Source organism: Bos grunniens, chromosome 1 (assembly GCF_055505025.1).
Source record: "Bos grunniens cultivar Pamir isolate PY7600 chromosome 1, Bosgru_T2T1.0, whole genome shotgun sequence".
Lineage (NCBI taxonomy): Eukaryota > Metazoa > Chordata > Mammalia > Artiodactyla > Bovidae > Bos > Bos grunniens.
The window spans coordinates 99582847-99643794 of record NC_141165.1 but is presented as its reverse complement, the minus strand read 5'-3'; the positions used below and the strand labels follow the sequence as shown (position 1 = coordinate 99643794).

At 39.6% G+C, this 60948-nt stretch overlaps 2 protein-coding genes across 17 annotated transcripts; one reads left to right on the top strand and one right to left on the bottom strand.

The window, feature by feature from the left end:
* Nucleotides 1-2442: 2442 nt before the first annotated feature.
* On the top strand, nt 2443-25603 carry GTPBP8 (GTP binding protein 8). Of its 9 annotated transcripts, none has more exons than XR_015165618.1 (6): nt 2443-2796; nt 5151-5179; nt 6867-6997; nt 7998-8097; nt 10202-10320; nt 24585-25603. XR_015165618.1 is itself a non-coding variant. In XM_086406322.1 (6 exons), the coding sequence occupies exons 1-6, from the start codon at nt 2461-2463 to the stop codon at nt 24643-24645; spliced, it is 846 nt and encodes a 281-aa protein (XP_086262448.1). In that variant the 5' UTR covers nt 2443-2460; the 3' UTR covers nt 24646-25603. The 9 variants fall into 9 exon arrangements, 7 of the variants coding, with proteins under 7 accessions (XP_086262448.1, XP_086262425.1, XP_086262435.1 ...); XR_015165617.1 differs by lacking the exon at nt 24585-25603 and adding an exon at nt 15946-19993; XM_086406322.1 differs by having other exon boundaries at nt 5081-5179.
* On the bottom strand, nt 19775-35039 carry RMP64 (ribonuclease MRP subunit p64). Of its 8 annotated transcripts, XM_086406262.1 has the most exons (10): nt 34815-34932; nt 34267-34614; nt 30794-30948; nt 28320-28399; nt 27818-27949; nt 27039-27116; nt 25492-25853; nt 25193-25254; nt 22543-22802; nt 19775-20418 (listed from the first exon to the last, which is right to left on the bottom strand). In XM_086406262.1, the coding sequence occupies exons 2-10, from the start codon at nt 34283-34285 to the stop codon at nt 19962-19964; spliced, it is 1605 nt and encodes a 534-aa protein (XP_086262388.1). In that variant the 5' UTR covers nt 34286-34614; nt 34815-34932; the 3' UTR covers nt 19775-19961. The 8 variants fall into 8 exon arrangements, with proteins under 8 accessions (XP_086262388.1, XP_086262400.1, XP_086262371.1 ...); XM_086406274.1 differs by lacking the exon at nt 34267-34614 and having other exon boundaries at nt 27031-27116; nt 34815-35039; XM_086406245.1 differs by lacking the exon at nt 34267-34614 and having other exon boundaries at nt 34815-35026.
* Between the last annotated feature and the right edge of the window lie 25909 nt (nt 35040-60948).

Sequence of the window (60948 nt, the reverse complement as noted above, 5' to 3'; positions counted from 1 at the left end):
ATATGAAAGCACTTTCAAGGTTCAGTGTTGAAAGTGTTAGTTGCTCAGTCATGCACAACTCTTTGTGACCCCATCGACGGTAACCCACCAGGCTCCTCTGTCCAGGGAGTTCTCTATGCAAGAAGACTGTAATGCAAAGCCATTCCCTTCTCCAAGGGATCTTCCTAACCCAGGGATTGAACTCAGTTCTCCAGCATTGCAGGTGGATTCTTTACCACTGAGCCACCAGGGAAGCCCTCAAAGTTCAGAGTTGTCTGCAAATGTACCAACATACATATTCAGTGAAAAAAAGATGGACTATTTAATGAGTATTGTTGAGACAACTGGCTAACCATTTGGAAAAAAATAGAGCTGAATTCCTAGCAGACTCTTTTTATTAAAACAAACTCCAATTGTATGAAACATTTAACTGTGAAAAAACTTAAACCACTAGAATAAAAGACAGGTTAATTTGTTTATAACCCTAGAAAATTTTTCTAAACATAACACAAAGCTTAGAATGTTTAAGAGACTATTCAGTTTGGCCACTTACAAATTAAAAATCTACAATCAAAATCCTATTAAAAAGTCAAAAGTTAAAAAGTTGGGGAAAATATTTTAAAAACATGACAGATAAAAGGTCAATGTTCTCAATAACTAAACAGTTATTATAAATCATTTTAAAGTGAATAATCTAATACAAAACATGATTTTTACAAAGTATATTTATTCTCTTTAATAATCAGGAATATATGAACTTAAAAAATGTTTTTTTTAATTTGTTCAAGAATGTATGGCATGATTACACAACATTATAATAGCCTGCTTTTATAATGCCTACTTTGATGCTATAATATTTTGTTATTAGGAATTAGTCCAGAGAAGGAAATGGCATCCCACTCCAGTACTCTTGTCTGGAAAATCCCATGGACAGAGGAGTCTGGTAGGCTACAGTCCATGGGGTCGCAAAGAGTTGGACACAACTGAGCGACTTTACTTCACTTCCATTGCAATTTCTTTAAAAGATAATTTTTCCACAGAAATATGAAAAATAGAAATGCACACAACTTATGCACCAATCAAGTCCTCTTCTAGGGATGTGTCCTACTTCCACAAGTGTGAAAAAATATCTCTTTATGAGGGCTCGTTGTAGCACTGTTGTAACAACAAAAACCTAATTAGTGATCAATAAGACATAAGGAAATAAATTGAATAATATGCCTCCATTAAAAACAATCATTTATGTTAAGTATGTATTGATACAGAAAGACTTTCAAATACATTGTTTAAAAATTTTTAAGGCTTTAGAACAGTATTTTGAGTTAAATTACAAACATGGTTAACTTATATATCCAAAACGTCTGGATGTTTACAAAAAGTATTTTCTTATGGAGGCGTGCGTCTAGGAGATGGAGGAAAGCCTTAAAGCCTAAAGCAAAGATCAACAGAAAAATTAGCCGGCCAGCAATTTCAGGCTACTTTGTTGCCTGAAACAACAAAGTCAAAGTTGTTGATCTTGTTCACTAATTTTTGTGTGACATTAACTCAAGAACTGCCCTGAATAGTCAATGAACAACCTGAGGAATCGCTCAAGAGATCATGAGCTAACCTTGCTATGCTGTTTGCTGCTAAGGTTTTAGAAGACCCATCGTCTTTTAGGTAGAAATATCTTTCAGATAGTCATTTTATCACGGTCGCTCTATCTCCCATTCCAGCACTGAAGAGTTTGAATGACTTTAAGAAACTTCTGAAATAAGATGTCACTGCTGCTACTGCTGCTAAGTCGCTTCAGTCTTGTCCGACTCTGTGCGACCCCATAGACGGCAGCCCACCAGGCTCCCCTGTCCCTGGGATTCTCCAGGCAAGAACACTGGAGTGGGTTGCACTACGTAACTTCAATGAAACAACTCTTGAACACCTGTGTAAACTGTTTTTTTTTTTGTTTTGGTTTTTTTTTTTACTCTGTAAGAAATCTCTAAATTTTAATGACATTTCCTGCAGCTCTAGAGAAGGTGGAATGAAGTACGAACTGTCTGCACCCTGAAAACCAGGTGCTTTTTGAACATTTCTCACCCGCCCTTTTCATTTCTGCTCAAGTGTTTTTCCAACAACCAGAAAGTGTGAAGAGTAAACCGCCCTGAAATCCATCAGGGCTTCGCACGTTTTCTTCTTCACTTGGGCCTCAGGGCTTACACAGCCGATATGTTTTTTCAGCTCTGAAAAAGTTAAACAACCTCCCCAAAGCGACATACAAGTCAAAGGCACAGGTGTCAGGGCCAGAATGTGAAAAGCACCCAGCCACTTTTTCCCCCGCTGCGGTCAACACCTGTCTCCAGCTCTTGATACACAAAGAATCTCTGCGGGAACCAAAGAGGCCATTGGAAACTACAATTCCCAGCAGGCTTAGCGGGAGCCGGGTCACGCACGCGCATTTCAGACTCTGGGAATGAGGTCCCAAGGTGTGACTTCTAAAAGAGGAAAATGGCAGCGCACCGGCTGCGGCAGAGCGTGGGCAGGCTGTTTGCGATGGGACCAGAACTGGGGAGTGGAAGACGAGCTTTCAGCGCGTTCCAGGCCTTCACGGAGGTTCTACGGCTGCCGAGCAAGCAGCTGACGAAGCTGGTCTTCCCGCTGGAAGAACTCCATGAGCATTTCGTCCCGGGCTCGAGGCCAGACCTTCACCTGAATATCTTCCACCCGAGCCTGGAGGACATCGCGCGGGCGGAGAGTTTCTTCACGGCCTCCGCCCGAAACCGCATCGAGTACCTCACCTCGGCGGTGCGTCTCGACCACGCCCCGGACCTTCACCGCCCCGAGGTGAGCGCCCCAGCCGCCTGCGGGTACTGAGGGCTTGGGCTGTGATTTTGCTGTAACCTATTATCAACTAGAGATGCAAATGGTAAAGAACCCTCCTGCCAATGCAGGTAGACATAAAAGACACAGGTTCGATCCGTGGGTCGGGAAGATCCCCTAGGAGGGCATGGCAGCCCACTCCAGTATTCATGCCTGGACTGGACACAGAAGCTTGACAGGCTGAAGCCCACAGGGTCACACAGAGTCGGACACGACTGACGCAGTTTAGCATGCCTGCCTGCATTATCAGCAAACCAGAGAGATTTACTAGCTTTGTATGGACGCGGTATCATTATTGTAACATAAGCAGATATGGGTTTAATGTTTTTTGGTGAGTAAGTGAGTGAAAGTCACTCAGTCGTGTCCGACTCTTTGCGACACCATGGACTATACAGACCATGGAATTCTCCAGGCCAGCATACTGGAGTGGGTAGCCGTTCCCTTCGTCAGGGGATCTTCCCAACCCAGGGATTGAACCCAGGTCTCCAGCATTGCAGGCAGATTCTTTACAAGCTGAGCCACAAGGGAAGCCCAATTATTTTGGTAGTGAATATGAAAGACTTTAGAAGGCGATTAAAACATTTATCATTTTTGTTTTTAATTGAAGTAGGGAAAACATGCCGAGACAAACTGGAAAAAGTGAAGAATACAAAAAGTAGAGTAGTTTTACAAATGAAGTGATCCTTATCAGTACATAATTTTCACTCAATCTGAATTTCCTATCATGTGCAAAAAAAAATCATATATAGATGGCAATAATCTGTAAGATTTTCTAAAACAGCTTCAGTGAATTCAGTGAGTGTGCATTTTATGCATGTCCTATAGTTTAATATTTTGTTCTGTCTGTTAAAAGAAGGCTCAGTTCAGTCGCTCAGTCGTGTCCGATTCTTTGCGACCCCATGAATCGCAGCACGCCAGATCTCCGTTATTTGTGATAACGGCACCATTGCTCTGGAACTTTTCCACTCGAACTCTACAATAATTTAAGAGTACATAAATCACTTAATGATTTTGTGACAGCATTGCTTTTCCATTTTTAAATTACTGGACTTTTGTGTAATTTCTTTTTAATTTAGTTTTTTTAATCTATATTATCCGATTTAATCCGGTAGGACATTTGAAATTTATGCAGCATCCAAATCAGTTTATTTTGAAGGACTGACCACAGTTTTGCAAAATAAATAACATTGCTGGCTCCTGCTCACTAAATGCCACCCAGTTATATTAATAACCAAAAATGCCCTCATGTTAATAAAAAACGCCCTTAGACATTTCGAAAACACCCCCAGGGGGCGCTACCGCCCTCATTTAGAAGCACTGATTGGTTGTACCTTCTTCAATACTTTTAAAAAGCCAAGCCATGTGTATTAATGGTTGCTATTGCTAAGTCACTTCAGTCGTGTCCGACTCTGTGTGACCCTATAGACGACAGCCCACCAGGCTTCCCCATCGCTGGGATTCTCCAGGCAAGAACACTGGAGTGGGTTAGTCTCAGAAATATTTTGTTGCTTTCTACACTCACACTAAAGGAGAAAAGCTTAAATGGAACAAGAAAGGTCAAGAGAAAGAAATAATTATAATGTTTTAATGGTGTACTTTGAGAGTTTGTGGAGAAATGACTTTAGAGCCAGTTTTGTTGAAACGCATGTAATTGTTAACTTCAAAAAGCTTTGAAAATATGGAATTCTCAATAAATGTTGCAGATGTTCTTGAGTGGCATGTGTAATTAAAAGCACAGGTACAGATATAGATGTCTAGAGTTCAGTTTCCAGCTTCTTCACTTTCTAGCTGTATAATTTTGGGCCAGGTATTGAGCCTCTCTTTGCCTCAGGTTTTCTCACCTGTAAAGTGAGAAAACTTTTACAGTTTATGAGACAGATAATTTATAATATTATCTGTCTCATAGGGATATTGTAAAGAGTAAATAAGAAAATAACAAGAGCTTTTAAAACAGCACCTGCCACATTGAAATCATTTAATATATAACAGCTGTATATTAGAATTTGAAGGTTGACTAACCATAAGCTACTTTTTTATGGTTAGTCAAGACTGAATAGTATTTACAGGTTTTTACAGTTAATAGTGGGTTGGCCAAAAAGTTCATTTGTGTTTTTCTGTAAGCTGGTACAGTAAAACCCAAATAAACTTTTTGGCCAACCCAGTACAGTATATGATTACATATATATATATACACATACACACACACGTATAAACTAGTACTCAATTATCTTGTTTTTGCTTGTATAAGGTGTGTTTTATAGGCAGAAGCAATGTTGGAAAATCCTCTCTAATAAAGGCTTTGTTTTCACTTGCCCCAGAGGTTGAAGTTAGAGTCTCCAAAAAACCGGTATGTCAAAATTTAAAACATATCTGAACTACCTCTGAATTGACTAAGATGAATAATAAATATGGGGGGGAGGGGCGGAGGTTAGAAACCATAATTGCTAAGTTCCTAGAAAAGTGATTTCTTTCAAACAAGTGCTAATGTAAGACATTTCATTAATGCCTGCATACTTCTCTGAAGAAAACGGAAGTTATTTTAGTAACCTGGCCAGTATCTTGAAGAAATTATCCTTGGTCCAGTCTTTTCTCAAGAGTTATTTCATTGTCATTCTATATTTGCTTCTATGAGAATGCTCATCTAGTTTTATATTGATTTTTAAAGGAAACAGCTTTCAAGTGTATTTTTTTTCCTCCTATAATCTTTTATACCTAGCCAACTCATATATATACACGAATCAGGCACTTCCCAGTTTACCCAGGGCCAAATTTATGTGCCTAATATCCCTGTCCGTCTGCTGTGGTAGATTTTTGTCATTTTCTCATTTCCTCTGCTTCCTTTTCCATAATACAGACTCTACCACTATTTAAGGAACCTTCTCCTCACCCCAGTTCCCCTCACCTTATTATCTATCCTTGGCAAAATGTTCCTAGCAACCCAGGGCTCACTGCCCGAATTTCCTTACATTAGAGCCCTTCCCTGAGGCTTCACTAATCTTTTCTTGCTCCCAGTCTCTTCACATAGTTGATTCCCTGATACTACCGCTGATGATTGTAGTCACTTGTTAACCCTCCTATCCTTACTCCCTTGTGCCCTGCCTCATCAAATGTCTGTCGTAGTTCAACTCTCACTTCTAGGTAGGGGTGTTTCCTTTCTGCTGTGAGAAGACAATGGAAGAACTATATTCTTGACATTTCTAATCTGTAATTCTAAGGTTATTTTCCTATAGATAGACACACAAGCTGCCTTGGGAACCTAAGCATCATTTATAAAACCTTCCTGAGTTCTGAACAATTGACTTTTAAAATTGTTTGTCATAATTTTTCCTTTTCTAATTAATAAATGTCCGTGGACAGAAAACCACATGAATAAACTATTTTGATCATCTTTACATTAATTGTAGTTGCACAGGTACTTTACAGTTGTACATGCTTTTTTAAAAAATGGCTTAATGAAAGCACCAAACCCATCTAATAAAACATGCAAATTGATTTTAGGCAAGTAATAGTCTAGCTACAGTATCAAACTTTGCATCTAGTTTTTATGAAAACCTGTATGACAGTAAGCATTTAATTTATCCTGTTTGTGCCATAATTCATATAAAGTGGAGATAATTCTTTAAAGTGGAAATATATTATTCATCAGAGAATATTGACTAATGCAGCCATACTATTTAGACCAGTATAACTTTTTCACTGAGAGAGAACTAATGATTTCACTGAGAGAGACCTAATGAAATAGGAAAACTTGAAAATTTTGCCTGTGTATTTCTAATATGGAATTTGAAGTTCTTAAATCATATAGATTCTCTTAAAAAAAAAATGAATTGGAAGGAGGAAGTAGAATCATCTAAGTTTATATCCAGCCGCTTCTCTTCTGTTTCTTTTTCCTGTATCGTCATCTGCATAGGGTTATGTACAGAATACTTTTATGCTTTTAATAAGTAATTATTGATTGAACAGAAAATATTTTGAGTCATGAAATATATAAAAGACATATTTTAAGAAACTTATTTTTACATTTACTTCATCAGGGCCATACAAAGAAACTTAATTTTTACAAAGTTGGAAAATACTTTACATTGGTGGACATGCCAGGTTATGGCTATAGAGCACCTGAAGATTTCGTTGACATGGTAGAAACCTACCTAAAAGAACGAAAGAAGTAAGAAGCTTTTTTTATCTTATAATTGTTATATTTAACCCCTAAACATGTTTTCATGAATAGAACATTCTACACATGATGAACCCTTCCGTTTTATCAAATAACTTTTCTAGAAAGTGTACTTTATTCTCATAATATTCTGAACTATTTCAGAGGAAGGTATACACTGTCTGCTTAGTGTTTTTTCCTGTAAATTAGGTTAAACTTAAATTCAATTGTTTTCCTATATTGAGACTATAAGTAGTACAGCAGCAGACTTTATTAATTTTTTATACCAAACTCTTAGTTGGCTGTTTTTAAAAATGAAACTTGTTGGTTAATGTGGTGTTTACCAGATTTAAATAAACTTCAGTAAATTCTGGTTATTCTTAAAATACTTCTGACATCACAGCCTCGATAAATACTACTTTTATTTGTCTCCATAGGTAGCCAGGTAGCAGGTCTATGTTTCAAGCATTGCTGAATATATGGAAAAATTAATGTTAAACTTTTGAAGTATTAAAAAATGTTTATAAGTAATTTGCTTGTTGTATCTTTACATAGAAGCTAAGATAAAATACTTACACAAGAAAATACAAAATGTAATGTGTTTGGTTTTGTTATCTACTAGTCTTGAAGTAATATTTGAAGACTTAGACACTTTTATGGTAACTTATAGTTAACTGGGTCCCTCTTTCATTCTCCTGCTAGAATTCAGTCTCTTAGAAGAAGGGGCTCATTCATCTTTGTATCCAGTTCTAGGCAGAAAGTCATATGTTCAGTATATGCTATTGAAATAATATTAATGAGTCCAGCTATTGAACGTAACCAACACTGAGACCTATTGGAACTAGGATGGACTTCATGGTAAATTGAGAATTCCTTTTGCCTAAAGAAATTTTTAAATTTTGATCTGATAATTTTTCAAAAGACAATTTCTTAGTGTAGTGAAGGTTGGGGTGGGGGAAATGAATAAGTATATTTTTCTTTGCTGTTAATCTTCATTTCTGCATTCCTACAGTTTGATGAGAACATTTTTATTAGTGGATAGTGTTGTTGGAATTCAAAAAGCAGACAATATTGCCATAGAAATGTGTGAAGAATTTGCATTACCTTATGTGGTAAGTATTTCTTTTGACTCATGGTTGCACTCAGAAATATGAGTTCCCTGTGTGTCTGTCTTTTTAATAAATGAGTAGGTCTCTCTTCCTCAAAAGATAAAGGAGTACCTTTTAAACTGTCTTTTCAATTATTAGCCATTAATATTTAAATAAGTTCTGTGGTACTTTTATTCCCTTTCCTTCTCCTAGCTTTTAAATTCTCAAAATTATAGTCAAAGTTTTCTATTCATGTAGTGATTATAAATGCTTTTCCTTGTTTTGTTTTTTTTGTTTGTTTTTTCTTTTTTAAATAACTATAAATATTTGCTAAAACTCCTTAGTAGCTCTTTAACAGCAGCTTGACAGATAGTACTTATCAGAATATAAATGAAACTACAACTGAAAAATTTGCTAATTTGGAATTTAAGAACATCACAAAAGTTTAGTAGGCTCCATCACACAAAGGTAGGATGTTTATATTCTTAAGGAAAAGAAAATTTCTTATGAGAATATCTTACCAGTTCTTTCTGTTGTTTACCCTAGAATAGAATACAGATTGGTAGGTTGGTATCCTACCAATTCTGTTTTGTATGTTTTTCAGATTAAATGGCAATCTTCAAATTCCTCAGAGAGGAACTTATAATTTGGTTTCAAAAAATGTCAGAAAACCACTAAAATGTAGTGGTTTTGCAGTTTAATGCAAATCAAACCATGTTACCAGTCAAAAAGCTGTTTGTATTTGTGGAGTTATGGAATTCTTGGGGTTTGCAAATGCCCTTTGAAATATTAGAGGTAATTTATAGTTATGAGGAACCAAAGGTTGATACACATAGTCTACATAGTAAAAAAAAAAAAGCCCAAAATTTCCCCAACCAGTTTTATTGATAATTTGATAATTTACTCCTAATTTGATATCATGGATATCATTTTGTGAAATCATATTTTTTCCTCAGTTTTAAGAAAATATTAGCCTTTTTCTTTGTAAAAGAAGTTGTGATAGAGGAATTAGGTATCAGCATATTTCTCTTTATGAAGAAAGACTTGTACTTTCTGCTTCTCACTCCTTCTGCCATTAATATTTTTTATGCTGTACAGTTGATTTATAATCATTATATTTTATTTTAATCATGTATATATTTTTATAACTAGCATAAATGATTAGTCAAGAAATTTAATTTTATAGAAATTTCCCAGGAAAACTTCTGAAAAATACATCAAGGTTTTTACTTTTTAATTAATTTTGTAATCATCATGCCTTGACCTTTTTCTAGTATAGAATTGTCTTTGAGTAAGTAAATTATTTAAAGTATTATATTTGCTGTTAACCCTAGTAAATTCTAGGGTTACTTGGAGTATAACTTTATTTAAGTTGGAATATAACTACAGTGGCTACAACCTACAAATAGCCTGATTTCTAATTTTTTCGTTAAATTTAACGTACAAGGTAGAACAATTCAGTATTTCAAAAATGATTATAAATCAGCAGTTTTATGTGTATCAACCTAATAATACTTCTGTGTCTTAGACCACAAAATAAATAGTAATCACATGAAACATTTGGTGTATAGCAATGGCAAATATGGCCCCAGGGTTCTTTTCACTGGTCTTGAATCCAAGATATATGGCCCTGTGTGGTTAAACAGCAAACACATAGCATATGCTTTCTATATTGCATACATTAATTTATTTAATCTTTACAGCAGCTCCTTTAGAAAGTATTGCTTTTATTTTATAGATGAGGAAACAAGTACAGAGAAATTAAGAAACTTGCATAGGTTACCTAGTTGTTATTGAAATTTTGTAACTAAAATGTATAAAACTGTATATTAAGAAATAACAGTTGACCCTTGAACAGTATGGGAATTAGGGGCGCCAACCCTCCTTTCAGTCGCAAATCCAAGTTTAACTTTCAGCCAGCCTTTCCTATTCAAGGTTCTTCTGTATTGATGGTTCCTCCATATTGGCAGCTCCATATCCATGGATTTAATCAACCACAGATCATGTAATATTGTGGTATTTACTGTTGAAAATATCTGCATATAAGTGCACCTTTGCAGTTTAACCCCATGTTGCTCAAGGTCCACTGTACTTTATTTCTAATGCTTAAATATTTGTTTTCCTACAGATGGTATTAACAAAAATTGACAAACCTTCCAAGGGACATCTTTTAAAACAAGTGCTTCAGATCCAGAAATTTGTTGACACTAAAACACAAGGATGTTTTCCTCAGTTGTTCCCTGTAAGGTAAGAGTTGAATTGTCTTTATATGCTAACATATAACTTTATGTGTTAACAACCTTTAGCGTTAAATCAGTGTTTCTGAAATTGAGGTATCCTTTTAAGATTAGAGGAGTTTAGAAGACTCTGCACTTAGCCATAATTTATTGGCTTTTATTTTATCAACACTTTTTTTCCTCCCTTCTATTCTTTCTTCTGTCTGCAGATTCTTGATGAATCTTCCCTGTAGTATCTTCATGATTTTTCTACTTCAGCCTATTTCAACCCTAGACTACATCAAGCTGTAAAGGATAAGAATTTTGTTTTTAAAGGACCATATGTAGGAAAGAAATGCTTCATATAAGCTAGAATTAAGCATTGGTAGCAACTTTTCACTTTCATGCATTGGAGAAGGAAATGGCAACCCACTCCAGTGTTCTTGCCTGGAGAATCCCCGGGACAGGGGAGCCTGGTGGGCTGCCGTCTATGGGGTCACACAGAGTCAGACGAGACTGAAGCGACTTAGCAGCAGCAGCAGCAGCAGACAGGATGGTTATTTCCTGAGCCAGCAATTTTTGTTAGATGTGGTTTAGCAATGAAACATGAGTTTTTACTTTCAGTGTACACTTTGGATACAGTATGTAACCTGTATTATAGCAGAAATACAGTGCCATTCCTGTGTGATTTTCTGACTCTGACTTCTTTGTGGAAAGCATTATGATAGTTCCTACAAGAAATTACATGAAACTCTCCTCTAAGCAGTCATTATAGTTCCTATCGATCCAGATCACAGTTGTCTGTATGAATATGCAGTCGAAGTCTGTCTTTATTCATTTCTACAAAATGCTTTTCCCCCTTGACTTACATTTAAGTATTTATCCTGTTCATTTGTCTGTGTCTGATAGATACAGTGGAAACTCCTATGGGCAGGAATGAAATCCTGTTTCTTCTTAGAGCCCTGAGCATTGTCTCAGAAAAATAATTGCTTTCTTTTAAATGTTTAATAAGAAGGAAGTGAGACTTCAGCTAAAAAGGTAAAATAAACACAAGATGGGCAAATGATGGCCTAACAGCTGCATTTATTGGGAATAAAAAAAGTTTTAGTTGACTGTAAGTAAGGTCGCTCAGTCGTGACCGACTCTTTGCGACCCCATGGACTGTAGCCCACCAGGCTCCTCTGTCAATAGGATTCTCCAGGCAAGAATATTAGAGTGGGTTGCCATTTAGGCTGAGTTTAATAATATAATGAGGCTGGGGAAAAACTGACAAGGTTGTCTTGAGCTACAGTGTTAGAATTATAGTGTTCAAAACAAGGGAGTGATCAAACAGTAGTCTCATACTGCTTTAAGCTGTATACTCTCAGTTCAGTCAAGTTCTATTGTGGCTTGACATTAAGAACTAGAGCCATCTGAAAACAGATGGTCTTGGGGGAGGTTATATCACTGCTGCTGCTGCTAATTCACTTCAGTCGTGTCCGACTCTGTGTGACCCCATAGACAGCAGCCCACCAGGCTCCACCATCCCTGGGACTCTCCAGGCAAGAACACTGGAGTGGGTTGCCATTTCCTTCTCCAGGTTATGTCACTAGATCATTCTAAACACTTAAGTGATCCACAAAGTAAGCATCTCTGTTTCACAGATACATTACAGGTCAGAGAAGTGAAGGGAGTTTCAGAGAAGCATTTGCTGATATAGAAAGAGCATGGACCTCAAGGGTCAGACAGCCATGGTTTTGCATGGTTCCTCTACTTCTTGGCAATAGCTTTTAAAGCAACTTATTTCATTTTTTGAGGAAAAATGTGGTTAGGAGGATTAAATAAAATATATTGTGACTGATGTACACATATTAACCACATAATAAAATTAGTTTCTTTCCTTCCCAAAAGTCAGTCAATGGCAAGGTCAGGCCAACAAGCTGGACTAATAGATTCTCAGTACTTTTTAGAGGTGTTCGCTTCTTTAGATAGGCTGACATTTTCTGCTGCATGACCTTTGAATACTGTGCCACCATACTGACTAAGTGACTAAGGTACTGCAGAAGCCACGCAGTTCTCAAGGTCTTACGAATTGAGACACACACAGGAGGTGCTAGCTTTCAAGAACTTCAACGTTCAGGATACCACACTGACCACATACAGGAAGTTGTCAGACTATAGTTCTCAAAACCCAATTCAGATAGTAGAGTTATTTATACTCCTTGCTTTTATTTCCTTGACCAAGCCCCAGTACATCCTCCAAAAGGGAATTCGACCTAGTTATAGAATACTTATTATAAAATAAGACAGGTTTTATTTCCTCCTCTTCCTGTATGATCTTGGTAGGAGAAAGGTGGAAGTGTAGGTAGACATGTAGTCCAGCAAGGTTTGGCCTTTAAGCCTGGTGGCAACAATTTTAAGTGCTCACCTTCATGTCTGAACTCTACCCCAACTGAGTTAGAGAAATAAAACTGATGAAAGGCCCCTAAAGTTTGATGCTGGGATCAATCTGTTTTTATAACTGGTATGGAAGAAATATATAAGTAGGCACAATATAATTGCTTCTGTGGTTTTCATGCAAATGAGAACTGATTCTTAGGACAGAGAAAATCATGAATTGACAAAAATGTTGCAAATGAGTTCATGGTGCCATAGTTAGTGTGTAGACTATCCAACTTGTATCTCTTCTTTAAACCATACATGTGTAACTTCAGTTATAATTGAGAATCAGTATGGAGGCAGCTTTATCAAAGAGAATTAGCAACACAGCAGAGAATATTTTACCTGTTTATATACACATATACACCATGTAAGTAAAGGCCGCCCAGTCGTGTCCGACTCTTTGCGACCCCGTGGACTGTAGCCCACCAGGCTTCTCCGTCCATGGGATTCTCCAGGCAAGAATACTGGAGTTGGTTACCATTTCCTTCTCCAGGGGATCTCCCCGACCCAGGGATCAAACCTGGGTCTCCCACATTGGAGGCAGATGCTTTAACCTCTGAGCCACCAGGGAAGCCCCCATATACACCATGCTGCTAAGTCACTTCAGTCGTGTCCGACTCTGTGCGACCCCATAGACAGCAGCCCACCAGGCTCCCCCGTCCCTGGGATTCTCCAGGAAAGAACACTGGAGTGGGTTGCCATTTCCTTCTGCAGTGCATGAAAGTGAAAAGTGAAAGTGAAGTCAAAGCAACCCCATGGACTGCAGCCTACCAGGCTCCTCCATCCATGGGATTTTCCAGGCAAGAGTACTAGAGTGGGGTGCCATTGCCTTCTCCGCATATACACCATACCTGCATCCATAAAAGTCATAGTGTCTTCATAAAAGTCTGTGTATCCCAAGAAACCATGTTTTCACTTCCATGCTGACAAATGGATGAACGGATATGGATATGGATAGATACAGTAAGACAGATCAATAATAGACACAATAATGGTGACAGTGATTTTTTTTTAATCATGAAAAGTCTGTATTATTATGGTCATTTAATCTTTGTCACAAAAAGAACAAATTAAAGAGATCAGAATTTTAGTCTGGGAAATAAAAAGCAAAATAGAAGATATTCCAATGGCATTTTTCACAGAAACAGAATAGTCTGAAAATCTATATGGAACCACAGGTGACCCTGGATAGCCAAAGCCATCTTAAGAAAGAACAAAGCTGGTGGTATCACACTTCCTGATTTCAAACTGTGTCACAAAAGCTGTAGTAATGAAACAGTATGGTATTGGCATAAAAACAGATATATAGGTCAGTGGAACAGAATAGAGAGCTCAGAAATAAACCCATGCATATATGAGTGGTTAATTTTCAAAGTCAAGAATATACAATGGGGAAAGGACAGTCTCTTCAATAAATGGTGCTGGAAAAACTGGACAAACACATGCAAAAGAATGACACTAGGCTACTATCTTACACCATACATGAAAATTAACTCAAAATGGAAAAGTACTTGAATGTAAGACATGAAACCATAAAATTCCTAGAAGAAATTACGCTGTAAGCTCCTTGACATCACTCTTAAGTGGTGAGTTTTTGGATCTGACTCCAAAAGTAAGTGGGACTATATTAAACTAAAAGTTTCTGCACAGCAAAGAAAATTATCAACAAAATGAAAAGTCAGCCTAATCAAAGGAAGAAGATATTTGCAAGTCATATTTCTGATAGGGGTTAATATCCAAAATATATAAAGAACTCATACAACTCAATGGTAAAAAAAAAAAAAAAAAATAGATTAAAAAATAGACACAGGATCTGAATAGACATTTTTCCAAAGACATACAGATAGCTAACAGGTGCATGAAATCATCCTCAACATCACTAATCATCATGGAAATCCAAATCAAAACCACAGTGAGGTATCACCTCACACCTGTTAGAATGCTGTTATCAAAAAGATAAGACATAAGTTTCGGCATGAATATAGAGAAAAGGGAATCCTTGTGTACTGTTGGTAGGAATGTAAATTGGTGCCGTCCATAAAGAAAACAGTATTGATTGCTCAAAAAACTAAAAATAGAACTACCATATGATCCATGAATTACACTCCTGGGTATACATGTGAAGAAAATGAAAACATTAATTTGAAAAGATATGTGTACCCCCATGCTCATTACAGCATTATTTTCAATAGTCAGAATTTGAAAACAAGTGTCCCTCAGTGGATGAATGGACAGAGAAGATGTGGTACTGTACAGTTGACCCTTGAACAATGTGAGGGGTTAAGGGTTCTGACCCTTAGCCCAGTCAGAAATCCAAGTATAACTTATAGTTGACCTGCCATAGCCGTATTTCCTCCAAATCCCTGGATTCAACCAACTGGATGTACCACTGTGGTATTTACCATTGTAAAACATCCACATGTAAGTGGATAGACACAGATTGAATCCACAGTTTTCAAGGGTCATCATGTATACACAAATGGAATACTATTCAGCCACCAAAAAGGAGGAGATCTTGCCATTTGAGAAGACATGAATGGACCTTGAGAGCATTATGCTAAGTGACGTAAGTCAGAGAAAGGCAAGTAATGTGTGATTTCACTTACATGTGGAATATTAAAAAATAAGCTCAGGTGAGAAGAGATTCGTAGTTGCCAGAGGTAGAGCTTGGGGGTAAGAAAAATGGGTGAAGGTCAAAAGGTACTAACTCCCAGTTATAAAATAAACCATGGGGATGGTATAATATACAATATAGTTACCACAGTTAGTAATGCTGTATTGCATATTTGAAAGTCGCTAAGAGAGTATTTCGTAAAAGTCCTCAACACAAGAAAAAAAAAATTGTTTACTATAAATGGTGGCAGGTGTAACTAGACTTATTGTGGTGATCATTTTGCAATATGTACAAATATTGAATCATTGTATCTCTGAAACTAATGTTGTATGTCAGTTATACCACAATAATAATAACTTGGTCTGGAAAATAAAAAGCAAAATAGCAGATACGAAGTTTTTAGAATCATGAAGGAAATAGATCAGATGATGTGATCACCAGATTTAAAATATTACAAGAGGTGCTGAGGAAGAGAGGAAAGGTATGACAAATTAAGACATCCTGTTTCACACCCAGAACTCACAGGAGTTTGTAAATAGATTTTAAGTTAGGTGAATTCAGATCTGTTACTACCTCTGAAGTAAGGAAGAAAATGATCTTTTTTTTTTTTTCCCCTCACAGTGCTATGACCTATTCTGGAATCCATCTGCTGAGATGCTTTATAGCAGATATAACAGGAAATCTTAAGACTACTGGCTTCTAATTTAGTTGAAGATTCAAAATTGTTTGTGCCAACTGCAGTTAAAGACAGAATTTCAACATTGTTTTAAATGTTGTGTATCTGTAACTTGCAGAAGGATCACTTCAGCTTTAAAACCTGCATATTTCCAAAGGAAGAATGAATTTGTGCCTATAGGGGCAGAAAGGTTTATACATGATTGAGTTATGCTGTTCATTAGAAGAGATACCAGCAGTTTTTAACAAACTGACAAACAAGACCATATAGAAGTCCATAAAATGAAAATCTATTTCCTACCATGTAGATGATAGAGTGTTAGTTACTCAGTCGTGTCTGACTCTTTGTAACCCTATGGACTGTATGTAGCCTGCCAGGCTCCTCTGTCCACAGCATTCTCCAGGCGAGGATACTAGAGTGGGTAGCCATTCCCTTCTCCAGGGGATCCTCCTGACAAGGGATTGAAGTTGCATCTCCTGCATTGCAGGCACATTCTTTATTGTCTGAGCCATCAGGGTAGCCCCTACTGTGTGTAGGTGACGGTTTGCCATATTATTGGGTTTTTGTCTTTTAAAGGAATATCTATTACTCTATTTTTTTAAATATTACAATGCACTAGGTAAAAAGGGGCTACTTTTTTGTTAAGCACTGATAGATGGGTTGAAGGTAAATTCTTATGTTGTTGTTCAGTCACCAAGTTGTGTCTTGACTGCCACCCCATGGACTGTTGCACACCAGGCTTCCCTGTCCTTCACTATCTTCCAGAGTTTGTTCAAATTTATGTCCATTGAGTCAGTGATGCTATCTAACCATCTCATCCTCTGCCACCCTCTTCTCCTTTTACCTTCAATCTTTCCCAGCATCAGGGTCTTTATATGTATGGCTATAACTTATCATTTTTTTGGAGACATCATTTGAATATAACAAAAATTATTCTTGATAAAATTTCAATCAGTCCATAATGGAAACACCACTTATTTCAGACTGAGGTCAGTCACTTTCACAGGGTTCAGAATCAGAAGACCAGAATTCAAGTTCCAGTTCTGATACTTATTATACGTTGGATGTTTCTGAACTTCTTTTGTAACTCTACCTCAGAAGCTATGAAGATTAAAATATGAAAAGAACATCTATTTATTACATATATTTGTAAAGCAAAACCAATTCAAGTTTATCACAGAATACATCCTGTCATGGAGGAAGTAACATTTTATCTAGGTTAAGACCAAAGAAGAAAGTTTTAGGTATGAAAGTTGATTTGCACAGGGCAAGAAAAAACAGTTGATGGGATAGTTTAGAAATGGAGTCTTCCCATTAGGATTCAGAATGGAAAGATAAAGCCTTACTTTGGACTAATGTTAGTGGAAAATATTTTTATGAAGGTGTTACTGACCTAGTCATACAAGTGGTTTAGCTTTCAGAGTGAGGCTGTATATTAAAATGTTATAGCAATAGCATTGGATAAAAAATTAATGCTATAAAACAACTTTGACTTTTAGAAAATTCAGTTCTGAATATGTTTTCAGTTTTATAGTTAATACTACTGGTTTATTCTAACCAGCAGTGATTTTAAAAAAACTTTTAATATGGGCATTCACCAAGTGAAATATATATTGATAGTAACAACAAAATTATCTTAAAAGGCATCTTTCTGCCTGCCAGTGTTACTGTACAGTTTGTCTTAGCCTTGGCTTTTGTTCTCCTAAAAGGAGGGTCCAAGACAAAAGCTTGTGTCCAGTAGTTTATTGGGGATGTGATTCCAGGGAACAGGAATGAAGGGGAAATGAAACAGATGGAAGGAAAGCCAATCAAGGATTCATTGACTTGGAAACAACATAGCTCTAGGGCTTGATCTTGAGGGATCTGTAGAACCTTATGAAATGTGCCTCTGAATTGTCTTTGAAGGGGGATTAGCAAGTTGTGTATACCCAAATGCCAAGCAGTCCTATAGCTTGTCAGAGGCACGAAGGCAAGGTGAGGTCATCCAGTCCTGCTTGAGACTGGTTATGATAGTAGTGGCTGCAGTAAGAGGCCAAGATTTGAAGTGACACATGAGAGGTCTACCACACTGCTCTGACAAATGACCAGAGTGTGTTAATGCCACCAGAAGGGATTAAATTGGTATTTACTATGATGATGCTAACGATTATTTTCTAATTTACTGGGTAAGTTATGGTTTTGTAAATTTAAAACTTAAAACATGTGAATTTGTTTGGAAAAAAAAACAGAATACCATGTTCCTTATTTTTACCAACTTAGGGACACATGAAGCTCTTTACTGTTTTTCCCAGAATTTTAAGGGGCAGATGGGAAAAGGAGATAAACATACTCCAAAGGAACATTAATTAAATAGGAAAAAAATGCTAGGCTTTTAGTCTAATCCAGTTTCACCTCCTTAGACAATTCACTGAACCACTCTGTTGTATACAATAAAGGGTGATCTCCAAAGTCTCTTCCAGCTGTACAGGTTTATGATTATTGGACAGTAATACCACTTCAGATGGAGGAACTGAGCCCAGAGAAGCCTGCTGTTTGCACATGATTAGTGTCACATGCACATAAAAGCAGAAGCAGGATTGGATCTTGAATCTTAGAAGCTGATGGCTACTTCTAGACTTGTCATGAAGGAGACTTCCTCGGTATTGTCCATGTTTTAAAGTACCAAGTAGCTGTACCACTTGGTAGGAAACCAGGAGAAATATAAACTAATAAAAAGTGACTAGAGATTGACTTAGCAAGGCTTCAGGAAAGGGAGCTAAACCAGTGTTTATCTAACTGCATTTTGAGCTACTTGCATCAAAATCACCTGAGCCCCGTATTAAAATGCAGATTTCCGATCCTGTCCCCTAGCCATGATTATCAATCTCTGGAAGGGACTCAAAATCGGCATTTTAAACAACCCCACCAAGTGATTCTCAAGACATCCCTACAGTTTGAGAACCAATGGTATAGTAAGTAAGTGGAAAATATACAGAAAACAGATGAGGAAAGAAAAAGGCCAGATAAAGAACAAAAAGGAAACTTTAAAAATGGTAGGATGACTGAGGAAGATGCAGGATATATTAGGGCATTGTATAAATTACTATATATAAACATAAAATTTAAGCCTACAACCTGCTTGAAAAATAGCTTATTAACCTAATTCAAGAAAGCTAGAATATTTGAATGAAACTTCAAACTTCGCATCATTATTTGAAAATATGTAGGATTTACCTTCTCAGAGCAATTGTATGAGCAACATACAAATACCAGGTGATAGCATCAGCACCAATTATAAATCTATTTTTAGCCTCTCTAGGTTGACTGGTTTTGTGTTTCCTTAGTTTTTTAACTTTCTCACCTAGTTCTACTTTGTGTATAACCGTCAGTCACTCTATATCCTTTCTGGAAAAAAATTTATATTTGGAATCAATCAATTAGCACCCTAATAAACAAGGTCCCCTACAAACTTTTGGATAATTCCAAAAGCATTTTAATATGCCCTCCTATGAGATAAGGTTAACAAATGAAATAATGGTTGTAACCATTGCCTGCTAATACACTTAGTGGCAAAACTGATGATCAGTTCTAACATACAGAAGACAGGCAGTACAGCTGTTAAAAGCTACGAACCTTGGTGTTCAGAAGAGCACTTAGCTACAGTGGAGCCATTAAGGTCAAAGTGACCTTCTAGGTGATTCCCACCCCTGCATCCCATTTACCTAAGGCACAATGTAAGTTTTACAAACCTAATTTACTCAGGTCTTAAGTAAGAACTTGACTAATAGTCAAATATTTGTCGATTAAATGACACAAAGCTATGGTAAGCATTTATTGAACTAAAATGAACTGCTGTACAGTGCTGTACTAAAGCAGCTCCTCTGAGTCCAAGTGGTACTTCCAGATCTTTCCACATCTCAGCTGTTCTACTTAAAGCAGCAGAACACTGGAGCAACTGGTTAAAAGTTTCACATATGAGCCTCTAAACTCCCATTAAAGCAAAAATATCATCAATGTCGTCTGTCTCCTTAGTGGTTCCTGATGTATTATGTTTATTTCCTTGCATCACTGTCCAAGAATCTGTCTCATTTTCATTGCTTTCTGTAAGCTTTTCATGAGTTTGTGTCTCCTTAGTTTGTATGACAGGATTTGAAACTCTCCTATTCACTTGCTTATTGTTAGGGTACAGATCAGTCCTACGAACAGTAGAATCTGAGAGTCTCCCTTTAATGACATCCGTAGCACTCTGAGTCCCTTGAGGGGGCTGCTGGATTTCCTTTAAAAGAGTCGACTGCAACTTTCTCTGTTTCCTTCCTTTCAGTGAAAATTTATTCTGTGATCTTCTTTGTCTCAGGTGATGCTTTGAAGTTTTCATACCTAAGCCGTGAAGAAGGCAGTTGCAAATAGATGTTTTTATGCACTGTAGCTTCTTTGGCAAACTTTAAAGGACAGAAGAAATTAGATTGTTAAGATGCAGAAAAACATTCTCAAAAATTTTGTCTCCTTTTTACCAATTTCCAACTAAAATATATGTCCTATGCCTCCGTACAATTTCCAGAATCATAAGGAAAAAACATGGAAATAGGAGCTTCATATCCAGTCTGCATTTTCAGAGCACAACTTCCCTCTGATTTAGACTGTGGGCAAATGTGTCCCCATTACACTTCCACAGTAAAGTAGTTCCTACAACTAGCAAGGCAGCTGAATGGTGAGATACTGCCATATTTCAGTGCCAGAGCTACTTCCTGATAATTGCTAACCTATTCACAATGTAATAGGATTGGAACTGGGGAAAAAATGAATTACAAATAGAAAAGTTACTAGGATGCATCACCCCATTTCTGGAGTAACGACTTCATATTCAATATAATAACAGAAAATGAACAAGGAAAAAGGAATCAAAGTGAAGAGGGAGTTTATGTAAAATGAGAAGACAGGGATGCCGACATAGGCAAAACGACAGCATTCATATTATCTTCAAATCTGGGGATTCCGAACTCAAATGGCTGGTTGTTAGGTACTTTGCTTCTGAGTAGGATACCCTGCCACAAGGCGCACTGGTGCCCTGCTAACTGCCTCACTGTGATGGTCAGAATGCAAACGATTAGCATGAGTCTGTACCTCCCCCTGTACCCTCTTCCTTTTTAAACCAATATGGAACTTTGAGGAATCCCATTTTAACGCAGTAATCCATGATCTCTGTTTCCAAACCAATTTTGTCTTACTGTAAGTGGTAATTTTTAAGTGAGGAGAGGGTAGGTGGACTTCCCAACTGAAATGGAAATAGATGAAAAAACAGAAGAATCAGAGGATCTGTACTGAGTTCAAGATCTCCATCTCTAATTCCCTGAGTAAAATCCTCTTATTAACTCATCTATAAAATGTGAATACCACCACCTGTGTCACAGTTATTGTGGACATTAAGTACACTTAAAATGTGGTACAAATATAACGTGTTACTAAAACATCAAAACAGGGCAGAATGAAAGAGCACTGCATTTTTGTGGGGTGCAGAATAATGGCTTAATCAAATAACCACCAGTTTGTTACCCTCTGGATTAACTTTTAATTAGCATCTCTGCCTCATCTACCCCTGAGTTGAAACAGAATCTTGAACAGAACAGCTCCATTTTAGACTGAGCTTCCACTCTAGAGTGTAATGTAAAAATTCTTAACTTCTCCCACAGCTTCAGTCAAAACTTGCTATAAAACCTTCAGTATATATCATATTTTTTACTAAAACAGGTATTGTCTTTCCATAAATTTTTAAAATTTAAGAAGGTGTGACCAAGTGACATCCATGGAAACCATTATAAAGCCCTGAATAGATACATGTCCATAAATATAGTAAGAAATTATGGTGGATGCACAGAGTGTTCTTGAAGGATACGCAAAAAGTGGTCAGTAATCGCCCGTCAAGGGGGAATGAGGACCTTTATGGCCCTTTGTGTCTCAAATTGTTACCACAGGCATCTATTATTTGTTCAGTAAAAACATAAAGCCCTAAAATATCTAACTTCATGTATTGTTTCAAGCAATATTGGCTCACAAAGATAACCATCCTTAAGCAGTGCTGTGAATGTAAGCACCACAAAAGGATGAAGCGGTACATGGAGAGTCTAGCTCCTGTGCATGGAAATTACTTGACGCTGACTCTGGTGTGTGGCCTTGTAGGAGGAAGCATCTTCTGCTCTCACACCCTCATCCCACTGAAGCTGCGGGCAGACGGGCCATCTCTCCTACCAGAGGCAGAACTCCATGAAGATTAAATCTGTCTTACACATAGTTGTATCTGCAGGTTAGCATACCACAGACATACCTGATACTTTTTGAATAAAAGGATGGAATGGTGAAGAGTAAATCCAATTGACCAAATTTACTTCCTCCCAATGATATATATATTTAGCTCTGCCCAATAAAAGTAGCTAACAAAACTGCACTTTGAGTATATACCCCAACTTTAGTCCCCAGGGTACTGGACATTAAAAAGGCTGAATATATATACTTTTGCCTTGAAAGATAACAGAAGAAGTAAAGGAATAAAATTTTTATACTATACCTACCTAGAGCCTTGAGCTTCCACATGTTTAAGCCGGTTACTTTTAAGAAGTTTGTTACCCAGAAAGGCAGTCTGAGCCTTCAGTTTTTTGCTTCTACACCATAGAATTGCCATTTGGATTTCTTCAGAAAGTTGTGTGAAAGTCTCAGCCTCTCGGAATCTTTGCACAAGACTTTTTACACAGGGAGTTCCTATTGCTTTCTGAGAAGAATCTTTGGTTGCCTTTAGTTTGGATGGAGAATATTTAAACTCAAAGCTCTTCTCCTGAAATATGGAATGATGAGAAAAATATATTGGATCTGTTACGGACATATAATGAGAGAGAGAAGTTGACTCACACACTATCAACATTTGAAAATACATCTTTTTAAAAGAAGGAAAAAGTTTTTTCCAGTTCCCTATGCTTTCTGTTTGTCTTTTTAAATTTTTTTGACTGTGCCACCTGGCATTGGGGATCAGAATGGTGCCCCCTTGCAGTGGAAATACAGAGTCCTAATAACTAGACTGCCAGGGAATTCCTTTCCTTTTGCTTAAAAAAATGTTTATTCACTGATACTAATACGATTTTTCCCCCTCTGTGCTACAACAGATTCCATCTATAGCTAAATTCAGTTGTACACAAGTAACAATATAAATATTTACATACATATTTATTTAACCTGTGTTGCTGTTGTTTAGTCTCTCTGTCATGTCTGACTGTTTGTGACCCCATGGACTACAGCCCGCTGGGCTCCTCTGTCCATGGGATTTCCCAGGCAAGAAGACCAGAATGGCCCTTTCCTTCTCCATGGATCTTCCCCAACCACGGATCCATCCTGCCTCTCCTGCACTGGCAGGTGGATTCTCAACCACTGGGCCACCAGGGAAGCCCATTTAACCTACACATAAGAATAACACTCCACATAATTAAGTATGGATCAAAGTCTATCTGGTGGGAGACAAAATCACTGAAAAGCCCTTTTCCTCTAATGCTGGACTACCACAGCTTGTTTTTCATCACCTCCTCAAGGAAGGGTCATAAATGTTATTGATAAATGTGGAAATGCAGATGACTGCTGAATGTATGTTAAAAATGCTTAACTGAGCAATATTTCCAATTCCAATTCAACCATCTTTTGATGTGGCACCTCTGTCTCTTCAACTTCATTCTTCTGTATGAAGTCAAGTTTGCATTTTATCAACTACTTCTGTTTACTGAAATACGCCACCTACTAGGTCTGCTTCCATCTTCCGTTCAAAACTTAGTTTCTTGCAAATTTCTCCTTCTCGAGAAGAACAAGTAATAGTAGTAGAAGGTAGAGACCTATCAATCTTTGTGTTGGTGATCCATAAAAGTTTGACCTAAAAACACCCTAAGCATATTGGTGCTAAATGCTAAAAATAAAATAGTGATTGGTCATAAATAAGAGGGATGCTGGAACCAGCTCACATAGGAACAAGTGATGGACTGCAGAAAGTTTCAGGAGCCACAGAGCTATAGTTATTGAGAGAGCTGATGAAACTATTTGGAGACTGGTGTAATGATAAACTCCAGGAGATAGTTTAGGACGGGGAGGCCTGGTGTGCTGCAGCCCATGGAGTTGCAGAGTCGAACACAACTTAGCGACTGAACAACAACAAATAATATTAAATGACAAAGACTGAAACCAAACTGCCTGGTTCAAATCCCAGTTCTGCCCCATATTTGCTATCTGGCCTGGACAAATTTCTTGTCCTTTCTTTGCCTTAATTTTCTCATCTGAAACATGGAAAGAACAGCACCTACCTCACAGGACTTTTGCAAGGATTATAAGAATTTACACATATAAAGAGTTCTGAACAATGCCTGGCAAAGAGTAAATGCAGTATAAGTATTATGGTGATGATGACACCTTCTTCCAGAACTTGTAAACTGGACAAAATATAAATGCAAGCTGGAATCCTTGTAAACCTTCAAGAAAGTACTGACTTGTTAGAAAAGAATTTTTGAATAGAATGGAAGAAATAGCCCATGAAGAAAACAACTTTGAAAAGAGAGAGAGTAAAAGAACTTCTTATCCGTGTCAGATCCAGAACACACAGAGTTTACAGACACTGGCTGAGGAGAGGTCAACACGGACAGCTCTAACGCTGATAGAAAGAAATAGAAGCCTCATGATAGAAGATGATGGTAGTGACGATGGAAGTACCTAACATCTAACATCAAGTAAGTGCTTACCACACTTGAGACTCTGTGCTGCATACTTCACATGTACTAAAACTGGCACAGCCCTATGAAGTGCATACTGTTTCTAGAAAATGGAGGTATGGACAGGTCAAGAAACTTACATAAGGTCACAAATTACTACAAACCAGGACGCAAACCATCTGTCTGACTTCGAAGCCCATATTCTTAAGCTGCAGTATGATCCACTCCTATGGTGGATCCTAGGATCATTTTAAAATTCTAGCAAAACCCTTAGTAAAATGTTTCTGAAGGCATTCTATTAACTGAATTAACTAGATGCACTCAGATCCCTTGGAAATGCCTCTACTCATTCAGAAGCAGACTGAGAACTAAGATGGCACTATGCCTAGAGCCGAGGACAAAACCAGAAGATTCAGCCTCTGTCCTTGGTAAGTGGCATCTACACTTAGCAGAAATCATAAGCTATATTAAAATAAGCCAGACAAACCTGAATAGCTTTTTGTTTCAGCTGTTTGCAGAAAGCTCTCACATCAAATTCTGATGACTTTTCTGTGGAGATAGATCACAGATAAAAAAATTAGGCATACTATTTTCAAATCAACAAATTCTTAAGTACATGACAACAAAGGGAGTTAAGCAAGCAAAGAACTATGAAGCTACAACAGAAAGAAATAACTTAACATGCTCAAGCTTAGAAAACACATTATTAATACCATACTTCTCTAAAGATAATGTGAGTTAAAATTAAGAGAGTTTAACAGTATGAGCCATATCAAAGCAAATTACCTTTTAAGATTTTCTTACTCTTTACTGGTTGTCCAAGATCCATGTGATTCTGTATATTGATCTTCATTTGTTTAGCTTTTTCAGAAATTCTAAGTAAAGTTTCTTCACCTGACCTCTGTGATTGCTCTTTTGTTAAAAATAGTTTATTTAGCAGTTTAGTTACTCCTTTAGCTACAAAAGCTGTAGGCATTTTTTTCTTAAAGACTTCAAAATAGGGCTCTCCTAAAAATTCAACAATATCAGAAGGAAAGGTAAAACCTTTGAAGTAAGGCAATGGTTGAATCCTGGAGACCTCTTGAAGTAATCCAAACAATGGTTCATATAAGGAAACCAGCCTTTTTAAAACATCTTTATACAGAACCCTAGGGAAAGAAGTAGGAGCTCATGAATTAGCCAGTAATTGTAATTTGCAGATTATGTAATAACAGATTCAAAGCTGAAAATAACACTTATCAGTCTGCCACTATAGATTTAAAAAAAAAAAATGCTACAGTGGATACTTGCAAAAAGCTAGATTTAGTCCAGCTTATATAGAAAAATCCAAGTACAAAATGTTATATAAAACCAAATACAGTACTACATGGAGAGATATTTCAAAGGATGTGCACCAAAATCTTAACTGTGGTTTTATCTAGAGGATAAGATTTTAGGCAAATTTCAGGTTCTTTGAATTTTTTCTATTTTTAAAAGTTTCTTCAAATAAGCATGTATTATTAAAATTAAAAAATCAAAGCTATTTTCATTGTAGGGAAGAATAATACAGTTTGACATTGATTAGTAATTCTAACATTACTAACATGATAACCATACTAACATACGATAAGTAGTTCTAACATTGTTAGCTCTAAAAACAAGCAGAATAAAAAATAGGATGACTGAAAATAGTACTTGAGATATCCAGATTAAGATAGAAAATTAAGGATTAGAAAGAATTTTTCCTTTTTTTGTTTCCATTCAAATTATAGCTAATCACAAATGGGCAGATTTTGAATCTGATTATCCATCAGATAAGCTCCATAATATATATTGTGAGATGCAAGGGAAATTCTCTTTGGTTTGCAACTAGTATTACCAGTGTTCTTTACGTCAGTAGCTATGGCTCAAAAAGCAGTGGTGGTTCATGTGGAAGAAAGGAATTTAGAAAACATAAGGAAGGTCATTGCCATTAAGTATTAGAAATCTAGTGGCAGAAACAAATGAATGATACAGACTGCCCAGGAACACCTTCATTTTAAATGGCTCAGCTGAATGATTAGAGGAACCTTTTTTTTTTTTAGTTCCAGCTGCTAATCCTAGGAATTCATTTGTTTAGTTTAATGTGGAAGTGATCTCATGGATTCAGATTCAAAGCCTAGTCTTTTGACATAACTATCAACACTTAGCTTCCCAATCCATCCCAAATAAACTCTGATCAAATGAAAAAACAGAATTTCTGCACTTTCAACATCCCATGGAAAAGCAAATATGAAGACTACTAATAAGAAACCTAGTCTGAGTTAGAGAAATGAGAAAGAAATGAAGGATTTCAAAGGTACGTACATACATACCATAACCTGCTCACGAGCCCAACCATCACAAGGTTTAAAATAATGAATTCTTGCAAACCTAGATGTTTCACAGTCAAGCTGAAGAATCAAGTTAAAGTTGGGAAACAGAATCAAAGGAATTTATGTTTTGTTGTGTTACATTTATGGGGAAAAAAAACACAGAATGCAGAATTTTCTTGAAGGAGTTAAAGCCTTAAAACATGTTCTACTTAAGTCATTGAAGCTTTAAAAAAAGTAATATACACTCTGCTAGAGACTTCATTAATAAACTTGGTTTCTAAGGATTAGCTTTTAAGATTAAGAATTTCTAACTGTCAATGCCTTTAGGATAATACATATTAAATAGAGGTAGAAATCCCTGGCAATGGCTATTTCAGGCACTTCTCAGGAAGAGAAGACCAAAGAGCAAAATTTTAAGAATTTGCATATATTATAACTCCTACTTTGAAAATATGAAAAACTACATACTCCCTAGCTTTCAAACAGAAATACTATTAAATTCATCCCTGCATGCATGCTTAGTCATGTCTGACTCTGCAACTCCGTGGACTGTAACCCAACAGGCTCCTTTGTCCATGGGATTTCCCAGGCAAGAATACTGGAGTGGGTTGCCACTTCCTCCTCCAGGGGGTCTTCCTGACCTAGGGATCAAACCTGCATCTCCTGTGGCTCCTTCATTAGCAAGTGGATTCCTTACCACTGAGCCACCTGAGAAGCCCATTAAATACATCCAAACAACTGAAGTTCAGAAAACCGTTTTTTAGATGATTCAAGGATACAGAAATGTCTTGCAGCAACAGTCCAACAGGCGAAGCAGCAACTTGCAGGCCCCCAGAATCTTCATCAACACCAGTTCTACCACTGGTTGGCTGGGGATGACACATGCTTTGGTATTTATAGGCTGATTTTCACTTGACAAAAATAGAAAAGTATGTTACTTTCATTCTTAAATATAAAACACTTATATAATAAGTACAGAATTGCTTTAAGCTCAATTGAGGTAGTTATGTTTAATAATGACTCACTGAAGTTAACTGACACTTATGTTTCAAAATAGTTTATCATCACCCAGGTTTCAGTGTCACACTGTTCCTTCCCACAAGCCAACAGAGGGAGGTTACCACAGATACCAGGGGCCCTTTATTAAAATAAAATTTGTACAGCTAAGGTATAATTGGTTATATTCAAACAATAATGAAGGAAGTCTAAAGCGAGGTTACAGTAAGACACCAGGTTTCCAGCCCACCACAAAGCCCATTACAAAGCAACTAGACTACTTACTTAGAAGAAAATGACTCTGAGAGATCTTGAATTGAACCTTCCAAATTCATGTTTTTCAAACGTTTTAAACACTGTTCAACCTGAAAGGGGAAGACCAACTCAAATTCACATGTTTATGTGTAACAGAGGCAAAGCCACTGATGTGAACACGAAAACAAATTCAAAATTTCAAAGTATAGTAATACACAGAATACAAAGTATAGTAATACACTGAATACAAAGTATAGAAATACACAGAATGCCATATTTTAGGGTAAAGAAACCGGTAGCCCAAAGCAGTTGCTTCTGGTTAAAAATTTGAAATTTATGCAGCCAAATAAATTTCTCAGATCAGGTTATGACCAGTGACTGGATTTCCCTGGTGGCTCAGATGGTAAAACGACTGCCTACAATGCAGGAGACCCAGGTTCAATCCCTGGGTCGGGAAGATCCCCTGGAGAAGGAAATGGCAACCCACTCCAGTACTCTTGCCTGGAGAATCCCATAGATGGAGGAGCCTGGCGGGCTATAGTCCATGGGGTCGCAAAGAGTTGCACACAATTGAGCAACTTCACTCTCTCTCTTTCTTTCTTTCTTTCTTTCTTACTATATGCCAGGATGTGCTTGGTGCTATAAAGAGGACCAAAGTAAATGTAAGATTATTCTCAAGATTGTATTAATAAACTTTTCTGAAGTAACATGATTTCTAATAGTGAAACTATTAAAACAAGACAGTAAATTGTTAAGTACTAAATTTTACTGTCCGTAAGTGCTGCAGACATGAGGATCAAGTGATGGAGGGCTTGGGCATTATAAACATACAGAACCAGGTAAGCAAAGGCTCAGAGGAGGGAACCAATGTGGTGAGTAGGAAGACTCACAAAGAGTTCAGGCTGCTTGTAATACAATATATATGATGATGAAGACCACAGAGAAGCCTGAGCTAAGAAAACTGAAGAGGACAGATCAGGAAGGATCTGCTAAGTTAAGCTAAGAGGTCTGCTCTTTATTCAGGGGACAATGGAGAACCATTAAAAATTAAGCTGTGTTTTAGGATGATTAACCAGGATTTGGTACACGTGAACATGCCACAGTAGAGGAAAGACTGAAGGAGGAAAGATCAGTCAGAATTACAACACAACAAAAAATTGACAAGGTTTCAAAATTTAGTTTAGCCAGAACTAAAAGAGACTAGATGCAGAGAAGGTGTTAATTGATCAGTTAACCTGATGGGAGAGCAGAGAAAACAGAACACCAAATTTTTCTGACTGGAAGCCCGGACAACCTGGAAGCCCGGAGGAGAAATACGTATATTCAATCTGAGATAACAAGTTTGGTTTTGGAGTTAAAGACTCAGAAGGAGATAAAACCTGCTCCAGAGAAGAAAACTTAGGAAAAACCATAATCGCAAATCTTTCTTTGGTAAAGAAATCATCTTTTTTGCTTTAAGTAATGTGAGTGGAAAACTTACCAAAGAAAATGAATCTGTTTAAGGTTGGAGATTATGCCATACACCTAGCACAAAGCACAGTGCCTGGCACATAGAAAGTTTCAAAAATACTTGGAGAATTAATAAAATGAATGAGCAAATAAATGAGCATATATGGAACTTAACTTAGAAGGCTCTATTCTGTGTATGTAATCCCTGAGCTAGAAGGACCCAATTTTGTCTTAAACTTCAAAAGATACACAAAACACTTTACACAACTTGTTATATACTCATTTAATATATTCCCAATTAGATTATTTACCACCACAATAAGTAAATTGCAACTTTGTTCTTTTTATGATTTGGGGATTTTGATTATGTTCAGGAAAATTGTTTCTTGATCCAACACTTTGTTTTGATCAAATCACTCCATCTTTAAAGTAAACAAAGGTGTGGTAATTTGTTCTAGATTGTATATAATGAAAATTTTTCATAATTATCTACCTACTAGAAACAAGACTGGGAAAGAATCAAACATAGTTCTTTTCTAATACAGACTGTTTTTTGAAATGCTTTCAGGGAAAAAAAATGAAAGCTCACATGTGATTGTGGGCTTAACACTTAAAAATCAAAAGTGAAAGTGAAGTGAAAGTCACTCAGTTGTGTCCAATTCTTTGCAACCCCATGGACAGTCCACGGAATTCTCCAGGTGAAAATACTGGAGTGGGTAGCCTTTCTTTTCTCCAGGGTTTCTTCCCAACCCAGGTATCGAACCCAGGTCTCCCGCATCGCAGGCAGATACTTTACTAGCTGAGCCACAGGGAAGTCCAAGAATACTGGAGTGGGTAGCCTATCCCTTCTCCAGCAGATATTCCCAACCCAGAAATCAAACCAAGGTCTCCTTCATTGTAGGTGGATTCTTTACCAACTGAGCTATCAGGAAAGCCCAAGTAAATCACAAGTAATTTACTTCAATTTCCTTAAATAACAAAAGTTAAGTGGCAGTGTGATCTCCATCTTCACCAAGTAAAAATGTTTTCTCTTAAATACAGGGCTCTTTCCTTACCTGTCTGAGGGCCAAATGGGGCTTATGGCGGCCCATTCTGTTGTGATTGCTGTAAAGGATTGCACATAATACATCTGTCTCTGCATCTAAGGTTCGGCTCTTCAGTGACAATGTAATGCGACAGCATTCTTTAATTATAGCTGCAATGCAAAGGTCTAATGCAGAGATATTTAGTAATAAGACTTAACATGCATTTCTACATTAAGTATATTACACAAAAAATACACTGAAAGAAGCAACCTTCCTTATCTGTTTTAAAGAAATCTATACCACCACAATCAGCTTCACCTGTGAGAACATAATTAAACATTTCTAAGTATGTAAGAAATGACATAGGAAGGAAGGAAAATGGTGACAGATATCAAGCCCATGAAATCATTAAGAAAACATCTATTAAACTAGAATGTATATCATATCACATTTTATTGTGATTTTAAGAATCTTTCATATGAATACTTTGCAGAGTCATTTAGGGTACACCAAACACTAAGAAAGTGGGGAAAACCACTAGACCATTCAGGTATGACTTAAATCAAACCCCTTATGATTATACAGTGGAAGTGAGAAATTTATAAGGGACTAGATCTGATAGAGTGCCTGATGAACTATGGACGGAGGTTCGTGACATTGTACAGGAGACAAGGATTAAGACCATCCCCTTGGAAAAGAAATGCAAAAAAGCAAAATGGCTGTCTGAGGAGGCCTTACATACAGCTGTGAAAAGAAAAGCTAAAAGTAAAGGAGAAAAGGAAAGATATACCTATTTGAATGCAGAGTTCCAAAGAATAGCAAGGAGAGATAAGAAAGCCTTCCTGAGTGATCAGGGCAAAGAAATAGAGGAAAACAATAAACAGGAAAGACTAGAGATCTCTTCAAGAAAATTCGAGATACCAAGGGAACATTTCATGCAAAGATGAGCTCAATAAAGGACAGAAATGGTATGGACCTAACAGAAGCATAAGATATTAAGAAAAGGTGGCAAGAATACACAGAAAAACTGTACAAAAAAGATCTTCATGACCCAGATAATCACGATGGTGTGATCACTCACCTAGAGCCAGACATCTGGGAATGTGAAGTCAAGAGGGCCTTAGGAAGTACCACTACAAACAAAGCTAGTGGAGGTGATGGAATTCCAGTTGAGCTATTTCAAATGCTGAAAGATGATGCTGTTAAAGTGCTGCACTCAATATGCCAGCAAATTTGGAAAACTCAGCAGTGGCCACAGGACTGGAAAAGGTCAGTTTTCATTCTAATCCCAAAGAAAGGCAATGCCAAAGAATGCTCAAACTACCACACAATTGCACTCATCTCACACGCTAGTAAAGTAATGCTCAAAATTCTCCAAGCCAGGCTTCAGCAATACGTGAACCGTGAACTTCCAGATGTTCAAGCTGGTTTTAGAAAAGACAGAGAAACCAGAGACCAAATGCCAACATTCACTGGATCACTGAAAAAGCAAAAGAGTTCTAGAAAAACATCTATTTCTGCTTTATTGACTATGCCAAAGCCTTTGACTGTGTGGATCACAATAAACTGTGGAAAATTCTGAAAGAGATGGGAATACCAGACCACCTGACCTGCCTCTTGAGAAACCTGTATGCAGGTCAGGAAGCAACAGTTTGAACTGGACATGGAACAACAGACTGGTTCCAAATAGGAAAAGGAGTACGTCAAGGCTGTATACTGTCACCCTACTTATTTAACTTCTATGCAGAGTACATCATGAGAAACACTGGGCTGGAGGAAGAACAAGCTGAAATCAAGATTTCCAGGAGAAATATCAATAACCTCAGATATTCAGATGACACCACCCTTATGGCAGAAAGTGAAGAAGAACTAAAGAGCCTCTTGATGAAAGTGAAAGAGGAGAGTGAAAAAGTTGGCTTAAAGCTCAACATTCAGAAAACGAAGATCATGGCATCCGGTCCCATCACTTCATGGCAAATAGATGTGGAAACAGTGGCTGACTTTATTTTTCTGGGTTCCAAAATCACCAGAGATGGTGACTGCAGCCATGAAATTAAAAGGCGCCTACTCCTTGGAAGGAAAGTTATGACCAACCTAGACAGCATAATAAAAAGCAGAGACATTACTTTGTCAACAAAGGTCTGTCTAGTCAAGGCTGTGGTTTTTCCAGTAGTCATGTATGGATGTGAGAGTTGGACTATAAAGAAAGCTAAGCGCCGAAGAATTGATGCTTTTGAACTGTGGTGTTGAAGAAGACTCTTGAGAGTCCCTTGGACTGCAAGGAGATCCAACCAGTCCATTCTGAAGATCAGTCCTGGGTGTTCATTGGAAGGACTGGTGTTGAAGCTGAAACTCCAATATTTTGGCCACCTGATGGGAAGAGCTGATTCATTTGAAAAGACCCTGATGTTGGGAAAGATTGAAGGCAGGAGGAGAAGGGGACAACAGAGGATGAGATGTTTAGATGGCATCACCGATTCTTTCTTACTATCCCAACTATTTGAGGCCAGAAATGAGCTGCCTTGGGGGTGGAGAGAGACTTGGTGAATTTCCATGCCTAACAGGAATCCTGTTAAAAGTATTTCTGAACAGAGGAAGGGGTAATGTTAATCTGTAAATGGGGCAGGATGGATGGTTGGAGAGGGGAATGTGATGATAAGTTATAAATACTTAATAACAGCTATCATCTGCAAGGAGATCCAACCAGTCCATCCTAAAGGAAATCAATCCTGAATATTCATTGGAAGGACTGATGCTGAAGCTGAAACTCCAATACTTTGGTCATCTGATGCGAAGAACTGACTCATTTGAAAACACCCTAATGCTGAGAATAATTGAAGGCAGGAGGAGAAGGGGAGGACAGAGGATGAGATGGTTGGATGGCATCACCGACTCAATGGACATGAGTTTGAGTAAACTCCGGAAATTGGTGATGGACAGGGAAGCCTGGCTTACTGCATTACATGGGGTCGCAAAGAGTCGGACACAACTGAACGACTGGACTGGACTGAACTGATCATTATTTACTATATCAGGCACTGTTCCAAATACTCATTTTACTTTATATTAATAATACTTTATATTGTTAATCTATAATACTCACTTTACTTTATATTAATAATACTTTATACTGTTACTCTATAATACTCTTTCAGAACTGCTCTATGAATAAAGTACTATTGTTATTCCCAATTGAAAATAAGCGAGGCCCAGAAACATTAGACATTGCCCACTGCTCACCCCAGCTCCAGCAGAGGGAAAAGCCAGGATTCAATCCCTCAATCGAGTTCTTACTGACCTGTGTGCGTGCTAAGTCAGTTCAGTCGTGCGACCCTATGGACTGCGGCCTGCCAGGCTCCTCTGTCCATGGGATTTTCCAAGCAAGAATACTGGAGTGGGTTGCTATGCCCTCCTCCAGGGGATCTTCCAGACCCAGGGATCAAACCTGTGCCTCTTACTTCCACCTAAAGAAAGGTGGGTTCTTTCCCACCAGCGCCACCTACCTAATAATCGCAATGCCATTCAAACATTGATAGAGCACGCTCTCCTAAATGAAATCATTTAGATCCTCCCAAAAACCTGGTGATAGGTAGGGAAAACTAACTCCATTTTACAGATAAGGAACAGGGGACTCAGGAAAATTGCGGCTTAACTGCAGAGTGCTTGAGTGACGACCCGCAGCCCTTCAGGGGCAGAGCGCGGCAGAGACAGAGGGCTAACCACGCCTCTTGGTGGCTGAGTGAAACGCAGGGTTCCCAGGCAGCACTTTTCCCTGACACCAGTTGTGTCCGCCCCTCTCCCCCATTTCGGTGCGGTGCTGAGTCGCGAGCCTTCGGTGCCCCTGCCAGGCCCTGCGATAGACACAGGGGATCCAGCGAAGAACTGTAAAGCCAGGTGCCCCCACGAGCCTCATTCGCAAATTCCCAAGCCCCTCACCCTTCGGCCCTTCCCAGTGTCCCGCGGGCTCCGGAAGTCCCGCCCCGCGCGCACGTGCGCCGGCTCCACGCCTCCTCCGGAAAAGCCTGCGCCCCTAGCGCGGCGCCTCACTCACCTAGCGCCGTGTCCGGGTTCTGTACGGTCACTGCGCTGCGGCTCCCTGCCTTAGGGATCCTCACCCGGTTCCACGGTTCCGGGCCCGGCAACAGCGTAGCCATCTTAGGAGGCAGGAGAGGGAGTGGAAGGGGCGGAGCTAAGCCAGACCAAGTGGAGGGACCGAAGGAGGGGAGATGAGCCGACGTCACGGGGAGGTAGAGGGCAAAGGGTGGGGCGGGGGCGGGGCTGGGGCCCTGGGCGGAGTCTTTCATGGAAGCCTGGACTAAGTATGGTGAACCTGAAACACGTGGTTCAGTTCAGTTCAGTCTCTCAGTCGTCTCCGACTCTTTGCGACCCCATGAATCGCAGCACGCCAGGCCTCCCTGTCCACCAACTCCCAGAGTTCACTCAAACTCGTCCATCGAGTCAGTGATGCCATCCAGCCATCTCATCCTCTGCCGTTCCTTACTCCTGACCCCAGTCCCTCCCAGCATCAGGGGTTTTTTTTCCAATGAGTCAACTCTTCGCATGAGGTGGCCAAAATATTGGAGTTTCAGCTTCAGCATCAGTCCCTCCAATGAACACCCAGGACTGATCTCCTTTAGGATGGACTGGTTGGATCTCCTTGCAGTCCAAGGGACTCTAAAGAGTCTTCTCCAACACCACAGTTCAAAAGCATCACTTCTTCAGCGCTCAGCTTTCTTCACAGTCCAACTCTCACATCCACGTGGTAGTGTATCAGAATCACCTGGGAGATTTTGGGGGCGCCCTATCCCAGTACTACACAAACAGAATCCCCGAATGGGTTGAGGCTTTATCCTTGTGTTTATGCTTCCCCATGGGACTCTGAGGCGCAATCAGTTTGGGAAATACTTCAGGGCCTTTTACAGACGTGAAAAGTAAGACCTGTAGTTGAGTTGCATCCACCCCCATCTCTACTTCAGCCATTAGGAGAAAAGGAAGTAATGGAATAAAGAGCCTTATGCAAAATGTACGTTTGCAACACAGAAAACAGAGTTAGTCAAGGATGGGGTATGTGTGTGTGTGTGTATTTAGCCCCTCAGTCGTGTCCCTCTCTTTGTGTCCCCATGGACTGTAACCAGCCAGGCCCCTCTCCATGGAATTTTCCAGGTAAGAATACTGGAGTGGGTTGCCATTTCCTTCTCCAGGGGATCTTCCCAACCCAGTGATGGAACCCACATCTCTTGGGTCTCCTGCCTGAGTAGGCAGATTGTTTACCACTAGAGCCACCTTTGAACTGACCTTAGTCAAGGAAGCAGCAGCAAAACTATAATAGAGTGGAGCCCTTAGCACATGGGGTTGCTGTGTGCCATTACACTCTGCAATGGTCCTGCTCAGTCATTGGTTAGTGCCATAGTGGGCCCCTGCCACAAATAACTATCAATGAGTGACCATTAGTGATCTTGCTAGGCCTTTGGTTGGTGTTGCAGTGAGCTCCACCAACAAATAACCGTCAATGAGTGACCCTTAGTGAGGGGATTTAGCCAAGGGTCAGTGGAGTGTGGTCCTCAGGTAGAAAGTGAGGTAAGAGGCGGATCCTGTTCTTCCATGGGGCTGGTCCAGCTCACCCTGCTTTGGGCCAGTGGATGAACTGGGGGAGGGGCAGGCAGGGAACAGTCTGGGGGTTGTGTCCCCCAGGCTCCAGAGCCCTCACTACGCCCAGTGGCAGGGCCCAGGCCTCAGGGTGGTGGTAAACCTCTGCCCTGTCTTCCTCTCTGAGATATAATAGCAGCAGCCATCTGCATGGGCTAATTCTGCAGGATTTAGGCCCCCTAACTGATGTTTGGGTGGCCTGAGGAGTCTGAGGGCCAGTTGTATCCTGGGCTCCTGGCTTCCTCAGTGATGACTGCTGTTCAGGATCTGGGGACCTGGCCCTGAGGGAGAGCTACCTCTTCAGCACTGGTGGGAGGACCCAGACTGGGTGCTGGACAAACGCTCCTGGGTAGGGTAACCAGCAAGCACAGGAACCCCCTCCTCTTAGCCAGGGTCTGGACCTCAGAGGGTGAAGGTTGAGTCTTGAGACTTTGCCCTTTATTGTCATAACGGAGAGTAACGTTTGTTTGGTGGAGGTTTACAGGAGACTCCTTACCTGACCGTGACTGACCTCCAGAATAAAAGATCTGACACCAAGAAGTTTGAAACCAACCATGCCCCTCCCTCTCCTTTTCTACAAAACGGTTTTGCTGAAAGCTTTTGGGGGGTTTGGGATTTTATGGCATGAACCACCATCTCCTTGCATGGCCCTGCAATAAAACTAAACCTTTCTCTACTCCAAACTCCAACGTTTTGGTTTTGTTTGGCCTCACTGTTCATTGGGCACATGAATTTGCATTTCAGTAACAAAACCACCATCACAGAAAATTGGAGGTTGCTTGACTCTCCATCAACCCAATCTTCTGTCAATGTCCAAAACAAGATATTCCAAGCTCTGCTGATCCTCACCTCAGTATCTTTCTAACACTTGATTTACTTCAGCTATGCTGTTGCCTGAAAGCTCAGTTGGTAAAGTTTCCACCTGCAATGCAGGAGACCCCAGTTCAATCCCTAGTTTGGGAAAATCTGCTGGAGAAAGGATAGGTTACCCACTCCAATATTCTTGGGCTTCCCTTGTGGATCAGCTGGTAAAGAATCCACCTGCAATGCAGGAGACCTGGGTTCGATCCCTGGGTTGGGAAGATCCCCTGGAGAAGGGAAAGGCTACCTACTCCAGTATTCTGGCCTGGAAAATTCCATGGATTATATAGACCTTGGGGTCACAAAGAGTTGGACAGTACTGAGTGACTTTCACTTCACTTCACCCTGTTGCCACCTTACTTAAGGAGCCCACCACATTAGAGAGGCAGCTAATGGGTTGTGAAGACAGACCAACAAGTTTCTGATTTTAGATCTGCCCTTTGCTAGCTCTATGATCTCAGGATAGTTAAACTAACTCCTCCAAATCTTAGTATTCCTAGAGATAAAATGAAGGTAAATACAAACTTGTAAAGTGCTCACAGTTAAAAAGTGCTTTAGAAGAGTGCCTGGCATGCAAACAGTATTTACTCTTAGAAAAATCAATATTATTTTTACTGTTTAAATAGCCTTGCCAAATTGAAATCCTTTGCATGCTCTCTGTACTTACTACTCTGTGTCATTTCCTTGAAACACAATCTCTCTCAGATCTTATGTCGTTACCTCTGGGTAATTCTTCTGAACATCCCATTCTCACTCCATAACTTGATGTAGAGACTCTATGGACTCCTTTATGTACATATGCCGTGTGTTGGCCTCTGTATTAGCCTCCTATTGCTGCTGTAACAAATGACTACAAATATGATCAATTAAAACAACACAATTACATTTCTGGAGACCAGAAGTCCAAAATGGATCTCACTGGACTAAAGTTGGCGGGGCTGGATCCTTCTGGAGTCTCTACTGGAGAACTCATTTTCTTTTTTCACCTTCTAGAGGTCACATGCATTCCTTGACTCATGTCTCCATCCTCCATTTTCAAAGTTGGTAGCATAGCATCTCCCAATTTCCTTTCACCCTTCCACCTGCCTTCATCTTAAAAGGACTCTAGTGATCACATTGAGCCCACCAAAATAACCCAGGATATTCTCTTCATCTCATAATCTTTAACTTAATATCTACACAATATTTTGCAATATAAACAAATGTATTCATGGATCTGGGGGCTTAGGATGCAGATATCTTGTTTGGGGCATTATTTAGCCTATTATAGACTCACGGAATTTACCTCACTGTATTATATTGTATATTTGTACGTCTCCTCCAATGACATGTGAGCTTACTGAAGGTAGTTCTACCATTGTAGCTTATCACAATCCTTAGGTCAGAGTGTGGTGTTTAGTAGGACCTCAGTAAGTTCTTAACAGCTTTATTGAGGTGAAAATTTATATACAGAGAACTGTGCATACTTAGCATAAACAATTTTACTAGTTTGTTGATATTTACTAAGACACTAGATGATGCTTGAGTGGAGTTTTGAAGGACAAGTAGAACTTTCCCAAGCAGATAAGAAGACATTCTTGATAGAGAGATGGTAACAACATGGGTTGGAAGAACCATTAGTCCTCGCTGAATCAGTATTGCTAGAACATGATGCATTCTGAGGGATGAAGCTGGGAGTAGGGGTGTCAGATCACAGACAGAATTTGCATCTACCCTGGAGGCAGGTGATTCCCAAACCTGGCTGATTGTAATAACCTGGGTAGTCTTTATTCATTAGGTCTGAGTAAGATTCTAATTTATGCTTTTTAAAAGGTCCTTGTGAAGGTCGTCTGCATTAGGGATCCCTTGTGGAAAGTGCAAAGGAGCCACTAAATCTTAGGCTTGGCAATTTTGATCACTTTGCATCAGAATAGCCGCACTTGGGAAAACGGATTTGAAAATGAGACTAGAGGAAGGGACATAATAATGTGATCTATTACAAAAGCTGAAGCAAGACATGATTAAGGCCTGAATTCAAACACTGGGACTGAAGATGGACAGATGACTTATTTAGATATCTAGTATTTAGGTATTTAAACATCTAGTATGACTTCCAAACTGCTTCAGTATGAGATGTGGCACCCAAAAGAACCATTTTAGGTAGGTGGCAGGAATCATGAGATAACTTGTGATGTACTGAGTTTGAGATTGCCCATTGGGCTGCCCACAGGGTATGTCCAATTCACCAGTTAAATAAATGGGACTGTAGCTCAAAGGGTAATTTATAAGGGAGGGAGTAGAGATGATGAATATAGGATAATGTTTTTAGAAGCTTAGAAGGGAAGACAGAGTCTATGCAATTAAAGAGAGAGATGCAGGATCAAGCAGTGTACTCAGTTCAGTTCAGTCGCTCAGTTATGTCTGACGCTTTGTGACCCCATGGACTGCAGCATGCCAGGCTTCCCTGTCCTTCACTAACTCCTGAAGCTTGCTCACACTCATGTCCATTGAGTCGGTGATGCCATCGAACCATCTCATCCTCTGTCATCCCCTTCTCCTACCTTCAGTCTTTTCAAATGAGTCAGTTCTTCGCGTCAGGTTCCCAAAGTATTGGAGCTTCAGCTTCAGCAACAGTCCTTCCAGTGAATATTCAGGGTTCACTTCTTTATTCAGGGTTCATTTCCTTTAGATTGACTAGCTGGATCTCCTTGCAGTCCAAGGTACTCTCAAGAGTCTTCTCCAACACCACAGGTCAAAAGCATCAATTCTTTAGTGCTCAGCTTTCTTTATACTCCAACTCTTACATCCATACATGACTATTGGAAAAACCATAGCTTTGACTAGACAGATGTTTGTTGACAAAGTAACGTCTCTGCTTTTTAGTATGCTGTCTCAGTTGGTCACAGCTTTTCCTCCAAGGAGTAAGCTTCTTTTAATCTCATGGCTGAAGTCACTGTCCGCAGTGATTTTGGAGCCCCCCCAAAAAATAAAGTCTCTCACTGTTTCCATTGTTTCCCCATCTATTTGCCATGAAGTGATAGGACTGGATGCTGTAATCTTAGCTTTTGAATGTTGAGTTTTAAACCAACTTTTTCACTTTCATCAAGAGGCTCTTTAGTTCTTCTTCGCTTTCTGCCATAAGGGTGGTGTCATCTGTGTATCTGAGGTTACTGATATTTTTCCTGGCAATCTTGATTCCAGCTTGTGCTTCATCCAGCCCAGCCTTTCTCTTGATGTACTCTGCATATAAGTTAAATAAGCAGGGTGACAATATACAGCCTTGACATACTCCTTTCCCGATTTGGAACCAGTCTGTTCTTCCATGTCCAGTTCTAACTGTTCCTTCTTGACCTGCATACAGATTTCTCAGGAGGCAGGTCAGGTGGTCTGGTATTCCCATCTCTTTCAGAATTTTCCACAGTTTATTGTGATCCACACAAAGTCTTTGGCATAGTCAATAAAACAGAAGTATGCTTTTCTGGAAAAAAACAGATGCCTTTCTGGAACTCTCTTGTTTTTTTGATGATCCAATGGATGTTGGCAATTTGATTTCTGGTTCCTCTGCCTTTTCTAAATCCAGCTTGAACATCTGGAAGTTCATGGTTCACGTACTGTTCAAGCCTGGCTTGAAGAATTTTGAGCATTACTTTGCTAGTGTGTGAGATGAATGCAATTGTGTGGTAGTTTGAACATTCTTTGGCATTGCCTTTCTTGGGTATTGGAATGAAAACTGACCTTTCCCAGTCCTGTGGCCACTGCTGAGTTTTCCATATTTGCTGGCATATTAAGTGCAGCACTTTGACAGCATCATCTTTAAGATTTGAAATGGCTCAACTGGAATTCCATCACCTCCATTCGCCTTGTTCATAGTGATGCTTCCTAAGGCCCACTTGACTTCACATTCCAGGATGTCTGGCTGTAGGTAGGTTGTCACACCATCATGGTTATCTGGGTCATGAAGAACTTTTTGGATAGTTCTGTGTATTCTTGCCACCTCTTCTTAATATCTTCTGGTTCTATTAGGTCCATACCATTTCTGTCCTTTATTGTGCCCATCTTTGTGTGAAATATTCCCTTGGTATCTCTAATTTTCTTGAAGAGATCTCTAGTCTTTCCCATTCTATTGTTTTCCTCTATTTCTTTGCAATGATCACTGAGGAAGGCTTTCTTATCTCTCCTTGCTATTCTTTGAAACTCTGCATTCAAATTCAAACTCTGCATATCTTTCCTTTTCTCCTTTGCCTTTCACTTCTCTTCTTTTTTCAGTTATTTGTAAGGCCTCCTCAGACAACCATTTTGCCTTTTTGCATTTTATTTTCTTGGGGATGACCTTGATCCCTGCCTGCTGTACAAAGTCATGAACCTCCACCCATAGTTCTTCAGGCACTCTGTCTATCAGATCTAATCCCTTGAATCTACTTGTCACTTCCACTGTATAATCGTAAGGGATTTGATTTAGGTCATACCTGAATGGTCTAGTGGTTTTCCCCACTTTCTTTAATTTAAGCCTGAATTTGGCAATAAGGAGTTCATGATCTGAGCCACAGTCATCTCCCAGCCTTATTTTTGCTGACTGTATAGAGCTTCTCCATCTTTGGCTGCAAAGAATATAATCAATCTGATTTCAGTATTGACCATCTGTGTAGAGTCTTCTCTTGTGTTGTTGGAAGAGGGTGTTTACTACAACCAGTGCGTTAACCAGTGCAAAACTCTGTTAGCCTTTTCCCTACTTCACTTTTAACTCCTAGGGCCAAATTTGCCTGTTAGTCCAGGTATCTCTTGACTTCCTACTTTTGCATTCCAGTCCGCTTTGATGAAAAGGACATCTTTTTTGGGTGATAGTTCTAGAAGGTCTTGTATATTTTCCTAGAACTTTTCAACTTTAGCTTCTTCAGCATTACTGGTTGAGGCATAGGCTTGGATTACTGTGATAGTGAATGGTTTGCCTTGGAAAGGAGCCAAGATTGTTTTGCTGTTTTTGAGATTGCACCCAAGAACTGTATTTCAGACTCTTTTGTTGACTGTAAGGGCTATTCCTTTTCTTCTAAGGGATTCTTGCCCACAGTGCTAGATATAATGGTCATCTGAGTTAAATTTGCCCATTCCAGTCCATCTTAGTTCACTGATTCCTAAAATCGATGTTCACTCTTGCCATCTCCTGTTTGACCACTTCCAATTTACCTTGATTCATGGACCTAACATTCCAGGTTACTATACAATATTGTTCTTTACAGCATCAGACTTTACTTCCATCACCAGTCACATCAACAACTGGGCATTGTTTTTGCTTTGGGTCTGTCTCTTCATTCTTTCTTGAGTTATTTCTCCACTGATCTCCAGTAGCATATTGGGCACCTACTGACTGGGGAGTTCATCTTTCAGTGTCATATCTTCTTGCCTTTTCATACTGTTCATGGGGTTCTCAAGGTGAGAATACATAAGCAGTGTATTGTTTTGTTCTAATTTTAAGGATAGTATATCAGACAGGGTCCCACCAGTCAAAAAAAAAAAAAAAAAGCAATAGGAAAGAAATTGGCTGTAGGGATTGGATAGTCAAATCTAAAATCCATGTGAAAGTGAAAGTGAAGTCACTCAGTCGTGTCCGACTCTTTGTGACCCCACGGACTGTAGCCTACCAGACTTCTCAGTCCATGGGATTTTCCAGGCAAGAGTACTAGAGTGTGTTGCCATTTCCTTCTCCAGGGGATCTTCCCGACCCAGGGATCAAACCCGGGTCTCCCCCATTGTAGGCAGATGCTTTTACCATCTAAGCCAGGAAAGTCCCTAAAATCCATAGGGCAGGCCATAACTAAGGGCGGACTAGAAACTCAGGCAGGAGCTGAAGCTTCAGTCTACAGATGGAATTTCTTCTCTTTTTTGTCCTCAGGGAAACAGTTCTGTTCTCAAGGCCTTTTAAACTGATGGGATCAGGTTTATCCAGATTACCCAGGATAATCTCCTTTACAAAAAGTCAACTGATTGCAGCTGATAATCATATAAACAGAATACTTTCATAGCAGCACCTAATCTAGTGTGATTGAATAACTGGGTACTGTAGCCTAGCCAAGTTAACACATAAAACTGACCATCACAGACAGGAAATGACTTCATCACCTGAATTGGCTAAGGGAAATGAGGCCAAACGAGTGAGAGAAGCTGGACCTACTAAAGGGATGAAGGGGAGAGAACTGCTGAAGGAAGATCCATTAAGTATTCATTCAGCAGTTTTTGAGCATCAGCTGTTTGCCAGACACCACACTAGGTCCCAGAGGAGACAAGCAAGGGTGAGCTCAAGTGCTCAGGTAGAGGGGTTGTCTTAAAGATCAAAATCTTGATTCTCTGAGCCAGGAAGATAAAGATAGCTTTAGACATGGTATTTTTGAGTTTTGGCAGGAAGATTCCCCTGGAGGAGGGCATGGCAATCCACTCCAGTATTCTAGCCTGGAGAATCCCCATGGACAGAAGAGCTTGAAGGGCTATAGTCCATAGGGTCACAAAGAGTCAGACATGACTGAAGCAACTTAGCATGCAACAGAAAGATGAGGGAGCCCCAGAAAGAGAGCTCCTATGGTGTCAGTGAAGAAGAATTTGTGATCATTACCAAGAGTGGAGGGCAGGGAGATGGATTCTGGATGAGCAGTGGATATTTAAAATTGGAGCTTCCTTAGCAACCTAGATGTCCGTGAGCAGACGAATGGATAAGAAAGCTGTGGTACATATACACAATGGAGTATTACTCAGCCATTAAAAAGAATACATTTGAATCAGTTCTAATGAGGTGGATGAAACTGGAGCCTATTATACAGAGTGAAGTAAGCCAGAAAGAAAAACACCAATACAGTATACTAACGCATATATATGGAATTTAGAAAGATGGTAATGATAACCTTGTATGCGAGACAGCAAAACAGACACAGATGTATGGAAGTCTTTTGGACTCTGTGGGAGAGGGCGAGAGTGGGATGATTTGGGAGAATGGCATTGAAACATGTATAATATCATATGTGAAACGAATTGCCAGTCCAGGTTCGATGCATGATACAAGGTGCTCGGGGCTGGTGCACTGGGATGACCCAGAGGGATGGTATGGGGAGAGAGGTGGGAGGGGGGGTTCAGGATGGGGAACACGTGTACACCCGTGGCAGATTCATGTTGATGTATGGCAAAACCAATACAATATTGTAAAGTAATTAGCCTCCAATTAAAATAAATAAATTTATATTTTAAAATTTTCAAAAAAAGTAATAAAAGTGTCTCTGGTAAATTGGATTAAGCAAGTGTTGGACCCAAACCCAGCAAAAAAATAAAAAATAAAAGTGGAGCTTCCTTTAAATGGGGGATGGGCTCTGTATATTAGGGAGAGGCATGAGCTCTGTATATTAGGGAGAAAGTAAGTATATGGGGCCATGCTTTTAAAATTTTGAGTTTGCAAAGAAAGACTGCCACAGACAAAAACTACATTGAAATAGATAGAAACTTGTTCATCTCATTAGCAATTCAAGAAATACAGGTTAAAATAATTTCAAGATATTGCCAAACAGATAAGAGTAAAATGCATTGTGTCCCATTGTGTCCCTCTCAGTTCAGTTCTGTTCAGTCGCTCAGTCGTGTCCAACTCTTTGCAACCCCATGAATCACAGCACGCCAGGCCTCCCTGTCCATCACCAACTCCCGGAGTTCACTCAGACTCACATCCATCGAATCAATGAGGCCATCCAGCCATCTCATCCTCAGTCGTCCCCTTCTCCTCCTGCCCCCAATCCCTCCCAGCATCAGAGTCTTTTCCAATGAGTCAACTCTTTACATGAGGTGGCCAAAGTACTGGAGTTTCAGCTTTAGCATCATTCCCTCAAAGAAATCCCAGGGCTGATGTCCTTCAGAATGGACTGGTTGGATCTCCTTGCAGTCCAAGGGACTCTCAAGAGTCTTCTCCAACACCACAGTTCAAAAGCATCAATTCTGTGTCCCTCTAGGACTTCAGAAAAAAAATTTAGATAAGTTATCCTTTTTTGTTATAATCATGGAAATGAAAAGTGATATATTCACACGAGTCAGTGGTTTTCTACTATTTTGGCAGTGGGAATTTTTCCCCACAAAAATCTTGACATAGAAATCAAATGTATAAAACAATAAAAGAAGAATTGCAGTGGTTTAGGGTGCAAGGGAGAACTCAGCACCCTCCCATAAAGTCCTCCTGTGCAGACTCCTAGAAGTACCTCATAAGACACTTCCTAGGAACAGTTTGGATTCTACTGTTGTAAATAAAATATGTATCAATGTGAGCAATTTTTTATGATACATTAAAATATTTTAAAGCAGTTTAGAAAACTATGTACAGCGTGATTTCATGAAAAAATATATATCCACATTGAGAAAGAGGTCTGGAAGGATCTAAATCAAGGTATTAACAATGATTATCTTCTCAGCAGTAAGATGGACTTTTTTTTCATCTATGAGCTTATTTGTATTTTCTAGTTAAAGGAAATAAATTTGTTGCTATTGTAATGAGAAAGAATTATTTTTAATGCTAAATAGAGTGTATCAAACTCTTAGGATATGTGTGCACATGTGTGTGTGTGTGTGCATATGCCAGTATATTCAGACACATACTTTTTGGCCCATCCAGCTATGGTTTCTCAGCTCCAATCCCATGCATTGCTGTGGGATGCTGGGGCTGGGATTCTGCAAGACCACGTGATCTTTACCAGCTGGTAGTTATAATGATAATTGACCACTAGAGGGAGATTGGAAGGCAGGAAGAAGAGAGAAGGGACTTGTTCCTTCCTGTCTTCTTATTCCTGACAATGTCGCCCAGCAGCAGCTCTTCATCCCCAATAATGGCCGTTGCTTCTAGTCCCTGACTCATTTTTACACACTTGCAGAACTGATATTTCAGTGGTACTAGCAGCACCTGTTTGATGCTCTCTTGTCAAAGATCTGGGTCCCAATTCTGCAGATCCCTTCCTCCAAAAGTTTAAATTCTGGTAACCCCAAACTGGTAATCCTAATCCTCTTTTTACTCCAGCTCCAGGGGTTTTAACTGTTTTCAGCAGTTATCTCTGTGTTACTTCAGTGTTACACGTGTGCTTTACAGTTCTTAAATATTTAACCAATTCATTATATTCTCTCTGGTGAATAGTATGATTCTGTTTTATTAGCAGGATTCTTGGAACAAGAAGTAGTCCTAGGAAACAGCCCCTCAAAATGGGATTCTGAGGTTGATTTGAGCATGCCCTTAGCTTTGAACAAGGTAGTGGTCTCTTTACCAAGAGGAAATAGGGTTTGAGTATCTATGATATGTTCTGACATCATGCTTAATACCTATGGTTGATTGTGATGAAATGCCTTCTGTGGCCCTAAGGGGACCAGATGACTGTTATGGTAGCAAAGATGCTTCTATAAGAAATGCCAGCCTCAGATCATTAACTCTCAGCTCAAGTCACAGAGAATCAGAGAGTTTCCCATGGTAACTCTAGACTGGATTAAACCAAATGTATTGATATGGGTCATTATATCAGTTACTAAAGCTCTTACAGTTAGAAGTGTGTCTAATGATTTTTTTGGTTGCCAGAAACTTGAACTCAACTATAGCCTATGCTCCATGAAGATAAAATTGTGCTAGATTTTTCCTGGCACAATGTAGAAGAAGGAATCCAAAGACTCAGAGAGATTGGAATGGTGGAGCAGATATATAATCATCAACTTGCATACCCACCCTCAACTACGTCCTCTGAGAGGTCACTCCCTCCACTGAGGCATTGAGAAAGGCGTTAATGACAGGCTCTCAATGTCCTCACAAAGTTCTGTAATGACTGTCTTCTGTAGGCTCTGGTGATGGTAAAAGATACCACCGTTGAAACTGGCTCCCTGATTTCAGTGAAGGTGATGGGATCCCAGAATGACAAAGGCCAAGTGGCAACAATTAACTATAAGAGGCAAGGTGAGGGCATTTACTATAATGGGCAATAGAGACAAAATGTTAACCAAATTGTTTTGACCAGCAGGAATCTTTAGTAGTAGCTAACTGATCATGGTATCTATAGGAATTTAACAGACCGCAGCCTATTAAAATATTACTTCAGAGAAGGAGAAATATTGTATGACATCCCTTACATATGGAATCTAAAAAGAAATGATACAAATGAATTTACTTTCGAAAGAGAAACAGACTCACAGACTTAGAGAATGGACTTGTGGTTGTGGGGGAGAAGAATGGGGGAAGGGATAGTTCGGAGTTTGGGATAGACATATACACCCTGCTATATTTAAAACAGATAACCAACAAGAACTTACTGTATAGCACAGGGAACTCTGCTCAGTGTTATGTGGCAGCCTGGATGGGAGAGAGTTTGAGGGAGAACGGATACATGTATATGTAATGCTGAGTCTCTTTGCTGTTCACCTGAAACTGTCACGACATTGTTAATCAGCTATGCTGCTGCTGCTAAGTCGCTTCAGTCGTGTCCAACTCATCCCATAGATGGCAGCCCACCAGGCTCCCCCATCCCTGGGATTCTCCAGGCAAGAACAGTGGAGTGGGTTGCCATTTCCTTCTCCAGTTAATCAGCTACACCCCAATACAAAATAAAAAGTCAAAAAAATATAGTACTTCATTTATGTTGCAGTGGCCAGAAACCTAATTTGAGCACCCAAATGGAGAGGAGACATGACTCCTTACTCAGTTTCCAGACTTAAACAAGTTCAACACCATAGAATCTCTTAATAAACAAGGAAGCTGGTACAAAGATGTTCCTGAGAGTCATTTACAGTGACAAAACTCTAGAAAGATATAATCATCATGTATCAGTTATCTATTGATGGTTAGCAGTCAACATATTCATGACTCAGTCACTTTATTGCTTACAGATCTGAAGGGATGTCTTGTCTCTCATCCACATAGTGTTGGCTGGGGGTTTTACTAGCTTTGGAGGACCCCAAAGGCCTCACAAGTCTGACACTCCCATTGGCATGGCTCAAATGGCTGAGGTGAGCTGGGATGGTTGGGTCTCCCTTTTCCCATGGTATTAGCAGGGCTCACAATATTTCTGGGTCCTTGTTTCTTCTCCATGTGGTTTCTCTATCCACAAGGCATCTCATCCTCTAGGACCCGTCTCCCTGTATAGACTCTCTCTAAAGGATAACCTGAACTTCTTTACATGCAGCTGGATCCATGAGGAGCAAAAGCAGATGCTGTCAGACCTCTTAGAGTCTGAACTCAGAAGTTCCCAGATGCCACTCGCACCACACTTTATTGGTCAAAACAAGTCAGAAGGGCAGCATAAATTCAAGGAATGCGGAAACAGACACCAGCTTTTGTTAGAAAAAGCAGTAAAGGCATATTTCAAAGAGGTGTGGACCCAGAGAGACCCAATTCAGTCACTGGGTTCATTTTCAAGAACCTAGTACATTTTAATAAACATTTCTCTTAAGAAATTAAGGTACAGCCATACAGCGAGAAATGGAGTAGGCAAAATTGTTGTAACAAAAAGACTCGCAAATATATAATAGTCCAAATGCAATAGATGTTTATTCTCACCCTTATTGTATTCAACACATGATTATTCAAAATTGTAGTCTCCCTCCATCCTTTGACTTTGAATTCCCCTCAGGCCTTACCATCTTCTGCATCTAGCTGAAAGAAGAGATAACATAAAGGAGACACGCTCGCCTTTTAAAAGCATTGGCCCAGGAATAGCACACATTACATTCATTCCTATTCTTTTCAATTCAGTTCAGTTGCTCAGTCATGTCTGTCTCTTAGGGGCCCCATGGACTGCAGCACACCAGGCTGAATTCACTGTTCTTACTAACTCCTGGAGCTTGCTCAAACTCATGTCCATTGAGTCGGTGATGCCATCCAGCCATCTCATCTTCTGTTGTCCCCTTGGGTGGATGGCATCACCAACTACACCTAACTGCAAAGAAGCCTGGAAATGTAGCCTAGCTGCATGCCCAAGGAGAAGGAAATAAATTTTGATGAACAGCTAGGAGAATCTGCCACAATCACTTTTTAGGGATAGGCAATGACCCAGGGAAATGCTCACGTTAAATGAATGAAAGAGATGATAAAACTGTGTATACAATATGACTCCAAGTCAGGGAAGGGGCAAAGGGAAATGTATATCTGGAGTGAAAATGATGCCAAGATATTAATAATTTTTATTTCTGGTTGGTGAAAGTACAGTTTTATACTCTTTTTATTTTCAGAATTATGTTCAGTGAACACAAATCTTTTCCATAACATGATAATATGTTTAAATGTTAGAGTATCTAAATTATAAACTCAACACACTCTTTTAGCATCATGACTGACAATCAAGCTCTCTCAACTCCTAGAAGCTCATAGAAATGTAAAGAGAAAAATGTCCGTTGATAGATAGCATTATATTTGCCACTCTGTTTTCTGAAGTATTTAGGGACCAGAATACAATTTCAACACAGATAATTCCTAATTTAGAAAAATCATTCCTAAGTCCATCCTTGGAAACTGAATGTATTCTCCCATAAAGTGAAGGTAAAGCAGATGATTAGGACCAGCCCACCAAAGCCAGTTTCCTCCAACTAGTCATGATGTCCCAGCCATTGGTTCTCTAGAGGACAATTCTGGATTTCAGGATTGTTACAGAAAAGTGCATTCCACCATTAAGGTCAAAAGAGCAGGAACAAAAAAAAAAAAAGAGCAGGAACACACCTTCCCGCAGCTTGGGTTACCCTCACCCCCAACAAGCTCTGGCAGCCAGAGTTGGAGCTTGTACCCTTCCCTGTCCCTAGACACATTTGCTGCACCAGGTGGGAAGTGGAAGCTGGAATCTGTCAGCAGTGGAGCCCCTGGTGTGATGGGAGCAAAAAAGTGGAGGAAAAGCAGGGCTCCGGGCATCGGCAAGGGTGGCCATACGGCACGATCACATGAGACCCAGGATTCTGAGGGAGATGTGATGTCAGATTAGGATGATGGGGGAAATGCTACAGACTTCTAGGGTGGGGAGGAGGTGCTTTCACCATTCACTTGCCCTTTCACTGACGAGTGATCTTGAATACTTTAGTTCTCCATCCAGGTCATCTTCATCCCAGTTCCTTCATTGTCCTCATCTCCAGTAACCTTCACATCCGCTTCACTTCAGCCACATACTCTCAAGTCATATCCCAAATCTTGCTGCCATCCAGAATTATTCCATATCTGATGTCACAAATTCAGACATTTCTTTCTGATGATAATGTCTTATCTTTTCAACCTTCTCATTCAAGTCACTCCTTACAAATCTGATCTTAAGCCACACTGGATCACCAGTCCTTAATCTCTTACTCTCTTCTCATCAGTACCCTTCCACCTCCACCCTTCTTTATATATAGCTTAGATACTCCCAGTCCCTTGCACACCAGTGTTATCAATCCCCTCTCCCTGTTACACTTCCATCACATTTGTCTGGCCAATGTCCAACCCTTTATTAGTTCTATTATCTGAATTTTCTGTAATTATAGGGAAGAACGGAGAAGGCAATGGCACCCCACTACAGTACTTTTGCCTGGAAAATCCCGTGGATGGAGGAGCCTGGTAGGCTGCAGTCCATGGGGTCACTAAGAGTCAGACACAACTGAGCGACTTCACTTTCACTTTTCACTTTCATGCATTGGAGAAGGAAATGGCAACCCACTCCAGTGTTCTTGCCTGGAGAATCCCAGGGACGGGGGAGCCTGATGGGCTGCTGTCTCTGGGGTCGCACAGAGTCGGACACGACTGAAACGACTTAGCAGCAGCAGCAACTTAATAATGTCAAACCTACAATTTCCCTTTTCCCTCCAACCATCCTATCTTCCATTCCCCCAGTTACAATGGATAAGGTGATCCTCTTCTCACCCAGGGTGAATCCCTTCATTGTTGTCTCCATCTAGTAAAAGCTTTTTCAGAAAAAGGATCATGTGTGCTTGTTAACTGCTGCCTTCCAGGACTTGGCAAAAGTAGGCATAAGAACAAGTGCACAGTATTTATCAAATGAATAGCTTTGATGAATTAAGGAAAAGGTAGGGACAGAGGGAAGGAAACAAAACAGTTATTCCTCCCCTCTTGTTTTACTGTTTTTGGTTAGAAGAGAGAATAGTATTCTGAGGAAGAGAACAGAATTTTCTCATACACCATAGACAGAGGTTGATCAAGAATTGACAGTATCTGAACTGTTAATAATTCTTACGTTGTAAAAGTCACCTGAATGGCACATATTAGCTTTGTATAATTTATTTCCCTGAGAAAAATTCTTCCTTTAGAATAAATTTCTGTCATCTAGAGTAATTTGTCATCTAGAGTATGTACAAATTCTATTCGCCCTTTAATTTCTAGTTCAGAGGCCCCTTGTTTCTCCTCCCCCCAAAGCTGGAACTTACCTCTTCCATTTCTGAACTTCCATCTTACTTTCTCTCTACCTCCCGCTCTTATGGTACTGACTATGACCGCCGTCTCCTTTGTTCTTGAGACGTTTGTCATGAGTTCTGTAAGCAACTTCACGCAGGGATTGTATATCTTCCCTCCTGCTGGCACATGGATTCTCAGTAAATATTGTAGAATAAATACTGAATGAATTAAGTAAAGAATAAAAAGCCTTTCAATAAGAACCAAGTACTAGCCTGGCATTAAGAATTTCTCAATTCAAGAAACATGATAGCTCTAGAAGTCACTGGAACACATTTGAAAGGCCATGCATACATATTCATATTGTGTTAATGAGCCATACTATAGTCTCCAAAAATTTTCCTTGATTATAAAAGGCATCCTATCACAGGTTTTAATTTAAAAAGCATGCTTCCACCTGATCATACTTTTTGAAAATGTTGGTATTTTTAGGTCTGTAAAAAGAAAGCATATTTTTTAAAAGTACTTCATGCAAAAGTCTTAAGGAGATTGCCTCTCACTTGTACTTAGAACTTTCGGAAGATATAAGACTAACGTGTTTCATTTGAATTCCTGAAGTGAGTTTTGGTTTGGATTTTGATCTGAATGTATAGGTATAAATCCCAGTTTAAAGTCTGGAGGATATAAGGATTATACTTTTCCTGGTCAAATACTGATTTTCACTTTTTGGAAATGTGTAAAAATAACCCCTTACAACAATCTTATAATTATCATGTAAAGATACATAAAGTGATGGTTGATGAAAAGGAAGAGTTTAGAGGGAAAAAAAGGGAAATGAGTCCCCAAGAAGCAGAAATAAAAAGATAGTGGAATTAAAGCTCCCATTATTGAGAAATCAGACTCTTATAGAGCAACCTTTTAAACTCCATTCAGTATATACTTTTATTATAACATTTAGCTTCACAATAGAGTATTACTTAACAGCTTTAAGTGTAATTATTTTCCCATCGGCATTTGCATATACACCTTGACAGCTTTTGCTGAGAAATCAAATTTCTCAGCAGTGGCTTCTTCAATATCTCATCTCTCCACCAGAGGGCAGCAAGAAGCTGTGACCAGATTACCCACTGAGAGTTCCTGGCTTCATTAAGAAACCAAGCAGAACTTAATCTACATTCCAACTCGCCAGTGGAATCCCAGCTTTACAACTTCAGACAGAATGGAGACAAATTGACTTATTCCTGGCAGAGGAGATTCAAATAATCAAAGGAATGTCTTACAGCAAAGTAGATACACATGATTTCAAGGCTTTACCCCTAACTTGGAAGCAAATCATGTGACCTGAAGGCTTAGCTTTGGTCAGGAGTGGCATAAACCAAGTTCATTTTCAAGGAGCTGAGTCACTTGACCCCGGGAATGGCAAGACTTTTTTTAAAAGTTGGTAATCAGATATATTTTTTTCTACATTGAAGACTCAGTGCCCAAGAACTGGTCTTGGAGAAAATGAAATTATTATTCCTACTCTTTGACAGCCTTGAGGCAAAATTTCCAAGTCAAAAGGAAGAGTTTAGAGAAAAAATGAGAAATGAGCTCCCAACAAACAGATATAAAAAGAGAGTGGAATTAGCCTTGAGGCAAAATTTCCAAGTCAAATTTATAAGGTGTATAGGGATTTGGTTGCTTGTTTTGCTTTCTTCTTTCTTGCCAGTTACCTCCTGAGAGCTGGGCATGGATCAGTAAAATCCCTCTGCTGTGGCTGCCAGCAAGTCTGTGCCTGATTTGGCGCATTTCTGAAAAGGTACCAGAGCCTCTAGTGGAACATAACACCCTAGTACTAAGCCAAGGGACAGAGCCAAGCCACATTTCAGTGTCTGCCACTGAACCAAGCTGCAAGCAGGGGCCATCTTTCCTGCTCAAAAAATTGTTACTGAAATCTTTCAAGTGTTTGCTTTTGCGACTAAACTGGTCAAAAAATGTTCTTTAAAATTAGGATTGACTTAGAAAGGAGATAGTCTCTCTATGCCCGAAATTTCCAAGAGACACATCATCTGTGCATCCAGATACACTCACAAAAACACACATGCACACTTGCCAAGAAACAAAAAGTTCTCAGGAGGATCATGCTCCTAAAAGCTTTCTCTCTTTTATACCAGTATTTATTACTGCCTGTTCTCATAAAATCTACTTTGGGAGATTCTGGCATAGCAAGAATTTTGCCTCAGGAATGTGTAAGAGAACATGATCAGGCAGTAAGCAGATATACTCAAACACTGACAAGGTACTCAAGTGTGATCTTCCCAGATGGTGCTAGTGGTAAAGAACTTTCCTACCAATGCAGGAGACGTAAGAGTCATGGGTTCAATCCCTGGGTCGGGAAGATCTCTTGGCGAAAGGCATGGAAACCCACTCTAGTATCCTTGCCTGGAAAATCCCATGGACCGAGGAGCCTGGTGGGCTACAGTCCATAGGGTTGCAAAAAGTCAGAAATGACTGAAGCACACATGTACTCAAGAGTGGTAAAGTCAATAAATGGAGTCACATCTAACTCAGGGCAACTCTAGGATAAAAATTAAGGATATTAAAATCAGCATTGAAAATCTCTCCCCATGAGCATGTAGGCATCGCAAGACAGGAATGTGAAGTTCCTTGTTCTAAGAAGCAGCTCTTCAGTTCTTCATTCTGTCTTAAGTGCCTAAGATTCTCAGTATTTGTCAAGTGAATACTTAAGAAAGTTACCACATCAGAGACCAATATCTCTTAGTGAGTCCATTTCAGAAAATCTTTCTCCCCTTCCAGCATGAAAGCAAATTATGATTTCTTCAGTTGAACACTAGCTGACAAAGTTGTGTAGTGTCAAGGGACCATGTTGTATGCATCTTTAACAACAGTCATAACCAGAGAGGCAAGCTGCTCAACCCAGAGAAGCCCATGTAAACAGAGACTGATTGAATAAATGAAGATTCCCATCTCACACTCTCTCTGGGGTAGTGTTGCCAGATATAGCAAATAAAAAGAGGATGTACAATTAAATTTGAATTTCAGATTAATAAATTTATCATAGGACAAAGACTTATCCTAAAAAAAAAACAGTTCACTAAGTAAAATTCAAAATTAATTGGGTGTTCTGTATTTTGATCTGGCAATCCTAATCTGCAACATATACTTCCTGAGCGAAATAGTAGAAGAATTGTCTGACCTTACAATTGTGACCTTCCTCTCAGGTAACACAGGTTGTATTAATAATATCTTTTTAACTTCAGTGTATGAATGCCACTGTCAACAATGGTGACATTGTATGGTGACAACAATGGGTTCCATTTAATTCCTTTAGGTGTGCCATCGAAAATTCTAGTATTTGGAAATGTCCTTCAAACTCAAAGTTTTGAACACCACTAGTATAGAGTCTTTGGTAACCTATGTTCTTTGAGCTGAATGAAAGGTCTGCCCTATAACATTTTTCATCCCTGTACTTTGGGAAATAATTTTTGGGCAAATAACATTCAATATCACAGTAATCCAAGTCTATGCCCTGACCAGTACAGAAGCTAAAGTTCAACAGTTCTAGGAAGACCTACAAGACCTTCTAGAACTAACACCCAAAAAAGATGTCCTTTTCATTATAGGGGACTGGAATGCCAAAGTAGGAAGTAAAGAAACCCCTGGAGTAACAGGCAAATTTGGTCTTGGAGTACAGAATGAAGCAGGCAAAAGGCTAATAGAGTTTTGCCAAGAGAACACACTCGTCATAGCAAATACCCTCTTCCAACAACACAAGAGAAGACTCTACACATGGACATCACCAGATGGTCAATACTGAAATCAGATTGATTATATTCTTTGCAGCCAAAGATGGAGAAGCTCTATACAGTTAGCAAAAACAAGACTAGGACATGACTGTGGCTCAGATCATGAACTCCTTATTGCCAAATTCAGACTTAAACTGAAGAAAGTGGGGAAAACCACTAGACCATTCAGGTATAACCTAAATCAAATCCCTTACAATTATACAGTGGAAGTGAGAAATAGATTCAAGGGATTAGATCTGATAGACAGAGTGCCTTAAGAACTATGGCTGGAGGTTCATGACATTGTACAGGAGGCAGGGATCAAGACCATCCCCCCAAAAAAAGAAATGCAAAAAGGCAAAATGGTTGTCTGAGGAGGCCTTAAAAATAACTGAAAAAAGAAGAGAAGTGAAAGGCAAGGAAAAAAGGAAAGGTATACCCATTTGAATGCAGAGTTCCAAAAAATAGCAAGGAGAGATAAGAAAGCCTTCCTCAGTGATCAATCAATGCAAAGAAATAGAGGAAAACAATAGAATGGGGAAAACTAGAGATCTCTTCAAGAAAATTAGAGATACCAAGGGAACATTTCATGCAAAGATGTGCATAATAAAGGACAGAAATGCTATGGACCTAATAGAAGTAGAAGATATTAAGAAGAGGTGTCAAGAATACACAGAAGAACTATTAAAAAAAGATCTTCATGACCCATATAACCACAATGGTGTGATCACCCACCTAAAGCCAGATGTCCTGGAATGTGAAGTCAAGTGGGCCTTAGGAAGCATCATTACGAACAAAGTTAGTGAAGGTGATGGAATTCCAGTTGAGCTATTTCAAATCCTAAAAGATGACACTGTGAAAAGTGCTGCACTCAATATGCCAGCAAATCTGGAAAACTCAGCAGTGGCCACAGGACTGGAAAAGGTCAGTTTTTATTCCAATCCCAAAGAAAGGCAATGCCAAAGAATGCTCAAACTACCGCACAATTGCATTCATCTCACACACTAGCAAAGTAGTGCTCAAAATTCTTCAAGCCAGACTTCAACAGTACGTGAACTGTGAACTTCCGGACATTCAAGATGGACTTAGAAAAGGCAGAGGAACCAGAAATCAAATTGCCAACATCCACTGGATCATCAAAAAAGCAAGAGAGTTCCAGAAAAGCATCTACTTCTGTTTTATTGACTATGCCAACACCTTTGACTATGTGGATCACAACAAACTGTGGAAAATTCTGAAAGAGATGGGAATACCAGACCACCTGACCTGCCTCCTGAGAAACCTGTATGCAGGTCAGGAAGCAACAGTTAGAACTGGACATGGAACAACAGACTGGTTCCATATTGGGAAAGGAGTGCATCAAGGCTGTATATTGTCACCCTGCTTATTTAACATATATGCAGAGTACATAATGAGAAATGCTGGGCTGGAGGAAGCACAAGCTGGAATCAAGATTGCTGGGAGAAATATCAATAACCTCAGATATGCAGATGACACCACCCCTATGGCAGAAATAGAAGAACTAAAAAGCCTCTCAATGAAAATGAAAGAGGAGAGTGAAAAAGTTGTCTTAAAAGTCAACATTCAGAAAACGAAGATCATGGCATCTGGTCCCATCACTTTATGGCAAATAGATGGGGAAACAGTGGAAACAGTGGCAGACTTTATTTTGGGGGACTTCAAAATCACTGCAGATGGTGACTGCAGCCATGAAATTAAAAGACACTTGCTCCTTGGAAGAAAAGTTATGACCAACCTAGACGGCATATTAAAAAGCAGAGACATTACTTTGCCAACAAATGTCCGTCTATTCAAAGCTATGGTTTTTCCAGTAGTCATGTATGGATGTTAGAGGTCAACTATAAACTGAGCACCAAAGAATTGATGCTTTTGAACTGTGATGTTGGAGAAAACTCTTGAGAATCTCTTTGACTGCAAGGAGATCCTACCAGTCCTCCCTAAAGGAAATCAGTCCTGAATATTCTTTGGAAGGACTGATACTGAAGCTGAAACTGCAACACTTTGGCCACCTGATGTGAAGAACTGACTCTTTTGAAAAGACCCTAATGCTAGGAAAGATCGAAGGTGGGAGGAGAAGGGGACAACAGAGGATAAGACGGTTGGATTGCATCACTGACTCAATGGACATGAGTTTGAGTAAATTCTGGGAGTTGGTGATAGACAGGAAGGCCTGACATGCTGCAGTCCATGGGGTTGCAGAGAGTCGGACAGGACTGAACAACTGAACTGAACTGAACCTTTGTTTAGGTTGAAACTAGGCTTAGGAAGTTCTGTGTTTCCTGAGTGATTTCCAGCCCAACCATCTACCTCCTGATCATGAAGTGGTAATAAAACCCAGCTCTGAGTGGGAGAGGAATTCATAATGCAAGATTGTGGGAGGAAAGGTACTGAATTAAGTAATGATAATACAAACTCAGTTTTTCCAACTTGAGTATGGCTTAGAAGATTTCTATTCACAAACACCATATATTAGTCCTGGACCAGAGCCAGGCTTTTGGGAAAACTCATACCTAACTGTAAGCTAAAGTGATCAGTTCCTGGTTACAGTCTCAGAGGCACCTAGTCCACCTTTATCCAAGCTCAGCCCTTGTGCATCATGGGTCAGTTCAGCCAGAAGACTCGGGATAACTTTGGGCACTTTGGATGGACGTAGGGATGGGAGGTGAAGGCATGGCTGGGGGCAGAGGAATTTAGCTGGTAATCAGGAACGGGAGGCATAGCAATGAACTCTTTTCCATAAGAAAATCTTTGTTCAGATAATCTCAAAGTTTAGTTACAGAATTTTATAAAGAAAATGTTCCTTTGTCACTTGTAAGCATTATTGCTTCTTATTGAACAGTACTATAAATGAGTACCATTGACTAAAAGGAGACCAACCAAATGAATAAAAATAAAACTCTTACCTTCCTAGAAATCTCCCTTATATCATATGGCGTTTAAGACCTTTCACAAATGAATGCTGATCTATCTTTCCAATTTCATTTCCTGCTCCTTCTTTCTAGGATTGTCATACTCTATACCCCAGAGTTTCCGAGCCTCAGCACTATCAGCATTTTGAATGGGGTAATTCTTTGTTGTAAAGAACTGTCTGTGCCGTTCTTATTGTATTGTAAGGTATGTAGCAACATGTCCAGCTTCTACCCACTCAGTTCAGTTCAGTTCAGTTTAGTCGCTCAGTCGTGTCCAACTCTTTGCGACCCCACGAATTGCAGCACACGAGGCCTCCCTGTCCATCACCAACTCCCAGAGTTCACCCAAACTCATGTCCATTGAGTCGGTGATGCCATCCAGCCATCTCATCCTCTGTCGTCCCCTTCTCCTCCTGCCCCCAATCCCTCCCAGCATCAGAGTCTTTTCCAATGAGTCAACTCTTCGCATGAGGTGGCCAAAGTATTGGAGTTTCAGCTTCAACATCAGTACTTCCAATGAACACCCAGGACTGATCTCCTTTAGGATGGACTGGTTGGATCTCCTTGCAGTCCAAGGGACTCTCAAGAGTCTTTTCCAACACCACAGTTCAGAAGCATCAATTCTTTGGTGTTCAGCTTTCTTCACAGTCCAACTCTCACATCCATACATGACCACTGAAAAAACCATAGCCTTGACTAGATGGACCTTTGTTGGCAAAGTAATGTCTCTGCTTTTTAATATGCCATCTAGGTTGTCATAATTTCCTTCCTAGAAGTCCCCAATTCCCACGCTGCTGTTACTCTCCTGACAGCCAGAAAATCTGGAGACATTGCCAGAGGTCCCCTGGGGGATAAAATCATCTCCATTAATCATCCTACCTGGGGCTAACTTCCCCCACTCCCACTGAGAACCTGCCTTCCTATGAACACATTTTCACATACCCTCCCCACCACACACACACACACCTTTCTTCCTGTTACCTTTACCTGAAACATCCTACTTTCCCCCTTTCCACTGACAAACTCATTTTTGAAAGCTGTAATCAAATGCTACCTTTCTGATAATTTTCCTTACAATTCATGCCAGCATAATTTCCCTTCCCTTCCCTGGCTGCCAGAGGCACTGCACACAATTTCACTACTAGTACTAATGATGTCTACCACGTGGAGTTGCAATCATCCCCTCCTGTCAAGAGAGTGAGTTTCTTAAGAGCAAGGTCCATATGTCTACATTACCCAGCACAGCATGTGCGTGCCCCACCAAATACACACAGCACTCAAACAAGCTGAAGTCCTAAGTTATACCATTTACTCTATATTTCCTAAAGGAATACATGGATTTTCATGCTTATCAAGTAGATTAAATTAGACTGGACCTCACTAGACTTCTGTGCTTCAGCAAATCTGGATTACTCACCATTTTTCAAACATTCATGGTAATTTCTCATTTCATTATTGCCTTTTTCTCTTCCTTTCTAGTTCTTCTCATTCTCTGTCTCATTCCCAATGGTCTTCTCTTAAAGCTGGATTCTGCTTCTTGAAGGCAAAGACTCTATCTTCTTCTTTCTGCAGCTGCTCATCAAGGGACTTGTACATACCAGGCACTAATCAAGAATTTGTGTAATTGAATAGAAAAATCAGAAGTTATTTTAAAATACGTGGTTGATATCCTGAGACAAATATAAGTGTTTAAAGAAAGGAAGGGGATTGCAACCCATCATGGGGAAGGTTTAGAAAGATTAATTCACCTGGGTCGGGAAAGAATGGAGGTATATTACCAGGCAACCACAGTAGTACAAGGGTAAGGTAAAGCAATTGCTTTGATAATAACAAAGATGTCAGGAGTGATTTCAGAATGATGGTGTACAGGATTTGATACCTAACTGGAAATGAGACAAGGGAGAGAGAAAAATGGGAGTAAATAATATTCAGATCCTGGTTTTGGGTGCTGGGATGATGACAGCAACACTCACCAAAATATAAAGATTCAGAGAAAGGACAATGAGTGCAACAGTTGAGTGTCAGTGAGCCATCCTAGTAGAAATATAGCAGAGACAGTTAGAAAGATGAGCTTGAGGCTTAGAGAAGCAGGGGAACCCAGTGGCAGGGTTTGGGAGTCAGTCTTATAGCTGAGGCCAAGAGGCAACATGGATGACTAAGGGTAGGGGTCTGTGACAAGAGAAGAGGGGGTGTTGGGGGAAAGGGGGAAGGAAGGAGGCAGGGAGCACAATGCCCTGGAATAAATCACATTAGGGTTTCAGTGCTGCGTGAGTAGGTGAGAATGAGGACTGGAGATAGGTCAGTGGATTCATTGATCTGGTGGTCTGTTGCCTCTTGAGAGATGAGACTCAGTGGGATAGAGGAGCTGAAAGCCAGATTAGTAGGAGGTGCAGAGTGAAAGGGAAATAGATGGGGAAACAGTGGAAACAGTGTCAGACTTTATTTTTTTGGGCTTCAAAATCACTGCAGATGGTGACTGCAGCCATGAAATTAAAAGACGCTTACTCCTTGGAAGGAAAGTTATGACCAACCTAGATAGCATATTCAAAAGCAGAGACATTACTTTGCCAACAAAGGTCCATCTAGTCAAGGCTATGGTTTTTCCTGTGGTCATGTATGGATGTGAGAGTTGGACTGTGAAGA

Coding starts and splice junctions, on each gene's coding strand:
- GTPBP8 (XM_086406299.1), top strand. CDS start 2,461: ATGGCAGCGCACCGGCTGCGGCAGAGCGTGGGCAGGCTGTTTGCGATG. Junction 6,998..7,997: donor TACCTAAAAGAACGAAAGAA/GTAAGAAGCTTT, acceptor GCATTCCTACAG/TTTGATGAGAACATTTTTAT. Junction 8,098..10,201: donor AATTTGCATTACCTTATGTG/GTAAGTATTTCT, acceptor GTTTTCCTACAG/ATGGTATTAACAAAAATTGA.
- RMP64 (XM_086406245.1), bottom strand. CDS start 34,917: ATGGCTACGCTGTTGCCGGGCCCGGAACCGTGGAACCGGGTGAGGATC. Junction 25,255..25,491: donor GAGTAAGAAAATCTTAAAAG/GTAATTTGCTTT, acceptor CTATCTCCACAG/AAAAGTCATCAGAATTTGAT. Junction 22,803..25,192: donor TGAAACAAAAAGCTATTCAG/GTTTGTCTGGCT, acceptor TCCATATTTCAG/GAGAAGAGCTTTGAGTTTAA.